The sequence below is a fragment of the Coptis chinensis genome, chromosome 4 (genome assembly GCF_015680905.1).
Source record: "Coptis chinensis isolate HL-2020 chromosome 4, ASM1568090v1, whole genome shotgun sequence".
NCBI lineage: Eukaryota > Viridiplantae > Streptophyta > Magnoliopsida > Ranunculales > Ranunculaceae > Coptis > Coptis chinensis.
The window spans coordinates 1,551,450-1,621,138 of record NC_141459.1 but is presented as its reverse complement, the minus strand read 5'-3'; the positions used below and the strand labels follow the sequence as shown (position 1 = coordinate 1,621,138).

The 69,689-nt window shown below is 37.1% G+C and overlaps 7 protein-coding genes, 2 long non-coding RNA genes and 3 pseudogenes across 17 annotated transcripts in view; 4 read left to right on the top strand and 8 right to left on the bottom strand.

Moving 5' to 3' along the window:
• Window positions 1-1,193: 1,193 nt before the first annotated feature.
• On the bottom strand, window positions 1,194-4,078 carry LOC147501082 (putative glycosyltransferase STELLO2). The gene is made up of 4 exons (XM_086603728.1): window positions 4,027-4,078; window positions 3,726-3,897; window positions 2,159-2,285; window positions 1,194-2,073 (listed from the first exon to the last, which is right to left on the bottom strand). The coding sequence occupies exons 1-4, from the start codon at window positions 4,076-4,078 to the stop codon at window positions 1,456-1,458; spliced, it is 969 nt and encodes a 322-aa protein (XP_086459854.1). The 3' UTR covers window positions 1,194-1,455.
• Window positions 4,079-15,451: 11,373 nt separating this feature from the next.
• LOC147501081 (uncharacterized) lies at window positions 15,452-15,993 on the bottom strand. Its single transcript, XR_015219765.1, has 2 exons — window positions 15,856-15,993; window positions 15,452-15,768 (listed from the first exon to the last, which is right to left on the bottom strand). It is a non-coding gene; the product is annotated as an uncharacterized LOC147501081 (long non-coding RNA).
• A 2,463-nt stretch (window positions 15,994-18,456) lies between these two features.
• Window positions 18,457-27,009, bottom strand: LOC147501080 (uncharacterized). Its single transcript, XM_086606118.1, is given in 21 exon segments — window positions 18,457-18,851; window positions 18,975-19,316; window positions 19,421-19,525; window positions 19,614-19,749; window positions 20,147-20,259; window positions 20,368-20,463; window positions 20,554-20,768; window positions 20,871-20,993; window positions 21,098-21,128; window positions 21,451-21,491; window positions 22,811-22,899; window positions 23,001-23,248; window positions 23,364-23,453; window positions 23,546-23,761; window positions 23,877-24,011; window positions 24,092-24,583; window positions 24,727-24,936; window positions 25,211-25,256; window positions 25,382-25,518; window positions 26,407-26,539; window positions 26,618-27,009. Coding segments are annotated over 20 exon segments (3,132 nt in total). The 5' UTR covers window positions 26,893-27,009; the 3' UTR covers window positions 18,457-18,851; window positions 18,975-19,115.
• A 2,671-nt stretch (window positions 27,010-29,680) lies between these two features.
• LOC147501079 (F-box protein 7-like) lies at window positions 29,681-33,412 on the top strand. 3 transcript variants are annotated; one of them, XR_015221223.1, is made up of 12 exons: window positions 29,691-29,841; window positions 30,424-30,480; window positions 30,694-30,788; window positions 31,279-31,395; window positions 31,488-31,584; window positions 31,690-31,763; window positions 31,900-31,953; window positions 32,117-32,251; window positions 32,532-32,590; window positions 32,823-32,964; window positions 33,097-33,267; window positions 33,319-33,412. XR_015221223.1 is itself a non-coding variant. In XM_086606113.1 (11 exons), exons 1-11 carry the CDS (start codon window positions 29,832-29,834, stop codon window positions 33,154-33,156), a joined length of 900 nt encoding a protein of 299 aa, XP_086462239.1. In that variant the 5' UTR covers window positions 29,681-29,831; the 3' UTR covers window positions 33,157-33,412. The 3 variants fall into 3 exon arrangements, 2 of the variants coding, with proteins under 2 accessions (XP_086462239.1, XP_086462240.1); XM_086606113.1 differs by having other exon boundaries at window positions 29,681-29,841; window positions 33,097-33,412; XM_086606114.1 differs by lacking the exon at window positions 32,823-32,964 and having other exon boundaries at window positions 29,700-29,841; window positions 33,097-33,412.
• On the bottom strand, window positions 33,269-34,391 carry LOC147501078 (acetyltransferase At1g77540-like). Its single transcript, XM_086606117.1, has 2 exons — window positions 34,007-34,391; window positions 33,269-33,911 (listed from the first exon to the last, which is right to left on the bottom strand). Exons 1-2 carry the CDS (start codon window positions 34,265-34,267, stop codon window positions 33,840-33,842), a joined length of 333 nt encoding a protein of 110 aa, XP_086462243.1. The 5' UTR covers window positions 34,268-34,391; the 3' UTR covers window positions 33,269-33,839.
• A 506-nt stretch (window positions 34,392-34,897) lies between these two features.
• Window positions 34,898-37,237, bottom strand: LOC147501077 (V-type proton ATPase 16 kDa proteolipid subunit). The gene is made up of 3 exons (XM_086606115.1): window positions 36,974-37,237; window positions 36,617-36,902; window positions 34,898-35,252 (listed from the first exon to the last, which is right to left on the bottom strand). Exons 1-3 carry the CDS (start codon window positions 37,050-37,052, stop codon window positions 35,120-35,122), a joined length of 498 nt encoding a protein of 165 aa, XP_086462241.1. The 5' UTR covers window positions 37,053-37,237; the 3' UTR covers window positions 34,898-35,119.
• Window position 37,238: 1 nt separating this feature from the next.
• LOC147501076 (BTB/POZ domain-containing protein At1g21780-like) lies at window positions 37,239-39,466 on the bottom strand. Its single transcript, XM_086606112.1, has 4 exons — window positions 39,222-39,466; window positions 38,982-39,127; window positions 38,081-38,196; window positions 37,239-37,986 (listed from the first exon to the last, which is right to left on the bottom strand). The coding sequence occupies exons 1-4, from the start codon at window positions 39,344-39,346 to the stop codon at window positions 37,381-37,383; spliced, it is 993 nt and encodes a 330-aa protein (XP_086462238.1). The 5' UTR covers window positions 39,347-39,466; the 3' UTR covers window positions 37,239-37,380.
• Window positions 39,467-40,478: 1,012 nt separating this feature from the next.
• Window positions 40,479-43,989, bottom strand: LOC147501075 (protein FAR1-RELATED SEQUENCE 5-like; annotated as a pseudogene). Its single transcript, XR_015221222.1, has 3 exons — window positions 43,405-43,989; window positions 40,912-43,129; window positions 40,479-40,787 (listed from the first exon to the last, which is right to left on the bottom strand). The product of XR_015221222.1 is annotated as a protein FAR1-RELATED SEQUENCE 5-like (transcript).
• A 4,558-nt stretch (window positions 43,990-48,547) lies between these two features.
• LOC147501074 (phosphatidylinositol 4-phosphate 5-kinase 1-like) lies at window positions 48,548-57,070 on the top strand (annotated as a pseudogene). The gene is made up of 14 exons (XR_015219749.1): window positions 48,548-48,932; window positions 49,127-49,206; window positions 49,441-49,587; window positions 49,967-50,149; window positions 50,356-50,524; window positions 51,255-51,494; window positions 51,632-51,772; window positions 51,852-51,976; window positions 53,246-53,378; window positions 53,508-54,589; window positions 55,236-55,403; window positions 55,711-55,876; window positions 56,882-56,947; window positions 57,067-57,070. The product of XR_015219749.1 is annotated as a phosphatidylinositol 4-phosphate 5-kinase 1-like (transcript).
• Window positions 57,071-57,075: 5 nt separating this feature from the next.
• Window positions 57,076-58,528, top strand: LOC147501073 (uncharacterized). The gene is made up of 3 exons (XM_086606111.1): window positions 57,076-57,255; window positions 57,555-57,666; window positions 57,767-58,528. The coding sequence occupies exons 2-3, from the start codon at window positions 57,650-57,652 to the stop codon at window positions 58,395-58,397; spliced, it is 648 nt and encodes a 215-aa protein (XP_086462237.1). The 5' UTR covers window positions 57,076-57,255; window positions 57,555-57,649; the 3' UTR covers window positions 58,398-58,528.
• A 2,428-nt stretch (window positions 58,529-60,956) lies between these two features.
• On the top strand, window positions 60,957-65,594 carry LOC147501072 (protein FAR1-RELATED SEQUENCE 7-like; annotated as a pseudogene). The gene is made up of 4 exons (XR_015221217.1): window positions 60,957-61,581; window positions 61,672-64,050; window positions 64,142-64,415; window positions 64,895-65,594. The product of XR_015221217.1 is annotated as a protein FAR1-RELATED SEQUENCE 7-like (transcript).
• Window positions 64,882-69,689, bottom strand: part of LOC147501071 (uncharacterized) — a 4,858-nt gene continuing 50 nt past the window's right edge. The window contains exons 1-5 of one of the 4 annotated variants that reach the window (XR_015221221.1): window positions 69,463-69,689; window positions 69,112-69,232; window positions 68,252-68,344; window positions 68,020-68,180; window positions 64,882-67,471 (exon numbers count right to left, since the gene is read on the bottom strand). The exon at window positions 69,463-69,689 is cut by the window's right edge and continues 48 nt beyond it. This is a non-coding gene — a long non-coding RNA (uncharacterized LOC147501071). Of the gene's footprint in view, window positions 67,472-67,859; window positions 68,181-68,251; window positions 68,345-69,111; window positions 69,233-69,292 lie in introns of those variants that run through there. The other 3 variants (XR_015221220.1, XR_015221219.1, XR_015221218.1) reach the window with 3 other exon arrangements.

Sequence of the window (69,689 nt, the reverse complement as noted above, 5' to 3'; positions counted from 1 at the left end):
GTGCCGTACGGCACTGAACAACTCGCCATGCCTTCAACACACGCTACCTAGTACCTTTGCATGCCCATGTACATATTTACACCAAAACATTACTTGGTAACTTGATTATCGAAAGAAAAAGAAGAATAAGCAGAGGTGACTTGAGTGATAAGTTCCTAACAGATAAGGTGCAATTGCTTTTCGAATAAAATGTTTTGGTTTAGGTGTTTCATAATACGTTTACATTCTTGAGTCTGGACTGTAGATGCTCTTTGCAATCTTATAAAATCATGTTTTTAAAGGCTTTGACGTGAGACAACGTAAGATCATCAAAGAAGGTTTACATATTCGGTTTAGCAAATTCAAATGCATATGCATTCACTGCCATTATTACTTGATCTCCATTGTTCATGAACTATGTACCAAGTCATCACAAACAACAAAAGGTTATGTACCAAGCAGCAAAAGGTTATGTGAAGCAAAATAATGTTCATATGGGAATAAAAACATTTCTCCGATGTTTGTGAAGTGAAGTTTATACGGAAACTTTGTGGATGTAGGACATGTCGACTGCTTCTATGCCAAAATATACAAATGAAGATGCTCCTAAAAAGATAGAATAGAAAGGGAGCAACACATCTGAGTATCAGACTACTCGCCTACTCCAAAACCACTCAAGAACAAATTAGTTGTAGATGGTTCCAAAAGATGTCCTTTTGCTGAAAAATTCCAAAAGATGTCAATACCCAATACCTGAAGTCAAAATCTCCTTATTAGCATTTACAAATGATCCACATAAACCCAAAAACTAAAATAGGAGTTCAACCAGTTTTAATAGCAGTCATCATCCACTAATCAAGTATTTGACTTTAAACAATTAACATAGTCAACATTTAACAGTCCACCAGATAACAATTAACATAGTCATTGAAGAATGCCATTTTAAGCAACCCGAGGGCAAAGAACATGATCCTGTGAGGTATCGACTGCTGCAGGTGGCATGAATTGCCACATGGAAACTCCAGGGTAGCCGATGAATGGCATCAGCTTGTTGCCAGGTGCTTGAGCTTGAGGAGCAAATGCAGTTGGAATGGCAGAAGGGTGAGGCATGAAGCTTGGCTGAGAAGTCATGGCTTTAACTTGCTGTTCCAGCTTCTCTTTCTCTGCTTTCAGCCTTTGCTTTCATCATCAAGCTCATTTTTCTCGGACTACATAAACAAAGTGCCAAAACCATAAATAAAGAAAATTCCATCATCCAAGAATTCAAAACTTCAGTCACTTGATTAAAAAAACCATAAATATGCTGATAGCATGGCCAAAGCATGATTGCATACAGCGGTCTGAATATGCTCCTCACCAAGAAGGCGCTCATTCTTTTTTAAGGCTTCTTGCAAATAACGAAGAGCTGTATTCATCTTTCCTATGTCCTTGTACATCATAGCTACATTTATGAAAGTTGCAGCCACGCCAGGATGATCAGGACCACATGATAAACTTTGTAGGAGCAATGTCCCGGGGCATATGCCGTAGAGCGAGCTCCGTTTGGTTTAGACCAGGATAGAAGAGAGCCATATTGCCATAGCTGTAACAATGAAACCAGTTATTCAGTGACACACATACACAAGCCAACAATAATCTGAAAGGGTCACCTTTTGCCATGATTCTAACCAGCTTTATGAAATCAGGCTCATTAGCCACACTCCATGGATGCACAGCGGGTGCTAGAGCCGAATAAATGCTTGAAGAGTTTTTGGAAGGAATATCTGTCCGATAGATCATTTTATTGAACACGGAGTCAAAGTGAGGCGGTGAATCCATGGCCAAAAAGAACATGGGTATGGCAAACTTGTGATGGATCTCTAAATTTCCCACCAGACCAACCAGATCTTTGAAGTCCCCCAAAAAGCGCCGGGGAACATAGAAAACATCAGAACTGCAGAGAATTAGGCTGTTTTTGGCGGGGCCATTTTCCTTGTAACTGACCTGAAAATGAGTTGGCATTGTATTCACTACTTTCTTCACCATCTTTGCCTGACTTGAAAACCATGCTGAGTCGTTCCCTCTTGTAGGAACAGCGAACCAAGAGTTGGAGACCTGATAGAACAAAAAGTTAGATAAAAACTACTCATCACATGTGTCACACCATTTAGTGTTTACTAAGAGTCTAAGACTTTAATACCTGGTCTGCAATCCATAGCTTATTCTTGTCCGCTGGTAGTAGATTCCAATAGTTAAGAATGGTGTCATCTTGGAGGAATAGAAATCCTTCTGCACTTGTATACCGGTCAAATATCTTGGGCAGATATCTGTAAGATCCAATAACAACTATGTCATTAGAAGAAAAGTAGCATTGGTGGAGTACTGAAGTCAAGTCAAACTGCCAACTTTATGCCACACTATGTATCACTCGGGTGCTTTGTTTTCGAGAAGTAAAGATTTCTAAAGATTTGGTGCATTACTAAATAAACAGATGGTGAGGGAGTTGTTCACACCTTCAGCCAAGAAAACAAGTATAAAGTAGCATTACACACACACACGCCCACAAACGCACTCAACCACACCCAAAACAGGCCCAGATCCCCCCCACAGTCCCACACACACACCCTAAACAGCACACAGCAAAAAAAAAAAAAAAGAACAAAAGGAAAAAAATAAAGGAAAAAACTAAAGTGAAGCAGTACACTGAAGCCACCTTCGAAAAAATAACAGTAGCATTACATTCAGGTACACGTCCAAGAAATCCTCAATGTGTAAGAGTAACTATAACATAGCCATTTTATGTTATGCTTTTCACTTCTATCACTATCAAGTATCAGCAGTAAAGCATGTTGGAATTGGTTTGATAGGTTAGACATCATACAGCACTACAGTAAACAGGCTATTAAACCGCACGCTAACAAGAATGAAAGACGGTCTGAAAGGTGGAATCTCTTGTGGTCGTTAAGTCAACCCACATAAAAAAGTACTTGCAATGAACTTAACATATGTCTCAGGCAAGCATAAACAACAAAAATAGATGAGAAGGCTAGGAGTAGGTGCTCTTTAATAGGTACTCCCTCTTTTATGAATGCAGTTTCTTGCCAAATCCCTCCACAACTGTGTGCAAAATGGGTTTAAATCTACAGCAATCCACTTAAGGACAATCAAGCCTCAATGTTTGCCTATTAAGTGACCTCTACATAAACTTTTAGTTGGAGACTCACTTAATCTAATTCTATGTTATTCGATTGTAAAGCTTCTTTGGACCCTATGAAAAGATGTCATGCTTATACTGTAACTTCTAAATCTTAGCATCTGGTATTGGATCCAATCCCTTGTTCAAGGTTCATGTCTTGAGAGGGGGGTCTATAGGCTGGACTAAAACGGCTTGGTACCATGCATGGCCTTTGCACTAAGTCACGTAGTACTGATAGGAGTACATATGAGTATAGGACTACCATCAGGTTAGCGTTGATACAGTCCTGTCAACGAGGAAGTCGCGATGAAATGTTAGGATCCTAGGTTAAGTATTTAGCATTCTGCTCCTTTGACTATTTGGGCTTTTGAGGAATGACGAGTATTGGCTGGTTAATAAACACATAAAGGCACCTAAACTTTTCAAAATCAAAAGATCAGCAAGAAATAAGAGCACTACAATGTACAATCCTGAAAGAATAATGTAAGAGATTGTTATAAGTCAAAACTTCCCAGAATTTGACTTATATTAAACCTAACTGAATAGTGTAGCCACTATTTTGAGAACTTACTTGTATGCTTGCTCCAATTGGCCACGCTCAACAGCAAGCTCTGAATTGCTCTGCTCAGATAGAATAATCACAGTTTTAAATATCCTGCCATAAAGTAGTCTCCACTCTAATGCAGTACGTTCCACGGGGCTGGTGCAGAACAAGAAATGATACAAGTAAGGTGTGGAATAACCTCACCTTACTTGTATCTAATGATCAAGGATTTTTCACAATAACCTCAAAGAAGGTGTGGAATCAATCTTGTACTTCTGCTTTTTAGCATATTCAGCCATGTCAAGCTCATAAAGTTCTTTTGGATCACTTGGAACAGGTATCATCCATTTCCTTATAGCAGCAACCAACACTCTAGACATACTGGTAAAGGGACTCCCTGTGGGTACCTTGTGTCTATAGAATGGTGTTCCAACTAAAAAGATTAATATTGAAATTGTCAGTCCAGCTGTTGTAAGCCCATAGCCGACGCTCCAACCCACATTGTCTTGTACATACAGAAGGATGGTGTTAGCAAAGAGTGTCCCAAAGAAAACGCTGAATGTCCACCAGTTGAAGAAGGAAAGCTTTTTAGTTTTTTCTTTAGGTTCAAAATCGTCGAATTGGCTCAGAGAGGATGAAACAAAAAAAAATACCTCTGCCAACCGAACTTTCCCCGTTTCCACAAGATCCCTAGCTTCTACGAGTCCTGATTCCTGAAACACTCAAATGGAGTGATGCCTGAGTAGCGGTTTCATAGAGCTGTGAGTGAGGAAAAAACTTCTTAATAGCTATCAAAAGCTCAAGTCCTGTAAGAAAAAAGATAAAAGATAGCATGTTCTATGAAACTCAAGTCCTGTACAAAAGCTAAACCACAAGATAATACATACAAAATTTAAAAGATAGCAACCCTAACATAAACTATTATAGCAATGCAGTAATCATTTCAACTTGCTTTCCATCCACTCAACATTTAGGAAGAAGCCATTTTGTCAAACAATTTGAATACAACAGTCCGTGTTATGATTCAAGTCAATGATTGTTAACAACCACACCATTACTTAAGTACTTAACCATAGAACCCATGCAGCCAAACACAGCTCTGTTTGTTTACAACTTGGCCATAACCATCCGTCCATCCCCTTCTTTCTGAAACTCTACCCATTACCACAGTGGATTATGTTGATGGGGGAATGGTGGAAAAGGTTGTTCCTTTGGAGTTTTTAAAACTACTACTAAGTAATGTGCCAACTAAAAAAGACAAAAAAATAAAAAGGCCAAAAAAAATGACGGAATGCGCCAACTAAAACCGAGAAGAACTGAGAGAGGAAACAAAGGATGCGGCAGTAAGAAAAGGTAAGAACGACTGAGAGAGAAAATACCAGCTGGGAGAGATGATGCGGCAGTAAGAAAGTCGAGTGTTGCGGCAGAGATGAAAAAATAAGAAAGTCGAGTCGCATGGATCCAGATGTTGTGGAATGAAGCAACATACCAGCTGGGAGCCGCTCTTTTCGCCAAGTCATATTTTGTTGAAACTGAATTGCAGCTGTTGGATCAGGTCCTTTGGGCCCCACACTTCCCTGTTTTATTAGATAGATATATATGCAATGTACTACAAGAGTCACCATCAACTTTATTGTACAAAAAGTCAAAAACCATTGTCAACGAAATTATAATTGCACCAATCAAACACAATCAAAGGGGGGGGGGTGGGGGCGCAAAAAATCATGTGCATATGAAGTAGTAAAACTTGTGAAATAAACTCGCTTTTAGAACATAAACAAATTCAGAAGTAAATAAAGCTTAATAGTGGTCTGGTGGGGAGCTAAGGGGAGAAAAATTCGCTCTTTAGCGATTAAGAGCGAAAAAGTCTCTTAAGCGATCCACTATCTTTTTTAACTAATTATTAACTTTACTTAATTAAAATCTAACCAAATATTTATTTTATTCTATTTTCAAATCATTCCATTTTTTTCTCTACAAATATTTCATTTATTTGTTTTTCCATAAAAAATATATATACAACGAAAATTTTAAAATTCTTGTCAGTAAAAAAAAAGAACCCCTTGTATAATAAAATAAAAACTACTCTAACATTTATGGGGAAAAAAAAACTCTTAAATTTTATCATAATTTTGAAAGAAACGTAAATGCAATTACAAATTGCAACTTTATTACAATCCAAAATACCGATGATAATAGCTAATAAAAAATAAAATTGAGAAATTCGCATTGTAATTGAATGAAGGAAAATCCCTTGAAAAATCTGCAACATAAATTTTTTAATTTTTAATTGAAAAATATTTTTTTTCCTTTATTTTTATAGAAAAAAAATTGTGAAGAAAAAATAAAATGATTTAGAGAGAAAATAAAATAAATATTTGGTTAGATTTAATTTAACTAGAATTAATCAATACTTAAAAAATAATAGATGTGTGTTGGTTTCGCTCCTAAGCACTAAGTAGTGAATTTTTTATTGGCGTGATTTAAAATTAGTTCAAAGAAATTAATTTTACGTCAAGGGCATTTCCAATGGGGGCTGTAGATGTAGATGTAGTACGTCGGTGTTGACTCATATTACTCTATTTGACTTTCTTCTATAGTTTAATGCTCCCGCCAAATTCCCAACCGTTCCAACGCGGTTCATAGATATATGTTAATATGCACTCATTAATGCATGGAGTGGACTACTGTTCAGTAGTTCAAGTGGATTGAGCTTATAAAACGAGAAGATCAGGACAAGCAGATTGTGAAAAGGAGATTGAGACATCCCTGCCTTGGCGTGAATCTGAAAGTGAGTTTGAGTCATGGGTCTCTCTCACAAATGTTTGTATGTGTTGCTTCTTTTGAGCATCGCCTTGCAATTTAGTGTACTTACTCTTGGTGATGAAAAAGTCAAAGTTACTAGATTTGGTGATGGAGGATATGACGACGGTGGTTGTCGCTACGGTCGAGGATGTGGTGGCGGACGTTATGGTGGTGGACGTGGTGGTCGAGGAGGATATGAAGGTGGGCGTGGTGGAGGATTTGGTGGTGGTGGTGGTCGAGGAGGATATGAAGGTGGGCGTGGTGGAGGACTTGGTGGAGGTGGGGGACGTGGTGGAGGTTTTGGTGCTGGAGGAGGTGCAGGTGGTGGTACTGGAGGCGGAGGAGGTTTCGGGGGTGGAGGAGGTGGTGGTGTTGGTGGAGGTTCCGGGAGAGGTGGAGGGTTTGGAGCTGGGGGTGGTGTAGGTGGTGGTGCTGGAGGAGGTATTGGAGGAGGTGGAGGAGCAGGCGGTGGAGGTGGCGTTGGAGGTGGATCTGGAAGTGGTGGAGGTTTTGGAGCTGGTGGTGGTGTAGGTGGTGGTGCTGGAGGAGGCATTGGAGGAGGTGGAGGAGCAGGCGGTGGAGGTGGCGTTGGAGGTGGATCTGGAAGTGGTGGAGGTTTTGGAGCTGGTGGTGGTGTAGGTGGTGGTACTGGAGGAGGCATTGGAGGAGGTGGCGGTGCAGGTGGTGGTGGTGGAGGTGGCGTTGGAGGTGGATCTGGACACGGTGGAGGTTTTGGAGCAGGTGGTGGTGTAGGAGGTGGAGGTCTTGGAGGTGGAGGTGGAGGTGGAGGAGGCGGTGGTGGTGGTGGTGTTGGTGGAGGATCAGGTCATGGTGGAGGATTTGGTGCTGGTGGTGGTGTAGGTGCTGGTGGTGGTGTAGGAGCTGGAGGTGGTGGAGGCGGAGGGGGGGGTGGAGGTGGAGGCGGGGTGCTGGAGGAGGCCAAGGCGGTGGATTTGGTGCAGGCGGTGGTGTTGGTGGTGGTGGAGGTTTAGGAAGTGGTGCTGGTGGTGGTGGAGGTTTAGGAGGTGGAGCGGGTGGAGGTCATTAGGGGTGGCGGAGGTATTGGAATCGGCATTGGCATTGGCATCAGGGAGTGGTGGTGGTGCTGGCGCTGGTAATGGTGTTGGTGTTGGAGCTGGCGGCGGATCCGGTGGTGGTGGACGGTAGTTCTATGTTGTGCACCGAGACCTGCATGAGTTCTGTTATTCCGTAATACGATTTGTAATATAATTGTACTCAGTAAGCATATTACTGATTTGTGATGTAATCTGTATTTAGTAAGCATATTACTTACTGTTGATTGAGATCAAGTTCTATAATCCTAAAAAATAAACTAAAAAAACCAGTTCAAACTTCAAAGTGCAAGATTGAGTAATGATTTTATAAAGCAAATGAAGCAATTGCGGAAATCGTCAAAGAAAATCTGAGTTATGGAGTTTATCATGCCTCGTAATTTGAAGATGAAGCCACTCAAGTAGTTCAAATGTTATATACTTGTCAGGACTCTCAGGAAAAGAAAAGAAGTTCAATTGATATTATAGAATGATGAAATCATCATAAAGACGACAGAGTCAAGGGACGAGATAGATAGATATTCATTTAAGAGCTGAGGGCTCCTTGAGACATTGCTGAGGGACGAGATAGATAGATATTCATTTCAAGAGTTGAGGGCTCCCTTGAGACATTGCTGACATTGTACGTAATGCAAAGTAGCAATGATCATTGGGACTCAGATGTGCAAGTTTGTCTGCAGAACAGCAATTCCGAATTCCGAATTCAGACGTGTAGACTTTTGGAAAGAAGCTTGAGTTTAAAAGTTTTGGAGAATTACTCCATGAACAGCAATTCAGACATGTATAGAGAAGTTCAAAATCTTAAGAGGCAAGCAGTTCAACTATTCCAGCAATTCCAAATGGAGCCTATACTTCTTTTGATCAGAGAGCCTATTACTTATATTGGCCTGATTTTGTAACTTGAACAAAAGTTACACCACTACAACAGGCCAGTTAAAACGAGTCATTTGGTGATAACAGATTAACAGGTGCATTTAAAAATAAAATAAAAAACATCTTACTCTGAATAACCGAGGAATTTAAGATGCAAATGATACAAAACTCTAACATCAGTCTTTCAGTTTATCTATGGAGTATCGTCAAGTCACCCAGAGATGAAAAATATCTTAAGGTCCTCCAATATGGACATACTCTGAAGTCTCGACAACTCAACAAACATGGTGTTTGTACCAAGTTACTATAGATCGATGACTCATTGATCATGCACTTGGGTCGTGACATTTGTAGTGATGAGTTGTGTGACTGCGTCCAATAGAAACCGGAAGAATTTGATCATAGCGATCTTAGATATAGACGGACACAGTTGGACTATAACAATGAGCTCAATAATGCATTTGGTTCTGGGGGGGGGTGGGGGGTGCTTAAAAATACCAGTCTATGTACTGAACGTCTGAACTTACTATATCTTTCAGTTCCATGGTTCCAACCAAAAGTATTGCTTGAAACCTAATCAATGACAAGGGGCAAGTAATAACTGACAGTTCCATCAAAAGCCTATACTTTGAGCCTTGGATTGAACATAAGCCAATCTTGGCAATACCCAGGGGACTCTGAAGACACTGTAATGGCAAAATTAAAACCTTGGTAATCAAAATTTGAATCGAGTAACAATTCCAAACATAACAGGAAACTCCCGTACTAAAGAACCCAAAGCAGATATGCTTACTAAAGAACCAAAAACGAATTGACAAATGTGCCAAAATTGAAGTATTCAAACATTTTCTATGGGCAGGTTCAACCTGAAATAAACATATACCAATAACAGAAAAGGGGAAGATAAATATGATGGTGGAGTTATACCAATTGACTATAGCAGGATGAACTTATCTAGCAGCCAAACATAATTTTGGGCCCAGTGAAACATGTGCGCATTGTCAAGATGTCAAGAGATCACACCTTTAAGATGGAAGGCACAAGCGTTGAGCTTTTTGCCAAGTCAAGGAGCAATTTCACCAATTAGTTTAGGCTCTCAGCTCACCCACAATTGCAAGAAACAATTAAGCTAGGAAGCATCACAACGCTCATGAAGTATTAACTGTTCTATGACTAGCTCACTAAAGAAACATTGGTGAAAACCAGAACGATTACAAGTTTACAACGGCTATTGCTATGACAGACTTAATCCCATTACAAGGCAAAACTTGTGCACTGGAGCCTAAGCGCACCATAGCATACCATAATCCTCTAGCAGAATAGCAATCATAGATGTTGTAAACACCCCAATAATCAAGACCCACACAAGAAACAAGTGGCCAACTAGCCATATCAAGAGATTTCAGAGCGAATCAGTATTAAGGGTGACAATGGACAAGATATGTGTTAAGGAAGCTAAAGTAAATGTGCTTCTTATTCAAGTACGAAAAAACTGACATCCCATGCAAAGTAACCACAAGTCACAACAGAATTGTGTAAAACATATGACCCAAAAAGGATCCAAGTATTTTGCATTAACAGGTCCAGTTTTAAATTACCAAGTACACTAAAAACAAATCAAGGCAATTTAAAGACAATGAAGTCGAATCAATGCTGAGCATTGACTGAAAATTCTGCAAGCACGAAGTAGGCTAATAGAAGACAAGCTACTTTTAGTTTACTACTTGCACTCCATTACCAATAGCATCATGGGGCGAGATAAGGGATGGGACGAACAGGTTTGGTTGGAAAAAAGTTGGAACACCCGAAACCTCAACAACCTGGTACTCGCCCTTTTCTGGCAAATAAAGTGACAGATGATCTTTTTTCTCCTCCCTCCCTCTTAGGTTGACGAATCTCACCTGAAACAAATAACCACCATGAATAGTGTCCTAAAGAATACGTCTGAATAGTAAAAAAGTATCGATTGACAATACAAGCTCACTTACATGAAACAGGAATTTGTTGTCGATCAGCATATTCTGCAATTTTATGCTAAAGATGTCATTCCGATATGCTTTACTGAAATTCAAAGAATGAGAGGATTTATAGAACTTGCAGTCCTTCTTGGTGTCACTGCTACGTACTATTCTCCATGTGCAAAAGCGTTCCCATAACTCATGTTCAACTAACAACAAGGATCCCCCCAAATTCAGTAAACGTGCTTCTGAAGGATAATTGAAGGCGCGAATGACAGAGGAAGGGATCCTGATAGTTCGAAACTTCTCATCATAAATGTCAAGGACAAGGATTCTCTCACAGCCAGATTGACTTTCTTTGTCAATAACCCAATGAAAGGCTCCATCAGAAAATGCTGGCTTTTCATTAAAGCCACCCACAACTCGGCCAGACAACTCTAGCTCTCTCCATGACCCTTCACCCACTGTAATAACCTCACCTTTTGTACATGGATCATCACCAATGCAAAACTTAAAAAATCGAACAACTTTATACTTCTTGGTTGTGTCATGAAACCAAAACCAACCTAGATTAACGATTTCCCAACTTCTATACATGTTTTAGGCAGCTCCAGGTATTCTCTCGAATTGGATTGTATATGAAAGGGGATCCACAGAGCCTCTAGTAGTGACACATAGTAAGCCGTGACAAGAGCATAAAGTCAAAAAATAGTCCCCTGGCATGTTTTCAATTGGAATCTCTTTACCTTGCCAGATACCATTTACCGTCTCTATCAAACATAAACTGGTTAAAGGCCCATCATCCCCTTCGTGTAGGTTAATATTAGTCTTAGCCTCTAGGATGATGCGGCGCAGTATTCACAATGCTCTTCTTAAATGCATTTGAGTGAAGACAGGCTGCTTTGTCATGGTGCACCATCCTTTGCATACACTCCTAAATCACAAAACATCCTCTACCGGAAGCCTGGACAAAATATCGGTAATGAGCTCCGGTGGAAGAGTCACCTTATTTTCATTTCCAATACAAACACTTGCTTTCATTTCCAATACAAACACTTGCTGTACACTCTCCATCTTGCCCCGTTGGAGAAAATGATTCCCATGTGTATCCTACCAAAAAGAAACATCCCAACATGCATATCAACTCATTTTACCATCTCACAAAATAAACACACACCGGTACATCATCAAAAGAATATACTACTGAAACTAAAACCCAAAACGGAAAGCCATGGCCAAAATCAATCAAAAACAATGTAACCCTTTCAAGTAACTAAATTAACCAAAAACACACAACCCCATTTGTTGTAATGATTGAATATCCAAAACCAAACATGAACCCCAAAATCCATCTCTAAACCAACACCAAACCATATAATCATTCATTAATCCCCAAAGCTCAAGTCATTTCACAATCTTTTGGCATAGATTAAAAATCCATATAAAAAAAAACATGTAGTAAAACCCCGTAATCATACCTCTGAGATTAAATAAAGCATCACAATTAACAAGAAAATAATTCAGTATACCTTCTTTGACTATGGGAACTTGGGAATTCATCTTCTGCTTCTTGAAATAAGACGCCATTCACAGTAGACTTATAAACAGAGGAGAGCTAGAAACTAGAAAGATTGATGTAAGGGACGTGAATGGAGAATAGTGGTGCATGGCATTTGCCAAGTAGGCGCCGTACTCTTTGTATATATCGTACTGAAAAATAAGTTGATGGCCGCCTTTTAGTATTCGATCATAATACTACTGGTCACTGGAGTCCATACCCAGCCGTGGTGTTATGATGGGCTTTGATAAGGCCCAACTTGGCAAACATAGTGCTTTTTTTAGATGCATTTGAATGAAGACAGAATCCTTTGTCAAGGCGCATCCCTTGCTTACAGAGTGATTTTTTGCTTCCAGCGGGATTTGCTCCAAGGGAAACAGGAACCAAGTGTCCACTGAAAAAAGGTCAACAGTTATCAAATTTCCACCTTAATATATGCTTCCTGATTTACCCTCAACCTTAAAAAAATAAAAGAAAAAAACTTAACCAATTACAAAATCTAGTTTTTGGTAATTGTTTGGGAAAAAAAAAACTTGAAGTGCTGAACTAGTGACACTTCTTTCAAACTAAAAAAGATAAAAAAAAAATCTTTAGCTAATGATGGAAAGAACTCCTATATATTTTACAATGAGATTTTTTTAATTCTTTTTCTTTTTATTTATTTCTATTTTTAGTGGGGGCAAATCAGGAAGTTTGTTCTAAGGAAGGAATTTGATAACTGTCAATCTCTTTTTAGTAGACACTTAGTTGGTTCTTGTTTCGTTTGGAGCTCTTGGAGCAAATCCCGCTGGAAGCAAAAAATCACTCTTGCTTACACTCCTAAATCGCAAAGCATCCTCCACGGGAAGCCTAGACAAAATATCAGAAATGAGCTCAGGTACAAGACTCACCTTCTTTTTATCGCCAGTACAAACACCTGTTGTATACTCTCCATCCAAAGATATCTCTCCATCTTGCCCCATTAGAGAAACTGTTTCTAATCCGTAACCTGCTAAAAATAAACAGATGAACTCATATCCCCGACCACCTCTAAACGTTATATTGATACTTTTATAAATTCTAGTCCTATATATTGTTGCTCGTTGAATTGGGGTCCGACCGGAACCGGTAAATTTTCGGTTCGGTTCAGTTAAAATTTGAGTTTATAGTTGGACCCTCGGTCTAAGCTTAAACTGTGGTTGAACTGGCAAACCAGTTGAACCGGTTCAGTTCTAAACCGGATCACCCTTATATATATATATATATTTTTTTTTTTTTTTTTTGAAAAATTGAGAATATAGGGAGTTGAACCTAACACCTAAACAAGATAATCCAAACTCCAAACCAACATACTAGTATTTCTTGTATAAGAAATTTATTTTGATATATAATATAAATTAATATTGAATTAAAAAATATATTTATTTATTTTATTATTATAATTATTAAAAAATTTGCTAAATAAACATCAATCAGTCCGACCGAGTCAAACCATGGTTGAACCTGGTTGAACCATTTTAACAAAAAATCGGTTCGATTACCGTTCGGTTTTCAAAACATTGATACAGATTACGAGAGTGAAGAAAAGGTGAACGAAAACGACGCCTTCCTTGGGCATATGCCAGAGAAAAGGAAAAGTCGATATGCAATTCATTGGACTTAAAAATGAACACCTCTAAGTTGAAAGTTCAAAACTAGCTAGCAGAAACCAACTCAGAAACAATTTCGATAGAATTACAGTTAGGAAAAACCGTCCTAAATCATAAAAAGTAGCCAACTCCATAAGCCTAGTATATCCAAAAGTATTTATCCATCATTGCTCACAAGTGAAGAGCTAAGGACACACACACACACAAAGTAAAAATTCGGAATTCGGATTTGAGTGAAGCAAACAAGAATATTTATATTGGCTTACAAGGAGAAAAAGATGCGGTGGTGTAGGTGGCGGTGCAGGTGATGGTGTAGGAGGTGGAGCTGGTGGAGTTCTTAGAGGTGGCGGAGGTGTTCGCGGAGGCTCAGGTCACGGTGGATGATTCAGTGCTGTGGTGTAGGAGCTGGAGGAGGCCGAGGCAGTGGATTTGGTGGAGGTTTAGGAGGTAGAGCCGGTGGAGGTCGTGGGAGTGGCGGAGGTATTAGAATCGGTATTGGCATTGGAGTAGGTTGTGGTGCTGGCACTGGTAAAGGAGTTGGTGTTGGAGCTGGCAGCGGATCCGGTGATTGTGGACGGTAGTCCTGTTGTGCACTGAGAGTCTGAGACCTGAATGAGTTATGTTATTCCCTAACACGATTTGTGATGTAATCTCTATTCAGTAAGCATATTACTGATTTGTGATGTAATATGTATTCTGTAAGCATATTACTGTTGATTGAGAACAAGTTTTATAATCTTAAAAATTTAATTAAAAAGAAAAAGATCAAGTGCAACTAATGATTGAGTAATGAGTAATCATATATCAAGCAATTGCGAAAATCATCAGAGAAAATCTGGAGTTTATCGTGGCCTCATAATTTGAAGATGAAAGCACTCAAGTAGTTCAAATGTTATATACTTGCCCGGAAAAGAAGTCCAATTGTTATTATAGAATGATGTAGTCAGAGGCTCAGAGCTTTATCATAAATACAACAGAAAGCTAAAAAAATAATAATAATACGACACTGTTGTCAAGGGACAAGAGATAGATAGATATCGATTTAAGAGTTGAGGGCTCCCTTGAGACATTGCTGACATTGTACCTAATGCAAACTACTAGCAATGGTCAGCGGGACTCAGATGTGCAAGTTTAACTGCAGAACAGCAATTCCGAATTTTAGACGTGTAGACTTTTGGAAAGAAGCTCGAGTTTGAAAGTCCTGGAGAATTACTCTTGAGAGGAAAGCAGTTCAACTATTTCAGCAATTCCAAATGGAGCCTATACTTCTTTGGGTCATTTGGTGATAACAGATTAACAGGTGCATTTGAAAAATAATAATATCATCTTACTCTGAATAACAGATGAACTTAAGATGCAAATGATACAAAAATGTAACAAGTCTTTAAGTTTATCTACGGAGTAAGGTAGAGTCACCCAGAGATGAAAAAAAAATCTTAAGGTAATAAGGTCCTCCAATATGGACATACTCAGAAGCCTCAACAACATGGTGTTTGTAGTTTTGTACCAAGTTACTGTAGATGAACGTTACTGTAGATGACACATTGATCGTGCACTTTGGTCGTGACATTTTGAGAGATGAGTTGTGTGATTGCGTCTAATATAAATGGAAGAATTTGACCATAGCAATCTTAGATATAGACAGACACAGTTGGACTATAATACTGCGCTCAATAACGCATTCAGTTCCGAGGGTGCTTGAAAATAGCAATCTATGTATTGAACCTACTATATCTTTCAGTTGTCGATAAGAAAAAACATGAAATCCCATGCAAAGTAACCACAATTCACAACAAAAGTGTGTAAAACATATGATCCAAGTATTTTGCGTTAACAGGTCCTGTTTGAACTTACCAAGTACACTAAATAACAGATCAAGGCAATTTAAAGACAATGAAGTCAAAAGCATTAGACAACTATCAAATTAATGGTGAGCATTGACTGAAAATTCTGCAAGTACGAAGTAGGCTAATAGAAAACAAGCTGCTTTTAGTTTACTTGCACTCCATTACCAATAGCATCATGAGGCGAGACAAGGGATGGGATGAACAGGTTTGGTTGGAAAAAAGTTGGAGCACCCAAAACCTCAACAACCTGGTACTCTCCCTTTTCCGGCAAATAAAGTGACAGATGATCTTTTTTCTGCTCCCTCCCTCTTAGGTTGATGAATCTCACCTGAAACAAATAACCAACATGAATAGTGTTCTAAAGAATACGTTTGAATAGTAAAAAGGTATCGATTGACAATACAAGTTCACTTACATGAAACAAGAATTTGTTGTCAATCAGCATATCCTGCAATTTTATGCTAAAGATGTCATTCCGATAAGCTTTACTGAAATTCAAAGAATGGGAGGATTTATAAAACTTGTAGTCCTTCCTGGTCTCACTGCTACGTACTATTCTCCATATGCAAAAGCGTTCCCATAACTCATGTTCAACTAACAACAGAGATCCCCCAAATTCAGTAAGCGTGCTTCTGAAGGATACTTGAAGCTTGAATGACAGAGGAAGGGATCCTAATAGTTTGAAACTTCTCATCATAAATGTCAAGGGCGAGGATTCTCTCACAGCCAGATTGACTTTCTTTCTCACTAACCCAATGAAAGGCTCCATCAGAAAATGCTGGTTTTTCATTAAAGCCACTTACAACTCGGCCAGACAACTCTAGCTCTCTCCATGAACCTTCACCCAATGTAATAATCTCACCTCTTGTACAGGGATCATCACGCTCTTGAAACTTAAAAAATCGAACAACTTTATACTTCTTGGTTGTGTCATCAAAACCAAAACCCACGAAATTAACGAGCTCTCTACTTCTATACATGTTTCAGGCAGCTCCGCATTCTCTCCTAATTGGATTATATATGAAAGGGATCCACACTGGTTTTAGCAGTGACACATAGTAAGCCATTACAAGAGCATAAAGTGAAGAAATGGTCCCCTGGCATATTTGCAACTGGAATCTCCTTACCTCGCCACATACCATTAACTGTCTCTAGCAAACATAAACTTGCTATAGGCCCATGATCCTCCTCGTGTAAGTCAACATTAGTCTTAGCCTCAAGGAAGATGCGACGTGGCAAACATGATGCTCTTTTCAGATGCATTTGAATAAAGGCAGAATCCGTTGTCAAGTCGTACCATTCCTTGCTTACACTCCTGAATCGCAAAACATCCTCCATGGGTAGCCTAGACAAAATATCAGAAATGAGCTCAGGTAGTAGACTCGCCTTCTTTACATCACCAGTACAAACACATGTCGTATACTCTCCATCCAAAGATATCTCTCCATCTTGCCCCATTAGAGAAACTGTTTCTAATCCGTAACCTGCTAAAAAGAAACATGAGTACAACAGGTGAACTTATATCCCCGGCCACCTCTAAAAGTTATATTGATATTTTGATAAATTCTAGTCATATATATAATGCTCCTCATCACCATTGTCTATACAAATGACGAGTTAAGAAAAAAAAATCAGCAGTAAAAAATCCGAAGAACAAAAGAGCATTGCAGCACAAATACCATTTTCAAAAACCCAAAGCAGCCATTAAACCTCACTTAAACCATATAATTTCTAAAACCCCACAAACCAAACTTATCAAAAGGGTCTTTTATTTAGCAAAGATTAAAAGAACATGTAAACATAAAAGAAGTGCCAGGGCTTAAACCCTTTACCTAAATCCCATAAACTCAAACCATGTGATCAAATACAGGTATAAAAAAAACAAAGTAATGGAGGAGGCATATGTATACATATATATATATACCTTCTTCTTTAGATCTCACGCCGTTTCCAAGACTTGTCTGTAGCGTTTTCAAAGAGAAGCAGAGGAGAGAGAATTGGAGAATAGTGGTGCATGCTTTGCCAACTAGTCACTGTACTATGTACTCAAAAGTTGATGACTCCCGGCCCATTAATATTCGTTCGAGGCAATTTTTAAGTGAACAACATTTTTCTACCTGGACTGGACAGGAACCCTGTCCAATTAGCTGAACCAAATGAGAGTGGTACTACCATAGTACCATGTATACTACCTGTTATGGACTGATTTGGGATTAATGGACCTGGAGGAGTCCATGGTCTGGAGGGTCATCGCGGACGGGGAGTAGGCAGCGAGCATGGAGCCGAATAGTCTTGGGCTGATGGGCCATCGCGGACTGGGAGTAGACAGCGAGCATGGAGCCGAATAGTCTTGGGCTGATGGGCCATCGCGGACTGGGAGTAGGCAGCGAGCATGGAGCCGATGGGCCACCGCGGACTGGGAGTAGGCAGCAAACATGGAGCAAAAATAGATAGGGTAACCCAAAAAGCGGTGGAACAGGTGTGCAAAGTCAGAGGGGTCATGTGGGTTCATTAGAACGGATGGATAGATGGATAGAAAGAAGATCAAAGGGAGGGCGCATACTATGGAGGAACAAAGTATAATAAAGGGGAAACCCTAGAGGAAAGAGAGAAGAGAAAATACTAGAGAAAGAATCAGGTCACAACACTACCTTTGACAATGCACCAACTTGGTGACATTCTCTACCTTCATCAAATCCCTTCCGTGTCGCGTCTAGCCCATGTGTCTTTGCAATTTTTGTTTAGTTTTAATAAAGATTGGTAAAAGTTGCCATCAAAAATAGTAAAACTTAGTTCCTAAACAAGTTTAACCTTCAATAGATTATAGGTAGGTATTTGCCCATAGAAAGGGAATGTTGAGTCTTACTCTCGTATGGTTTCACTAAATCAATGATCGCTTATAAAAATAAGCTTCTAATCCTTCAAGCAAGGGAGGCCGTCTCCAAACAAAATCCGCCCACTACAGTATTAATGAATCCAATGTTACAGTCATACAGACAATTTAACATCATCAAAGGCTTAAAAGTTTCGATTCAAGTACCCAACCAATCCACTCAGTACATCTCTTTCATATATCTAAGAATCAAAACCATATGTATAAGTATACATTGTTATAGTAAAAAAAAATGAAACATGGGTAACAATCCCCAATCTCCCTTTTATTTCTCGAAGAGGACGAGCAGAGTGATACAATCTGCAAAATCCTCGCAAAATCAGATGACTTGATTGCTGACCTGGACTTAAATAAAAAATTGCAACAGAGAACACAACACACTTGGACATAAATATTAAATAACAGAGAACGCAACAAGGAAAGAAAATGGAAGGTGAAGCAAAAGAATGACATGGCGTCTCCACACGGGAAAAACGAAGACGACATAAAAGACGGCACCAATGCCTGACAAATAAAACCTGCAAGGATCAGAAAATAAGAATTATAATGATGCAAATCATGGAAGTTTAAAAAACCTATTGTCATGATAGGAAATATTGTCATGATAGGAAACAAATCAGTTGGGAAGATAAAGACAATACCTAGTCATGCACCAAATTTCACACAAGGCTCAACATGACTCACAAATGGGCATAACACCACACGCACTATTTACTCACGCTTGAAACTGATTGGCCAAAAGGTTATGTATAATAGGAGCTCCCTGCTGCCTCGTTCAGCTGTCAACTTTTAGGTGCAAATGCTGCCAAAGCATTGGCATGAGCAGGTGAAAGGTTGCTTAAAATAGGTTGCATCTGATGACCATAGAGGGATATCAGGTGAGAGAACAGTCTGCCGACTAGGGCCTTAACTTCAGGAGTCTCAGCAGGAGAGACCACCACCTGAGCAACAAGATTGACCAACTCTGGGACAAGGGACAGGATCTGCTTGGATTTTGAACACGGAAAGAAAAAGGAAATTCAGGTTAACGAGGACAAAGAAAATACATTCCATGGATTTACATTAACATCCAATAAGTTAATTGCACCTGAGGATTAGAAGATAATACTAGGTTGCAAATACAGCCATAGACGGTCAATGATTCCTCGCGATCTTCCTTCAGTGGCAGAACTTTAAGGAAGACAGGGAGCACCTAGAGGAACAGAGACACAAAGTTAGCCAACCTCAACAGAAATGATCAATATGGAAGTAAAATCAGAACAAGTTGCAAGAAAGTCAACCTGGTTCAGTGGAATGCAATCAGGCCGAACCATTATCATTCTAGCAACTGCTCCAGCAGCATTATCTCTTACAGCATCATCAGGCTCAGCTTCTCCAAACAATGGATGAAGACCACGGAGTATTTCGCCATAATATCTTTGTCTAGATGAAGGCAAACAGTTTTAACCAAGAAAATAAAGAGATTTATCGGAAGGTTGACCACATGTAACAGTAATTATGTACAAAAGCACTCATTCGGACTTCAGAGATAAGGTTAAGTCCTAGATAACATTAAAGCGAACTTGTGGCTTTGGACATCAATGCTTTCCAAGAGAAGGCACTGCTCTTTTAGGAATTTGTTAAATACCAAGGACAACTACTCACAAACCTAGCATTTAAAAACAAAACTCTAGGTAAAATGTGAAAATGTCCAAAGATGAAAACCATTTAGAGCTGAAAAGAAAATAGAATTGAAAACTTTAAAAATCCAAAAGCAAAAAAGGACCATGTCATTAAACGACCAACAAAACATATATCCTATCAATGAGGATACTTCAAGGTTGACTCTCCACCATTTTTGCACAATTCTCCAACACAAAATGCAGCATTTCTTCTGTTAGTGGCCTCCGCAGATGCTAGCTCCTTCAGTACCAATGGCATCAAACCCTGAAACAGGAAAACTTTCTACATGTTCAAGCATCAAATAAGCACCAAATATGTAATATTAATCTCATAACAAATACTTACGTCAGTTAACCAAAAGAAAATACTTACGTCGACGTAGCTCGCAATTGGTGCACCCATTTCTTGAGCAACTTCAGCAAGACAAGCAACCACCATCGTTCTATCTTGTGGAGGCCGAGAAGCTTTCTGCTCAAGCATAAAATGTGAAGGGTTGGAGTAAGAGATATGGACAGCATACACACCAATCAGTATTCAGTATTCCATTCACTGCCATACCGCAAACTTCATCAAAGGCTCAAACAGCTTAGGAAAGACGGGCCCAAAATGAGACCCCATGCACTTTGCATATGCAGGAAGTAGGTCAGATACTGCATCCATAAGTACTTCATCATGTGAAGCATCCTCATCGTCGTCACTCTCAGATTCTGCTTGCTGACAAGCTGATTTCTCTTGCAAGAGTAGTAGGGTTGCAGCAACAAGCTGATCCATGTCTGAAATTAGGTGAAACAAAAGCATGAAACGCTGGCTCATGATTATATCAATCTCAGAAAGGTTTGATTATATCAAGCATTGGCAAATAAGATCCTACGTACATGGTTCAATAGCTATGTATCCACAATCCTTGACAATGTCAACCACATTCTGACATGCTTGAGCAACAACTTCCTTATCATCATCCTCGGTCATTGTCTTTATGCATATTCTCATCACAGTATCTGCACGATACGTTAAACCAACGTAAGTTCTTCATAGTTGACAGAGAAAGGTGCCCACAAACCAACGAGCTAATGGGAGGAATTGCCATTTTCAGGCATCTTACCAAGAACTTCCCTCGTCTTTGCTGGCCCTTCCTGCACAAACAAAAAATAGACACGTTGGCTTAGAGGCAGCATAATATTATTCCTGACAGAATCACCCAGAAACCAAGAATATCGTTAGATGTCAGTTATCACTGGAAGTTATTGGGCGGTAACTGAGATGGATACAGTAGATAAAAACATGACGGTAAAAAGGTTACAACTAAAACCTCCTATGGCTAGAATGTGCAAGGTAAAACATGATAAATATAGTAAAGTGTGTTTTCAAATGTTCTAATAAGACTACACAGTAATTTGTGGGCCAAGCATGTACTAGAAACCTACTCAAAATTGCCAATTTAGAGAGAACACTCACATTGTGATTTTGGTAAACTGCTTGTGCTACAGTCAGCATATCTGCAATGGATATATCAATAAACACGGTCAATGATCTAAAGATGAAGGCACAAAGGATGTCAGAACTCATCTAGAACGGAGACGATAAATTTTTAAGGATAAACTTGTGAAATAATTCAAATAAACACTTCCCTAATTCAAGTACTGGTATAACCAAAATCTAAAAATTATCGAAACAGGACACTGATATTCTTGAATTTATAAAACCCTGAGAATATTCGTTGAAAGTATCAAATGAATATGACTCATTTATCAGTATAAGATATCTGTGAGGCAGAAAATGGAGTATTATTCAACTACAATTTATCTTAGCAATGAGATAAGAATACAATACAAGCTAAAATAGTAAAACGATACACGTTGCATTAAGCACACCAAGGAGATATGATCATATTATTTAACGGACTGACTTTCAATGTGTACTGGGAGTCTGGGAGAATAACAAGTCTGGAAAAACGAGTACTGGAAGCAGACTGGAGGGGAGAATAAGAGGATTGTCCTAGCTTTATATAATCCCTATGGCCTATACCTAGGGGACTAGCATGATGCATGTTGCATTTAGCACAAGACACATTGCAAACATAAGTGATTTTGTTGTTGGCCAGAGAAATCTCCTAAATTACTTGACAGGAAATCCGGTGAAAGCATAAATGACAAGATTATTGTACTAAGATTGAAGTCATCTCTGACAATATCTAGCTATGGCGAGTGCAAGTGGCGTGTTTTCTGCATGTACTATCTATGGTCAACTGCAAGACTTTGCTCTTGATTGGACAAGTATTTGAAAGATTCCACACTAGGTGACATTTATACGTTATAGTTCATCATAAAAAAAAAGACATTTATGTGTTATATGTCATTTCAGTAGTGTCACACCTTATGGCTCCAATACTTGTCATTTAGGGAATTCAGGAATGGCTCCAATACTTGAAAATTATGTTCCATTCATATGGTTGCGGTTGGTAAAAATAATATCAACAGCATCACAAGTAGATAGTGGTTTGGTTGTGGACTCTAAAAGCATAACATTGACCTTAGTAGAATAATGCACTTACTTTTGGCTACAGCAAACATAACAATATTTACAAATGGATATATGAAAATATTAGTGTGTCGAGGTTATCTGTTCTACTTAGACACTGTATCATGATAAAAGTTTCAAAATAAACTTTCTTATCACTGTTCTTAAGAGCATGCTAGAGTAATGTCGCTAAGTTGCAAGAACTCCTATACATAAAAACCATGTTTCGAGTCACGCCATGGAAATGTAGAGTATGAAGATATTTTGAGAAAAGCAGGTTGAAGTAAATGCTACTCACGTTTTAAGGCTACAACCGCCTGAAGCCTAACGTCTTCATGAAAATAACCAGAATGTTTAATCAAAATCTTCAGCGACTCCTCCAAATAGCTTTAAACTATCAAGGATCCCAAATGATGACATGTATGACATCAACATAGAAAATACTGAAGGAAAAACATAACCAAAAATGGGGAGGAAAAAAGGAGGACGGTGCATAAGAACTTTTTGCATGCAGTGCAAACAACCCAATTGCCTGAGTTGCTGCAGCCTTTTCATCCAAAACTCCTGTCCTTATACTAATATTACGAACTCTTTGTTCATCATGGACATCATCGTCTGAAGAAACTCCTCCAAATCCATTTACATTTTCATCGCCATCAGACTCATCAATATCCACTGCAGATCCATCATCAAGATTGCACGAAGAAAACGCCAGAGGGACAACATGTGGAAGATACTGCTCACCAGAATAGAATTTCACAAACGTAAAAAGTGTCAATGTTTTATGAACAGATACAGAGGACAAAAACACTACCAAATACAATAAAGCCATGCACCACCCCCACGTGTACCTGTGCAAAACCGTCATCCATAATTTCAGCAATATTACTGAAGAACCCATGAGTGTACTCCCGAAGCTCGCTGAATTCTAAAGAGAAACCCTGAAAAGTATATTTCGTAAGTACAGATTAAGAAGCTACCCACCACCCTCTTTTCTCCTTTCCCTTAAAGCATAAGTGTCAGAGAGAATTACAGATATTGCAGCTTCAATGAAAGGGGGTAATATTGGTTCCACTCTCATCCTTCCAACAGCCATTGCAACTATTCCAACTAGCTCAGTAGCCCTAGCTCGTGAACAAAGGTCCTCATCATTTGTGAGCACCATAAAAATTTTCATCAGCTCCAAAACCCTTTCAGCATATGGAACAAAGGCTTGTTCTGCTGCAGTGGCTACAGAACCAATCGCTGACTGCGCAAGCATCATCATCGCGTTAGAAGAAAAAAATTAGTTGAAATCAAAAACACTCAACCGGTATTTAAAAATTAAAACTTATCCCAAAAAGCAAAAATGATGGCAAGTATACCATGCATGTCTCCTGTAAATTTCGGGAGCTATTCTGGAGTGCTGTGAGTAATCTCCCCATCAAGGGATCAAGAAAAGGAAGTATTTCCTCACCCATGTTATCACAAAATGCAGCCAGTGCATAATATGATTTTTCCTGTAGAAGCAGGTAATACCATTATGCATGTGGTGTACATAAATAAACCATGAAGCATTTAACCTCCATCCAATACTTACCTTCACTTCATCAGACACATCCTCAAGGGCATTTAAAATGCATGGAAGAACGATTTCATAGTGAGATGTAATTTCAGGCTGCAAATGCTCAGCAAATTAGCCTAATGCAAATGATGCTGCTCCTCTTACCATTTGTTCTTGATACCTTAGAGTTCCCAAAATGATATGAAGGATGGGTTCCATTTTTTCTTTCATCAGTTAAAAACAACCTTCTGAAACAACACCTAAAGCTGTCGCAGAAGCGGGGTTCACATTTTGACTGCTCAATGAAGCAAACTCCAAAACTGGTGGAAAGACAAGCTTGGGAAGGTTTATAGCCATTGTATCGATGACTTCAGCAGCGGCTCGATCTGCTGCAAGATCATCCAATTCAACTCCTTCAGTTGCTTCTGCAAGTAAAGGGCACATAACTTGCAGAATAGGGATCACCAGCTTGTGCTTTTTAAGAGAACTGGATTTATACTTCGCAAGCCATGAGATTATCTGAATAGCCTGATGTGGACGCAGAGAACAGAGATTGTGGGACATGAGCATAGCTATAAAATTAATACTGTTGAAATAATAAATTCATAGTAATACTGTTGAAATAATAAATTCATAGATAAACGATAATTGATGCATTTGACATTTCCAACCTGATGGCGTGTATTAGATTCCAAATTTTGACTTGAACAAACTTCAAGAGAAAACTGCACTATGGATCTTACAGAGTCCCCAAGAGGTGCAGGAGATTCAATTAGCTCATCAAAAATTTCAAAAGCAATTGCAGCAACATCCTCCTCACCATTTGCAAGGCATTGCCTTGATACGTTCAGGATGCTCGGAATGAATTCTCGAAATCTCACCTACAAAGCAAATTCCAAAAGGAAAATTTTATTATTTGGATAGTACTACCTTAATGGCAAGTTGTGACATACAGTGTCAAATGTGACAGTTCCAACCTTAATTCAAAAGCATCAGGACTGATCAGCTTAGTAAGTATCTTTTTACAAACCTATGTTTTTGTTATAGATTCGGTATAACTACACCATTTTTCAATATAATTAAATATACCTTATTGAAAATACGGCAGAAGAAAGTAATGAATTACATTAACCGTGCCACTAAATAAAACCTTACCAATTCAGCCCCATCATGTGTGAACTCTAGAAAAGACCCAACTGCCCTGGAAAAATCAATACAAATAGGAAAATCAATCACATTAACTGGTGAGAAACCACAGCATGTCCACTCTTACATTTACAGAAAAACTAATTTTATATGCAAACATCAGAGAGGGAAAATAATTACTTTAGAGCAGCAACTCTGACACGCGTGCTAGTTTCATCTTGCAGGCACTTTAGTAGAAGAGATTGCAAGTCTGTGAAGTGTGCTTGAAATGTATTCCCAATTGTTTCCGTCAAAGAACTGAATAGGATCAATGCCACCTTAAATATCAAAAAGAACAAGAGAAGCATATATGTTAGCCTCAGATTTCTGAAAAATAAATAAATAAAGAAAGAAAATAAACCCGGAAAATAATGAAACTGGTGTAGGGGAAAAGAAGTGGGATTTCATATGTAGTTCACCAAATGTAGATGAAAGTATGTCTTAGTGATGTTATTGATATCCTTAAAATCGTAAAGTCGCAGATAACTTTTATTTGAAGTGTATCGATAAGTATACAAACTCAATTACAAAGATATAGAAAAGCATCGTAAGACTCATGGAAAGCAGTATTAGCTACAGTAACACATACACAGAGTAATAAATAAGAAAAAAGTGTCTCCCACTTACGCCACTGGAAACTTATGTTGTATTAGATTGGTTGCTCTATAGTTAAGGAAATGCACGAAATTTCAAAGAGTTTTTTTCCCGTTGAGAAGGTAACGATGAATATATTAAAAAAATTAAAAAAAATTAAAAAAATTAAAGTAGATGAGCTATCCTAACAGAAAGCAAAGTGATGTTATGGAACTAAACATTCACATACCAAAGCATGAGCTGATTGGGGCTTGACAAAATTATGTTTGCAAAACACACACACACACAGGGAGAATTTATCCGGGCAGTATTCTAAATCCATGTGAAATTTATAATTATATTTTATCTATAGATTAAGAGAAGAAAAGGGAAGTCTATAAAAGAAAAGAGTAAATGAATATACTGCCTTAATTAGTTTTGGCCTTAAAAAGTTGACATAATTTTCCTGTGTCAAGGATTTGCGTTTTCCACCTTCCAACACAGATCTGCTGCTAACAGAATCATGCATTTTGAACTATGACTCTATATCTACCAGGTAAATAACAGAAAGTAAATACAGTTAAAACACTTACTTCCCTATGGTCCTCTTGGGCACTCTGACTGCATTGGAACAGAAACGGCAATAAATCAGGCCACTCGCCAGCCGGTACCGCATACTTGGCAATAATACTGACAACATTCGCACTTGCTCTCCTCACAAGAGGACTGCAAACAAACATTAATCCAACTTATTATAAAAAATACTTTTAAGGCGGCAATGCCAGACAATTATAAGAGAGTTACCTGTGCTCAATAGTGATGCTTTCGATGAGTGAGGATTTAACCAATTGACGAATTTGAGAAGAAAGTTTGGCCCAATGACCAGTAATCTTTTTCCTTAAAAGAACAGCTGACAGCTGTCTAACATTTGGGGTTTTAGCAGTTCGGAGATGGTGAATTAAGGCAGGGATTACTTGTGGATCTTTTGCTAATCTTTTAATTTGTTCTTCTGCTTGCCTTCTTGCATCGTTATCTGGCATCAGAAATTGTATCAATAATAACTCTAGTGACTGCGACATATCTCTTTCTCTTCTCTGTGTCAAAACCCTAATTTGAAGTGTGTCAGGGTTTTACTTTACTTTTAAGTGGCGGCGGTTGGAAAGAAAGAGTGTGTGTTGTTTATTTTTGGGTAGTTTTTATATGGGTCCGTCTTTTAGCGGGAATGAGGTTTGTTTTCTTTGTCGGAAAGTTTAATTGGGTCGGTGGGTTAGAAATGCAGGGACTATTTTGCGGTCCAACGTACTACTTGATTGGGCTCCACTGTAACTTGCCACAGTAGCAGTACAAGTCCGAGGTTTTTTTTATTTCCCAAGTGATATTAGGAAATTTTTTTTCTAAATTCTTAATAAAGGGAAATGGAAAATAATTAAATAATTTAAGTGATATTAGGGGGTTTCTTCTAAATTATTAATAAATTAGGGGTTTATACTTTTTGTGAGGGAAGTGTTTAGAAATTGAGCAAATAGGGATATTTCAATTTGCGTACTCCATAGTGGAGAGTGGTTCTGAAAACCGACTATCGTATAATGTAAAGATAGCACCCCTAACTTTTTAACAGTAGCAGTACTACGTAATTACCACACTATTTAAGGTTTATTATTCGTACTAAAGAAGAAAATTGTTGTTTTACTATATCTTCTATATTAACAAATCGTAATTAGTGAGATTAAACTTGTTTCAAGGTATATAAATAACTCTTAAAGAGTAAACTTGTTGTTTAACGATATACGATACAATATATGATTCTTCTATATTAAAATCATGTAACATACGACTGAAATGTTTGAGGTTTCCACATCTCTCTAGTAAGCAAATATAAAAAGGACTTGTAGATATATTTGCAAAATAACGGTAGTTCTGCAAAGTTTTGATTTCTCATTGAAGAAAATCGTGATTTTATAAGTAGTGATGTTATGTTCTTACAAAAATTTCTTAAATCGAGTAAAGGTAAACAACCTAACAAATTAAGTTTTTTATTTTATTGTTTTTTTTTTGTTGGCAGAGCATAATAAAGTAAGTTTGAAAGTGATATTTGTTTTCATATGAGTTTATTGTTTCTACATGTGATTATGTGTGTATGTAAATGTATGTTAAAATGTTATGGATTTTTTTTTGTTTAGTATATTTAAACTACCAGTCATAACAACTATGTTTTTTTTTTTTTTAATAAATGACATTCCAAGTACTCACGAAACCAATTCATATTGGAAATTGAGGTACACTAGAATTGATATGTACACTAAGAGTAGACATGTCTTATTTCACTCAAGTAATAAATTTATTTGGTCGATGTGAATCGATCATAGATAAATATCGTGCTTCTCCCATTTGAACTAACTACAACTAGTAATTTACAACAATTAATTTTCATATGTTATTGTGAATAATGACATGTTTTTATTGCAAATGTCATGAGCAGTTCACTTCATCAATTGTAAGAATAGCTTTGCGAATGCGATCCTACTTCTTTAAATTTAAGACTAAGTAATACTTGGTATCTCATAGATGTTTGAAGAATGTATCCTATAACACACAAAGATACCTTAAATATCTCGAGTTTAAACATTCAATAACAAACAAACCTCGTCTAAATGTCTTACGAAAGTATGGATAAATATCTAAATGTTTTACGAAAGTATGGATAAACTAAACTAAATATGGAGTCATCAATCCTTTAAGACTGTAACCATGAAATCACAGTAGTGCACTAGAGGGCCACAATACACTCAATTTCAACCTTTGCATCAATGATTGCAAATGTCAATTGTACTTAGTTTATGTATTGTTTAAAACTTATTTACTAAACCAAATATGTTACTTACGAGTATATACACGTATTTATATATGTGTGTACGTGTTAAGATTCGTGTTGATCAATTTATTGAGAGAGTATAGAATTGGCTGGGAGAGTCGCCGCCTCTCCACTCTCCTTCAGTAAATTCATATACCAAATCGGGGCGAATGGCGGTTTTGGAGAAAGTAAAAAAATAAAATCCCACAAATCTCAAATTTTAAACACAAAATTTAAAACTCACCATAAATGGGTCGCCCCGATGATGTGGCATTCGGATTGGGTCAGACCCGATCAGAGCAAGAGCGAACAACAAACCGACCCAAACCCAATTCCTTCCAAGATCAAAAGTTTGGATGTGCAGAAGTCCAGTTATAGATGCAATTTGATCTATATGCAGACCACAAATCTAATGAGATTAATGTACCTAAGTTGCTCTATATGCACCATCAAAGTTTTACTATACTCTAGATTTTTTTTTTAAGTGATAACATGGTCCATAAGCACACCGTAAATTAAGGTTTTTGGATAAGGTGAAACCTGCCCCAAAAAAAAACATAACGAATAAACTGGCGCAAAGTCCTAATAAGTTCAGGGCCGGTTCTGGGGCAAGGCCAACTAGGCGACCGCCTAGGCCCCCAAGCTTCAGCCCAACTAAAAAGCCCCCATCCAGACCACAGTTAGTAATATTTTATTGGTATGGGCCTGGTCAATTTGTATTTGGTTAGGCCCAAAATTAATTTTTGACAATAAAATGCATAATAATATTTGAAAATACTACTGCAATGACTCGAACCCACATACATCAACCAACACTAAACACATAATTACTACACTACACAATTGCTTATGTTATAATTTCCGAAAATCATATATATCACAAGATATATAAAATAGTGCAGAAAAAAAAATTATAGTTTTTTTTGTCATGGGCCTCCACAATCTCAGAGCCGGCCTAACTAGGTTGATGGTTAAGTTAGAGGAGGTGTATGGCTTTAGACCCTACAGATGAGGCTACGTGTAACTGGGGCCGTAGCAACAACGATAGCCGGAATGAATTAAATTAATATACATACCCCAATTTCGGTTAATTGCATCCTCCTGTTTTTCATCTGAAATGTTAAAACCGTTCCCGAGCTCCAGGAAAAAAAGCTCCAATCTTCTCTCATGAATTCAGGTGCGAAATTCAACAATTTCATGTTTAGAATTAGAATTACAAAATTCTATCATTATGTTTACTAGTTTTAATTGATGGTGGTATCTTATTATGACCAATTTGACTTGCAATTCATATTTTCTGGCCTACTGGATATTGATCAATCATGTCAATTATGTTAAAGTATTCATTTTTATACAGCATGCCCATTTATTGTTTCGTTGGAAAAAGTTGGTATTGGATTATTCTTATTTTCAAGTTGTTAGTTAGTCTCATTTTGGGTGTTATTGATTGTTTGAATGGATTTCATTATAAGACCAATTTGTAATTAGAGTTGAGAATAATGAGTAGAAGTATTATACAACTCTATCTATGGTTATACCTATAAACCCGAATGATAATTATTACCTGAAGGAATTGATTCAATTTTGAGTAGAAGATTATGCTTGTATGTGGATAGAAAGTAAAAGTGTAGCTAGCTGTATCACGATCTCCGTTTTTATTGTTAAAAGTATACTTATATTCCTTTAGTACTTCAACCGTTCGTTTTTGTCTTAAATCTTTATCTAATTATTAAACTTTTTGCCTTGTTGGTCTGAGCAGAAGCCGATCCACTACTAGGGTTGAGACCATGGCTGGTAACACAGAGACCGTGGCTCGGTAAGATTCCTGAATACAGGACCCTATGTCTCCTTTCCCTCAAGCTATTTCATTTGAGTTCCTTTTTGAAATGAACACTAGTTCATGTTTTAGATTTGAAGTTCAGAGCATGGAGCAGTTTTTGTCATAATAAAATGCACATACAATTTGTCATTGTCACTACTAAGACATCGCCCAGTGTAACCTTTAATATGTTTCCTGTTCATGTTCCAGATCTTTATGGTGTCCATGTTAAGCCAGTTGTTAGTAAACCAAACTATGATCCGGCACTCATTCATCGTTGCTTGCCCGATGAGCTGCTCTTTGAGGTACTTTCTTTTGGTATATGAGCGATTTTTATGTGACCTATAACATTACTCCTACAGTTCCAGTGTGCACATTGTGTCTAACATATGCAATGGTTATTATTTGTTTGTAAATTATTTTCACATATTGAGCACAGTTATATATTGCTGATACATCTTCCGACACTGACGATGACTAATATTTAAATATTTATCTTTCTGGTGATTGGGATTCGGTGAAATGAGAAGTTTGGTTTAAATTTTACATTGTGAGATAACTCCCACTCGAAGTTGCAATGCTAACCTTTAAAATTCCATGCGATATGTCGTGCCATTTCCTTGTAAAGAGTTTCATTTAGCTCATACTTTTGTTAGTTGGCCTTTGTATCCACTGATCTGCATGTTTACTAGTTCGCTATCTTTGTCCATATTGTTGAATGCTTAAACTGCACACAGTAGAAATACTTCTACAGATGTCAAATTATTTCTCTCCATATTTTATGTTCACAAGCAGATATTCGTGCGGATTACTCCACATAGCTTAGGTAGGGGGGCATGTGTTTGTCGTAAGTGGAGATACACAATCCGCAATCCTGTCTTTTGGCGCACTGCATGCCTTAAGGCATGGCAGGTAAACTATTTATATGGTGTATAGTATAGATATCTAATTTCAATATCATGTATCATAGTCGAAACTGAAACTTATTGACCTCCCTTATGAAGGCTTCTGGACCGATAGAAAATTACAAGATTGTGCAGTCTAAATACGAGTGGTCATGGAGGAAAATGTGGCTTTTAAGGCCAAGAGTCCGTACTGATGGTAAGGTTTCGTTGTTGGTGTATTGTCTGTTAATACACAGTCTATTATATGTCAATAATGTCGGTGGATTTGAATTTGAATTTTATCGCTTATCATATGTGTCAGGTATTTACGTTAGCAGGAACACATACATCCATGTTGGAGTTGCAGAATGGAAAATCACAAATCCAGTTCATCTGGTATACTCCATTTCCAATTTAGTTACTATGTGATGTGTATTGTGGTTCTAAACCTACCACTGTGTAGCGTTGTTGGGCTAAGGCAGACCTCAGTTGCATGGAAGTCTTATGTGGAATATAATTGCTGCTTTTGTAGGTTTGTTATTTCCGTTACATGAGGTTTTTTCCTTCTGGGAGGTTCTTTTATAAGGTACTTCTCAACATGAAGTCTTGTCTCCTAGAGGTTTTCCACAAGATCTCATTCAAATTAGAAGAGAAGGGGCTTCTGTTAGTCGCTTTATAGTGATTAGAAAGTCGTATGTTTCCCTATCTGATCATATTAATTTATTTTATTTTTTGCTTTGAATGGTTAGAATTCTTCTCAAATAGTGAAAGATGTGGCAAAAAGCATGACTTTCCATGCGTCTAAAGCTGATTCTATTCCATCGAGGAAAAGAGAAGAAGCTGATTCTGTTTTCAGTGGACATTATACACTGTTGCAGGACGAGGTGTGCATTGTATCTCTTTACTGCGTTGTTTAAAAACAAAATACAGTTTCCTGTAGAATATCAGTAATCTCATTCCATTCCTATTTTTGGTATAATGCACCCTCCTGAGGCCTTAAATTTGCACCATTGACTGTTTAAGTTCCTTATTCAATATATTTAATCTTAACAAGAAAAAAGAAATCCCAAATTCTTTTGCAAACCCCATTATAGCAAATTAGTGCTTGGTTACTACCATCTTGTAACATTGTGTTGTTTGCTCATGTATTGTCTTCACATCCAGGTTGATGCTGCTTTCCTGTACCCAGGCTTGCATCCTACTGTCCTGAGACTCCAGTTAAGGTACCTATTGTGTCTGCAAGTTTTAGCTAATAAGTTAAGTGTTAGTGATAATATTGAACATTATTTTTTATATCTAATAAATTAATGATACTTGATAATGTTTAAAATGTTGCTATGAAGATCATGCTGATACATTTGAATTCCTACTCTTGCACCAGACTGCAATGCCTACTTATGAACCATACTGCTGTTTCTTCTTTAGTGGATTGAGTAGTTTTATGTTTCTTTTTAGGTTGAGGGGAACAATGGTAGGGGCAAACAACCGTATGGATATTATTTCCCTTGTTACAAGTAAGGAAACCCACAACCCGGATGTACCTGCAGTTTCACATAGGAGGGGACTGAATCCTTTTGTCTTTGTGCCTTTTGAAGAGGTACATCAGTTTTTAGCCCAATGTCACCGTCTAACTTAAATCCGTTTTGTGCAAGAGACTTGTTTTTTGAGAGAGTAGGGTAAAAGGAAATCCGTTTCAAGTTGTTTGACACCTTATTGTGTATTATTACAGGTGGAAACATCAGTTCTGAATCTCCCGGTGGATAAGATGGACTACTATCTTCCTGGCTAAATCTTATGCTACTGCTAAGCTTCTCCATGCATATATCTAAATGTAACCTATACCTTGTAGTGCACATAGTCATCTACCATATGTTTTTTTCCAGTCGTATGTATGTATGATGTATTTGTATTTGTATGAGAATCAGAATGTAACCGACTCTGGTTTGTTTAGTTGTATGTGTCATAGTTGTGTTAAAAAAGGAGACCGTTTGGACTTTGTATCGCTGCAGCATGTCAATAAATAATGCCTGCCTTTCCGTGTAGAATGTATTCCTAGTGACTCCAATGTATTTCTACTTCCTAGTGGCTCCAGTTGTTTTGTATATCAAAATAGCAACGCAGTAATCTTGCACTAACACTAGCGCTCAACCATTCACAATAACATATATCATTATAGATTCACATTTTACATCTGGTCATGTCTCAGCTCAAGAGTCAAGACTTTTCGAATCATTTAACGAAAAACACATACGGGAGAAGAAATTGGCCAAGAGGCTAACATCATGTTTTCTTGTCCTCAATACTAGGCAATTCAAAGAAAATGATCCCCACTACATACTGGATTTCATTGAGAGAATAACATCCACAAGACAACCTTTTACACGCACAGATGAGCATTCCTCATGACAGTATTATTACAATAAAATCACACAGAAGATTGTTACTGGCATGAATTGAATGAAGATTCATCATTCATATGCTAGATTTGAGGCTATCCCCATACACAAGTGAATTCCATCCTGGGTTCCGAGGAAGAAATGTCTCCTGCCAGAAAAAAACAGAATACAATTCTTATGTCAACCCCGATAACCAATTGAAATTTAGACATAATTGAAACAAAATTTTAAGGGAAAACTTACAAACACATAAGAGCAAGATGGAATAACAGACAAGGAATGAGATTGGGCATGATTAAAAGCGGCGACACAGAGAATGGAAGCCAGGCCTAAGCCCCTTTTACTAGAGGGAACAAAGGTGTGAACAATGTCCATCACTTTCCCTTCGTTTCTCAGCTGGTATTGAAGGTACGCTTTCTTGTCTTCCGTCTCAAATTTGTGGTTGCTTTCGTTCCATACAATCTTTGGTGCCTCGGCCACTACTGATGCTCCTGTTGTTGCCATCTCTGAATTGGTCAAATTATCTCGTTCAAGGAAAAGGAAAGAGCATATGGTCTTGATGGACTTATATGCAAAATAGATTATAGACTCATGGCGGCCTTCATGGGTACAGTTGACATTTACATGTCTCCATTTGGCACACACACTGACACACACACGAATGACCGACTGAATCCAATTTCACTTTACAGGATCTAGTGTACGTTGTACTTAGTACCTACTATCTAGTGGTTTGCACATACCCATACAGAACGCATGGATCTATCAATTTGTTTCTTTAGCAATTTGTATAGAATGTGAGAGTAAGGGGATGAATGTAAATTTGGGAGGGTATGAGAATTCATAGTTTGTGGAATGATGCAACAATTGATAAACCCAAAAACAATTGTATTCGAGGTCACTACAAACTAAAAATACGCTGTAGAAGTAGATTGTTGTTCAAATCTCCCTAGCAGCTTCCAAGCAAACAAATATATTTCCATGCACTACGAATTTCTATTAGCAGTATAGTACACTTTTAAAGGCACACACAATACATAACTTTAGAGGCGCACTTTCAGTTGCCCATAGCTGTTTTTTTTAGCAAATATCCGAACATAGTCAATATCATAAAGTCATGGGGAACCAGGAGCCTTAACGAAACTGAGTAGACAGCATTAAGCTACTTATAAGATTGAACTTTGTGTCACACTGTCCGATGAATATCAGTGCTAAGCTTTAACAAGATGATACCAGACACATACAATCCTCTTTATATCACAAAAGAATAGTTGAGATAAACAAACATAAAAGTAACTCCGGCTGAAGTTCTTGATTCTACTTTAATACAGACAAAAGAGGTTCTCAAAGCTTAATTCAGTCTGCCCGTGATTGGCCAGCTCGAGATGAGAGGATGATACCCACGATCAGACCATAGAGAGCAAGTGCTTCAGCAAAAATGAGGATTAGGATCATTCCCACGAACAACTTTGGCTGTTGAGCATTGGCCCTGCAAAAGAATAATAAAAGCATGATCCAAAATTCACTGAAGGCATAAACTGACATTCTAATTAAAGAAAAACATTGTTAAGTAAGGAAGTGGACACAGTCCAGAAATTCAGATTGAAGAATAATTTAAAGACAGGTGGAAATGTGCAGGGAGTGTATGTCATGAATCAAGCACACAACAATAAGGGAAACTCAGATCTGATGAGAAAATTGAAATGAAAAACTCCATCAGAAGGGGGCCTCTGTGCCTGATGTGCATCTCTAGAATCTAGGCAGTTATCTTTGTAAATTGAGACAGATCCACGGCTTAGGGTATCAAACACACCCTAAGAGATTTACACAGTACATGCATACAGAATATTGTTTCTCTAGAAGCATCTAAAAATCCAAAAGAGCACATCACAGTTTCACACTTGTTACAAGTTTTGCATTATAAAGCAATCATACAGGTAATCAGGTACTGAGAAAGAACAGACTAACACCAACTTAGAGGGGAATAAAAACGATAAACACTAAAAAAACCAGTTGCCCACAACCTATAACTTAGAGGAGAAGCACACTATAGGACGATATAGCTGAGACAAATGGCAATGACAGACAAAAGTATTTTTTTCCAACGGACAGGTGGTGCCCAAGATTAGCAAGCAATCAATTCTAAACTTTATAACAATACCAATGTCTAAGATCCATATTCAGCTCCAATTGGAGAAATTGAAATGCAACAGAGAGGTAGTGCACGTAAGGGAGAGGGGACATATTTGAAGGAATCTGAGAGTAGGGCACAAACTAGTTCTAGATGGTGAGCAACACTAAAAATGTTTGAGGGTATCATATCATTACATGGCAGAAAAAGAAGATATAGCTGCATCCTAAAGTGCACACTACATATCATAGTAATTTTAAGTACCACAATGACAATTTTTAGGCTTCTAATGGGGGGATGTTAGATCTTTCCAACTATCTTAACACAAAAAAAACAAAATAATAAATCATGCCCAATACATATACACATAAATTAAGCATTCAACTTCATTCTGAGAGAACGTAAGATTTAAAACAAGGCAGTGTGAACCAAACATCAAAGTCGCAAGTATTGCAAATTCACCAAAATATTAATCTTAAAACAACTTCATACATCTCTAACTGTACAAGATTAAATACTTCCGTAAAGATGACATCACACCACACACCACACACCACCAACCACATCAAACACAAATATTAATATTCAACATTAACATGTAACCAATTCAATCAAAGTAAGATCTACTCAAACTATACAACAGATCAATTGATTCCAATCAAATAAACTAAAACAGATCTACACAAATCAAAACAAAGTCAAATAAGATTAATAAATATTACCTGACACCGGCATCACCAACGATACCAATAGCCATACCAGCAGATAAACCAGCAAGACCACAAGAAAGACCAGATGACAAATGAGCATATCCATCAAACAGATAATAAGATTTAGCCTTTGGATTAATACCAGTACTAATAATAACAGCAATAATCAACCCATAAATCCCCAAAACACCAGCCATAACAACAGGTACAATTGATTTCATAACTAGCTCTGGTCTCATTACTCCCATTGATGCTACTCCTACTCCACTCTTTGCTGTTCCATATGCTGCTCCCATGCCTACAGTATCAAATCCCACAAATTATAACTAATTCAATAATCAATATGAGATCTGTAATAATAATAAGTACATGAGAAAACGAGAGCTGCAGCGGCTCCAAGGAATCCAAAGAATGGGGCTGTTTCATCTCCGCTGAATACTGTAGACATCTTTATTACTTGATGATCTGATGAGGTGCGTCCTCTTTTCTGAGAATTTGAGTTGGAGAAAAATATGGTTGATTTGTAGAAGAAGAGAGTAAATAAATATCGGAATGTGACTTTACTGATTTACCCTTTATGTTTGTACGGAATTACTACGATATTTTGTTTTTTCGGAATGTTGGTATGTCGGTGTTGGCAACAATTTTTTATGGATGATATATAAAACCGAGTGGAGAAATCTGTTTACGGGGATTACATATATAACATTCATATATATATATATACAGTAGGAAAATGCATTGCATTGCAAGTCAGAAGTATGACAGTATAGGAGTTATGCTGGTCTCCAGACTGTGAGCACTTCCTGAAACATCTCCACCATTAATTCTCTATCAGCGTGCCTGAAGAAGTTGGTCATTTCGTCTCTAACGTCGTAGATCTTGCCGAAATCAAACAAGTATGTCAAGCACCCTTTCTTGAGTTTGTCCAGCTGGTACAACCAGGCTTCCTGAAGCCTCTCAAGGACATTACCTGAGTTGATGTCCTCAACTAGGCTTTCTTCACAAGAGTCTTTGAGGTCTGCAATGTCATATTTGTTTGCTGCGCCAAGTAATGCCAATCGATGCTTCCAAAAATCTGCTTGTTTTATGGTCCCATATATGTAGCTGAGAAGGGTTGTGCAAGACTCCAATGACATGTCATCTATGTCAATGGTGGAGGACTCTTTCTCCTTCAGGTTGTGCGAGAACATGCTCTGAAACACAGGAGAGCTAGCAGATAGTAGTGACTTGTGCGCTCTCAGAGTGCCATCTGCTGTGTTAATGGTGACATCAGCATGGATACCCTCATCAAGCATGCGGGAGAGGCATCTAAGGCTACTTTGGGACGACAGTGTCTGCACAATTCCCTCACTAGGCCATATAGAACTGGGTTCCCCACCCTGATTTCGAATGAGAAGACAGATAACAGAAATTTTAATCAGTTAACATGCATTGCTGGAAAACAAGTTAAAAATAACCATGCGTGGTGCTCACATTGATTGGACAGATTCTAAGGTCCAGAAATTCAACATCAATGATAAATCGGCCTTGAAAAGTGCAATCAACTGGCCACACGAAGTCTTCACTGTTCCGCAGCAATCTCTCGTGAACTACAGTACAAAGCAGAGCTTGGTCAACGTGCATCATAATTCCGATATAATAGCATGTACACAATTTTCCCTGGCATGGGATCAATTCAGGCGTTGCACACTATCTAATACTTCAAATCGACAATTCAGGCCTTGCATTCAAATACATAAATCCTAGGGCCTCTCCACTTGTTGGATGCCCATCTTCTATACTTCTATACTAATCCTTTAAATCAACAATAAACAACATATACCTAAAATGTTCCAGTTAAGGACTAAAGGGTATTGTCATAAAATAAAGCGTGTGTAGGAAGAGCCATGATCATCCGGCCAGTTTGAGTTAAATACGAAATAAAATTGTGGATTCCTATGGCGATAAGTTTTTGGGAATACACTAAAGCATACAGTACATCTTTGTGGGTAATACCGCAACTAATCTACTAAAGACCGAGAAAGAAAAAGCTAGACGGTTAAAATATAACTGGCTCAAATGACATATACTTGAGTCAGTCAAAATGAGCAAGAATGCATATCTTCTCTCTAAATTAACTATTACTACTTCAAGATGAGACTAGCTTGCTAGCAGATAACAGGCGCAACCAAGAGTTACTCAAACTTGATATTCAAAACAAATCTATACACAAACTATGAATACATTATATTTGACGCCACACCCTAATCTTCTTCGCCATCAAACTAAGAGCCTGCTATTGTTAAAATTTAAAGATTTTTTCATACTATTTAATCCCAAATTCCTAATACTCCAAATTACATAAGACTAGTAAAGATGAAAGAAAAAAACATACTGGGGGAAATGTAGGGACGTCGATTGGCACCAAGATTAGATACTCTAAGCACGAATTTAGCAATGGGCGGTTGATCTTTACACAGTTTAGATGGTTCTGGAAACAGACGAATATACAAATACCGATTCTTTTCCACCGATATATACCTGATAACCCAAAGTCAATAACCATAATAAGTTAGCTAAACAAATGAAACATATTTTAATAATAAACCAAAGTAGGATTAGTGTTAATTAATACCAGTTCCAAATTCCAACTTTGAAAGGATCAGAACGTCTATAAGAACAAGGACCAAAACTCTCTATTCTCCACTGCCCAAGTCTTGATATTGTTTCCACCTTTGATTCTCCGCCGCTGCTGCTCATTTTCTGCTCTCTCTCTAAACAAACTACCAACTGTTGTTCATGTAAGAGAACGGGGCAGAAGCCAGAAGAGTTAGGTAATAAGTTGAGTGGAGTATTGAGTCAGCTTTTTTTCTTTTATACTTTTGGGATTACGGCTGATCAGAGATGCGAATATACTAGGACTTTTTTTTTGACACCCCATTTTTTGGAATTGGCACCCTTTCACCAATTGAAAGGTACTAGCACCCTCCATTAATTGCATAAAAAAACACTCACGGCAAGAAACAATCTATGGTATCGCGTTGCCGTGAGATCCCATATCCCACGGAAGGTGGTTGACCGTGGGTCATTTTTTATTTTAATTTTTTTTTAATAATCAATGTAAAAAAAAGTTAGTTGTCGTGAGATGGTTGTGTTCACTAAAATGGAATATTTGCTTGTGTTAATTATCAAAACTCTTCTTCATTAATTTGATATCAAGTTTTTCTTATAATATATGAAATATATTTGCCGCGAGATAGTAAAATTATATTTCGATTGTACATTTTTTTTGTCATGGTTTTGGTATTGTTCTTGGAGTGTATAGAGAATCTTTAAAGAAGAAAATGAGGTATTTATATGTCGTGTGTGTTTAATACGCAAAATTTGAAGTGAAAAAAAACAAAAAACATAAAAAAAATGTTCCGCATCAACTCTCTGCCGTGGGATATGGGATCTCGTGGCAACCCGATGCCGTAGATTGTGTGCTCTAGCGGCAACTGTCTGCCGTAGGATATAAGATCTCGCAGCAGCCTGATATCGTAGAACTATCGCGCATGTGGAGTGTAAAAAGACATATAAGAAATTACTATTATTTTTTTATTTTTTGTCAAAGGAGTGACCTATAAAGTGGGGTGTCAATACCGCGCCCTTTTTTTTTTTTATGAGCCCCAATAGTCACTTTGAATTATACAGGGTCATCTCGCTGTCTTGGTCCCTTGGTCGGTACTAAAGAATGACACATTTGCTCATGTGGCCCATGGTCGGTTTTTGTTTAATTATGCATCAATGACCCCTTAATTCAACTGACACACACGAAGTTATTTTCAATGGGGCACAACATAATATAGGCATTAGCAGACAGGTACACAGTCTACTCAAAGAATACACTACATAATTCAAGTTGTGAGTTATCATTTCCCGCATTTCTCTGAACAAATGTGTCAAATAACACGCACCAACTTAATAAAAAAAAAGGATACGCACTATATGTACAACTGGGTATTCCCTATATGTACTTTTTAATGAAGAAACTATACACATTTCTAAGCTACAGCTTTGTACAAAAATGGGATCAACAGGTCCAGACAACATTGACTGGTGGTGAGTGGTGACAAACAGGTCCCAGAACACACTATGTCTCCGAGGCAGATCAAGAGGAGCCAGTAACATTAGTGGAAGTTTCAGACTGAATAACAGATCCCTGCACCCAGATAGAAAGTGTGCACATAAGTATAAAGAAAAGTTGTTAAGGATGCAGACAGGGTTGACAAATACTATATGCTAGTGACAATAACAAACATAAAATCTAGAACAACTTCATTTACCTGTGGACATGTAGTTGTGTAGTGTCCTGTTTGGTTGCACGCGCTACACTTTCTCTTCCTTCTTAGTGTCTGTTTAATGCCCAACCTCATTTTGGAAGATTCAAGATAATGTTTTGTTTCAACTGGTGGAGATTCATGTGAGGTGCTGTCACTTATGTGCAAGGTTGTATCATCGACCTTTTCAGGGGGCGAGTCACTAGAAGGGGCACTGGTGAAAGAGAGATTTTTCATGCCCTCTTCAATGATGTTAAAAGCACAGTTAAGACGTTCAGTAGAGGCTGCCCCAAGTTCTACAAACTTTATCGCATTACTTTTCAAAGTCCAAATGTCAACTGCATTTGATTTTTGTGAAACAGCTCTAGCTCCGTCACCACATGATCCAACGTACCTAGCATTCATTGTCCACCGATTTAAGATGTATTTAGGTGGAATCTCGACTACGTTTGCCTCTTGAAATACTTTAAGGACATGCTTGCAAAGCATCCCTTCAAACTCAAACATGTGACAGCTGCAGTTTGCAATATTGTTACATGAATCAAATGCGACAATATTCATTTCATCGTTTTTATCACCAAATCCAACCAAGTACTTACTTATAGGCTCCTCTTCGGTAATCTTCCTCACAAAGCAACCAGAACTTTCACAAAATTCATGGCTAAACACCGTAAACATATTCCTTGTAAAAACTTTTGCAGCTTGTTCTTCTATGGGGTGTTTTGATGTCGAACCCACACTTGTGTACATAGTTATAAAATCTTCATCCGCTTCCTCATTTCGCCTTTGCTTTACAGCCTGTTCATATTGTGGTATAAACTCACTCAGAGGTGTTCCATCGTGCACAAAACCATCAAAATAGTTCACCCCCTCACCCAGCTGCATAGTTGTCATCCCGGCAAAGAAAATATCTTGCAAGTACAATGGCACCCAATGCTCTCGCATATCATACATCCCATTTAACCAACTATTTTCATCTAAACAAAGCATCGCTAGGAGTGCCTTCCAACCAGATTCAAATTCTTCTGGTTTTTGACTGTCATAGACACACTTTCTGTATTTAGCCTGGAAATCTGGATACGTATCAAAGATGTTGCTCATATTGTCTAAAAAACTCTTATCGACGTGTAATCTACAGAACCTTTGCTTAGCTTCTGGAAAAACCTTCTCTATAGCAATCACTACTGCTTTGTCTCGATTTGTAATAAGAGAAGTAGGATGTCTATCTGACACGGCTCTAAGAAAGGTTTCGAACAACCAAATGAAAGATTCCACAGCCTCATCTGCTAAAAACGCGACACCCAAACAACACAGCCTGTCTGTGGTGATTCATTCCAGTGAAAGAAGCAAACGGGAACAGATCTTTGTTTGACCGACAAATAAAATCAAAGACAATAACATCCCCAAACTGCTTGTATGCTGCTCTAGCCCTGCTGTCTGCCCAAAACATACTCCTCATAGATCGATTTTCACCAGCTTCTATAGCATAGAAGAATCCTGGATCTAACGCTTGTATTCCTTGAAAGTACTCAAGTACACGATAGCAGTCCATTCCAATGCTGTTCTTTCGCTCTTTCTTCATAAACTTTATTAGATCAAGACCACCAATTTCAACTTTATCCTCTCCAGATGCTGCTTTTGCAAGAACATCTATAATTTTAGATGGCCCAATTCTACACTTGTGGAGAGTATCAATCACTGACTTTGTGGTACTTGTTAATTTTCGATGTGAGCGGAGTTTCTCAACTTTAACTGGATCAACAAAACCATGATTATGCTCTTTGTGGAATCGATCAACAACCCATCTTTCTGATCTTCTTTTTATGCTCATAACCGCTCTACAGTCTACCCTCGTTTCCCGTCGAGGTCGCACAACCTTTTCTTTATATCGCCTATCATTTGTAGAACGAACCCCTTGATTTGCACATACATATTCACGAGAAATCACACTTCGATCAACCCTTGACCGCTGTATATGACTCTTCCTAATACTAAATCCTTTCTCCTTGGCATAGGCATTGTAGAATTCATATGCCTGATCTTCTGAACAAAATTTTAGACCAACAAACGGCTCAGACCCAAGTTTAGGTAAAGGCGCATTGTTTTCCTCTCCTTCACTGTGTTCAACTGTATTAGGACCTTCCTTCAGAGACTTGTGCTCAACATATACATCAGCCTCTTGTTTATCATGACCATGACTACTTTTCTTCTCTATACCATTATGCTGTACAAATTACCCAACATCATCAGTATTGAAGGGTAACGAGGAGGAACTTTTCACAAACTAAAGACAAAATAATTTACCAGTACCTAAATGCACCAGAGAAAAATTATACTGCTTGATTGTGTGTATATTATCAAAGGCTTCATTATATTGTATATATGCAGTGTCTGACTTCAGGAAAAATGAAGCCTTTTACTAGTATGTATAACAAGAAGATTAGTTTCAACTTAGCATATCAGCATTAAGCATAAGACAAAATACATGTACAAGTTCACCTTTTTCGACTTTACTTGTTGAGTCTGACCGGCTTTGCCCTCTTGTTGCGGATCACCTGCTGCAGCAGAATGTCGTCTCCTAAGTGGTGGGGGTGCTTGTGAAGGAGCAATAGCAGTTGGGGCTTGGCTAGAAGTAGGTAATGACACTACTGAACCGTGACCACTTGTTTGAGGCATGATAGGGCTCATTACTATAGGTGGGGAGGTAAAACCTCCAGGATGCGGCCAGAAGCCAAAATGAGGATGTTGAGGTTGTAAACCCGCAATAGTCCCTGGTGGAGGGCAATTTAGAGGCGGCATTGTTATTGGAAAGCCGTGTGGCGGTGTACCAGCCGGTGGAAATTGCCAAACACCTGGGTATGTAGACCAAGGTGGGTAAAATGGTGGTAGAAAATGGTAAGGAGGAGGAGGAGGAAGTGATGAATTGGACTGGTTTTTCTTATTGTTTTTCATTTTTAGCAGTAAATATATACAAGTTTTATCAACATTAGAGGAGATAAAATGTGTGTGAGGGTTTATGGAATAAGAGTTAAATTTGATTGGGGGTTTTAAGCGATAAAATGAAGAAACAGTGATCAAAGAAGATAGAGAATTAGATTAGCCACTTCTTCTTCCAATCAGCATCTACAAGACTACAGTGCACCTTAGCAGTCTAGCACGACAATAACACTTAACAGTACCAAATTCCGCTATATGCCCCGAAAATTTGTGACATGTTAGAATTTTCAGACATCATATATCAAAATATCAAATATATCATTTGTTGGTATTTTGCCCATTTAAATATCAAATTTCATAGTACTCTGATGGGGATGCTACATAACCAAATCATAAAATAATGTTTATTATGGGGCTATTATACAAGGTCTAAATTGGGCTGGTGTGATAAACTCAGCTAAATTTTGAGAACTTGTATAGGCTTTGTTTGGTCTCACTTCTGTTATCAATAAAAAAAATAAAAATAAAAACCAAAGTTTTGAGGAAAACTTAATACAGACCCAAAAATGTGCCCATGTTTCAATAATCAACAATCAATTATCTCACAAAAGTAAACAACATCTCCATTCTCTTCTCAAATATTCTCTCAATACATCATAAAACTGATTTATAGAGTACGAAATTCTTCTTCAAACCCATAAACACAAAAGCCCCAATATTACATTAACACAAAAACCCCAATATTACATTAACGCAAAATGATTTTGATTTATTCCAATAGATTATAAAAGTGCTTGAAGAGGAGAGTAAACTACTTGGGGTGGAAGGATCTTCACTTTGATTTTGATTTTACTTTGTCTTTGATTGGAAAAAAATATGAAGTGGAGGCGCTGGGGAGGAGAGCTTACTTGGTAGTGGGATGGAGGCTGAAGAGAAGCTTGATACTTGTCATGGGTGATTGGGAGAAGAGGAGACTAATTTTTGGTGAACGAAGACAAAACTTTTTTTCTTTTTTCTTTTTTCCTTTTTCTTCGATATTTGTTTTATTATTTTGTCTTTTGAGCCTTCTAACTAAACAAGTATATGTAATCTCATGTTCCCACATGGATACCAATATCCACCTTTTTGTGGTTTCGCTAACAACTATATTAACAAACTATACATATTTCAGATGGACCAAACAGAAAAATATGGATAGTGTGCCCTAACCCATGAATAGGGTCCACTATTCGTGCTACCAAACAAAGCCTATACAAGTTCTCAAAATTTAGCTGAGTTTATCACACCAGCCAAATTTAGACCTCAGATAATAGCCCCATAAGAAACGTTATTTTATGATTTGGTTATGTAGCATCCCCATCAGAGTATTATGAAAATTGATATTTAAATAGACAAAATACTAACAAACGATATATTTGATATTTTGATATATGATGCTGAAAATTTAACACGTCACAAATTTTCGGGGCATATAGTGGAATTTGGTATTGTTAAGTGTTAATGGTCAACTGTTGTTATGCTAGACTGCTAAGGTGCACTGTAGTCTGTAGATGTTGATTGGAAGAAGAAGTGGCTAATCTAATTCCTCTTAGATCTCGCGGTAATCTTCTTTGATCACTGTTTCTTTATTTTATCGCTTAAAACCCCCAGTCAAATTTAACTCTTACTCCATAAACCATCACACACATTTTATCTCCTCTAATGTTCACAAACATATTACACTAAAACTGACAAAAAAAAAATAAAAATACAACATACAACCATCAATTATTAACTGACATTCACCACCACCAAAATTTCACCCTTTACAACTCAGTACCAACAACAAGCCATCAAACAACCACGTGAAATTCAGCATCTTCATTCCTAAGATCACGGAGAATCAAACTGACATTCATCTACCAACAAATAGATTACACTAAAACTGACAAAAAAAAATAGACAACCATCAATTATAAACTGATGTTCACCACCACTAAAATTTCAACCTTCACAACTCAGCACCAACAACAAACCATCAAACAACCACATGAAATTCAGCCTTTTCATGCCCAAGATCATGGATATTATCAACCACCCATTGCAAAACCCATTTATTTGGGCACCACCTCACAACTACAAATAAATGAATCTTCCTCTTGCCGCTGGCAGAGGCAGCTCAAGGCAATCGGGGGCCCTAAGCAAAGTCCCAATAAAATTGTTACATCTTATAAATCGATATGATTTGTTTATATTATTTCATCTGAATGCAAACACTTAGTTTATTTAACAAAAAATTTAGAAGATAACAATTGTTGTAAAAATTGATCATAACATTTTATTTTTTATTTCTTGAATAGTCTCCCCCACAAACATTTTTTTTATAACAAAAAATTTATAAGATAACAATTATTATAAAAATTGATCATAACATTTTCTTTTTTCTTTTTTCAATAGTCTCCCCCACAAATATTTTTTTTTATAACAAAAAATTTAGAAGATAATAATTATTGTAAAAATTAATCATAACATTTTTTTTTTCTTGAATAGTCTCTCCCACAAACATTTTTTTTATAACAAAAAATTTAGAAGATAACAATTATTGTCAAAATTGATCCTAACATTTTCTTTATTCTTTCTTGAATAGTCTCTCCACTATTTTTTTTTTAATTGAATTCTATTGATAAAAAAAATAGAAATACAAAGTGAAGTAGAAACATAGGAGTGTTGTGAGGGAGATCTTCACATACAGAGAGATATAAGACAAAGCATCATAAATACATGAGGAAGAGTGGAAGAATAAAAAAATATCTTACACCTATAACATCGTAGCAGATCATGGCCAAACAACAATGTCACAAACTTGAAATTTTAATAGATTTTTTAACAAATAATTTAAGAGACAAATAAGAGAGAGAGAGAGAGAGAGAGATTCTACACTAAATCAAACAATATGGAAAAACCAAATAAGACAAAAGAATGATATAAATAATATTGAAGTGTTGGCTTCAATTTGATAAATTGTCACAAGGTGTTGAAGAAGTTTAATTAGTTATGGAGGCGTGCATGTTTATTTATTGGAGAAGGCGAAAATGTTAAGGAAATGAAAGGGTTTAATGTGATTTTATAATTTCCAATTTTCCAATGTAAAACCTTTTATCTAACAAATTAAAATAAATGAAAAACAAATAGTGAGTTTTTTTTCACAATAAAACAATAATAGACTTAGGGAAAGTAAGTTTTTAGGATATATTAGGCCCTTTGATCATGGGCTCTAAGCGGTACGCTTATTTTCTTTATAGGGTAGAAACAGGCCCGGCACTGGAACAGCAATAGCAACACCAAATGACTTTTTATTGTGAACTATATAACAATTATGCTTTTTCAAACTTTCCAACACTAATGGAATGCCATTTTGAACACAAAATAAAATCATCCCAGAAATTTCATCTTTTGTACGAACATACTATGTCATAACTACCACCGAAAATGAACCCCACCAGAAATATTAAAACGAGTTTCCAAAAGTACTGTGGTATAGAAACTCGTTTTATAAGGACTCTTCCAGATAATATTGTATGAACGTTCTTATAAGGAGCTGTATATCTTCTTATACCATATTTGTGATGTTGCAGCTCAATATGTTTATAAGTGGTGCCATGGAAGGAGTTAATGTTTGTGTTACATTATTTCATATGAATGCAAACACTTCGTTTATTTAACAAAGAATTTAGAAGATAACAATTGTTGTAAAAATTGATCCTAACATTTTATTTTTTCTTTATTGAATAGTCTCCCCACATTTTTTTTTTTTTTATAACAAATTTTTTAGAAAATAACAATTATTGTAAAAATTGATCATAACATTTTCTTTTTTCTTTCTTGAATAGTCTCCCCACAAATATTTTTTTTTATAACAAAAAATTTAGAAGATAACAATTATTGTAAAAATTAATCCCAACATTTTTTTTTCTTGAATAGTCTCCCCCACAAACATTTTTTTTTTATAACAAAAAATTTAGAAGATAACAATTATTGTCAAAATTGATCCTAACATTTTCTTTATTCTTTCTTGAATAGTATCTCCACAATTTTTTTTTAATTGAATTCTATTGATAAAAAAAATAAAAATACAAAGTGAAGTAGAAACATAGGAGTGTTGTGAGGGAGATCTTCACATACAGAGAGATCTAAGACAAAACACCATAAATACATGAAGAAAAGTGGAAGAATAAAAAATATCCTACACCTATAACATCGTAGCAGATCATGGCCAAACAACAATTTCACAAACTTGAAATTTTAATAGATTTATTTAACAAATAATTATAAGAGAGAGAGAGAGAGAGAGAGAGAGAGAGAGAGAGATTTTAGTGATTCTACACTAAATTAAACAATATAGAAAAACCAAATAAGACAAAAGAATAATATAAATAATATTGAAGTGTTGGTTTCCAATTTTGATAAACTTGTCATAGGGTGTTGAAGAAGTTTAATTAGTTATGGAGGCGTGCATGTTTATTTATTGGAGAAGGCGAAAATGCTAAGGAAACGAATGGGTTTAATGTGATTTTATAATTTCCAATTTTCCAATGTAAAACTTTTTATCTAACAAATTAAAATAAATGAAAAACAAATAGTGAGTTTTTTTTCACAATAAAACAATAATAGACTTAGGACTGTAAGTGAGCTAGGATATAACTCAGGATGGCCCTCACGAAATGATTTTTGATTATGAACTAAATAGCAATTATGCTTTTTCAAACTTTCCATTTTGAACACAAAATAAAATCATCCCAGAAATTTCATCTTTTGTACGAACATACTGGGTCATAACTACCACCGAAAATGAACCCCCACCAGAAATATTAAAACGAGTTTCCAAAAATACTGTGGTATAGAAACTCGTTTTATCAGGACTCTTACGTTCTTATAAGGAGCTGTATATCTTCTTATAGTAGAATCTTGCAGATGCTTTTTTGGTAGCATATGTCATTTTTCTATGGTCCCGTTTATGCAGATAGGGTGTTTGGGCTAGCAGATGTTGCCGCTCAATATGTTATAAGTGGTGCCATGGAAGGAGTTAATGGTAATCCCCCCAACGATACCAGGTATGATATACACCACAGGACACTGTATTGTATGAATTCATTTTTCTTTTAACAGTCTCTGCATCTGTGGTATACTGGTATTTGGGGTAGTAATGTTGAAAACTTACATTACATTATTACAAAGGTGCAAATCAGACAAAAGGAGCAGTATTTGGACCGCTTTCTTATTCTTCGCTCATTTGATTCTTTTGCAGGTACAGTGTTTGCTTATGGTGTTACTAGTAGTGGAAAAACTCATACGATGCATGTGACTTCCTCATTCGTTTGAATTCATGTAAGATAAATGTAAAGTAGAGGCAATATCATCCTTTGTTAGAAGTTGCTCAAATACAATGTCTGTAGATATCTTGGGTAAACTGTTTACTAGATTTGTTGGTAAACAGCAGACTCTGCGATAATATTAGTATAAGTAAGCTTGTTACTGGTATTCGAAACAAAGGACCATGTTCAATATATGTGATTTTGTGCCGAGGTCCATCATGCTAATTGTTGACATATTCAAATTCAGATTATGGATGAGAAGTCTCTCATAAAGAAGTATCAGGGAGAAATTTCTAGTTTGAAACAAGAGCTTCAGCAATTGAAGCAAGGTATGATGGAGAAGCCATATCTAATTACACCTAGGCAAGAAGATCTTTTTAATCTGAAGCTTCAGGTTTGTGTGTGCAAGTTGTGGTCAGTGTTCAATTTTTTCGTTTTAGCTTTGACATATTTTGGAACTGACATATTATTAAATAACACAATATTTTAGTTTTTTGAAGCCTCTGTGTTAATTTTTTTCTAAAATATCAAAGCGATAAAATGTTATGCGTTTTGCCCCGATGCAATATTTTTTATTTTCCCTATGGTATGATTGTAAATTTTAATGGACGTGGATGTCTATTTAGAAGTGTACCACAACTCACTTGGGTGTTCAGCATTATCACATAGCTTGTACTCTCTTCCTTCGAAAGAGTTTTCCATCATCCATAGCCGTGCATCTATGTAAATGTTATTTGTGATCGCATGACAGTAATCGCTTTGATTTCTTAAAGCTTGAAGCTGGTCAAGTTAAGTTGCAATCAAGATTAGAAGAGGAGGAACAAGCTAAGGCAGCTTTAATGGGGAGAATTCAACGGTTGACAAAGCTAATCTTGGTTTCCACGAAAAATACAATATCCTCAAGTATTGCTGGAAAGCCTGGCCATAGAAGAAGGCATTCCTTTGGAGAAGACGAGGTGCTTATATAACAATATTGAAATGTTCTAATACAAGAAATTGGTTCATATGTTTCTGTTTGCTAATAACAAAAGCAGAGTTATAGTATATACATTGTTCTATAATTTTTACAGACTTCTACGTGTCTGTATGTCTGAACAGTGAACTCGACTCATAATTATCTTGTTCTTTCCTAGTAGTTACTAAGATATCGTTGTTGATGCAGCTAGCATATTTGCCCGATAGGAAATGGGAATACATGATTGATGATGATGCCCGTAGCCTTGATTCAGAGTTTTCAGTAGAAGGAAGATGTGATTTTACCAGTTTAGATGAATTGGCTAAAGATGATAAAAGGAATGAAAGCGTGGAATGCTTAGCTGTTCAAATTGCGTGTGAGTTTCTTCACTGTTTTTCTTTTTCCATCTATGTAGCACCAACAAAACATATTTTCAAAGAATTCCGCTTCGGATACGAGATGGCAGACATTGAAATTCGGTATATTGCCATCTCGGATACTTAGTACCACCGTTGGATACTGAGACATACATGTAACCACATCGTGTCACTTACTCTTTTTCTTGTGGTTATTTATCCCAGAATAATAATACGACTAAAATGATAAAAGTGTGTGTGATCTCTTACTTTACTTTTTCATTTACCTTTAGCTAGTTAGGCACTTAGGCTAAAGACCTCATCCCTCTTGTAATCACTGCTATAAATTGCTTCTGATCCATTCTTCATGAATAGGAAAAAAAGGGGTCCATCCTGTGTCTTTGCACAATTATCATGTATATTTCATAATATAAAACACTAGACAAGATAAAGAACGAGATGAGCTATTTTATAGTTATTAGTTTGAAAAAACAGTAAATTTCACTAAAATGTAGGATCTAAGTGAAATTTGTTGTTTCTTCCATCAGTATCAAAACAATAATTTGATTGGTATCTTTCCTACTGGATAAATTTTTTGGTGTTTACTATGTAACTTTTGTGGTGTATGTGTTTGCCCCTTGTTAAACGCGCGGTTCCTGCAATAACATAGTTCTGCTTCTCTCTGTCTGCCTGTTTTTTGGAATAAAGTGGTTTGCGAATTGCAATAACTTTTAATGACTTCGTTTGCAGAGGTCAGAACTCCCCACTGGACTATCTATTAGTGCTGATAGTGAGAGCTCTGCGAGTGGTTCACTTGCATCTTCTTCGCAAACCACCGAACATAAATTTTTGTCAACGGACATGAAGGATAATCGTAGAAAATCTGTGAGTAGAAGGGCTGATGATCCTCCAGATATTGACTCATTCCGAGAGAAAACTCAAGCAGGTGAACTATTTCGTGCAACTGTCAGAGGATGCCAATTACTAGTGGTTAGGCAAACCTTTATTTATTTATTTATTTTGCTTTAATTGCTAAAATTTGAGAATATGTAGCCTGACAAGTTTTCCTGATTGATAATTTTTCCCAATTACCTGTAAATTTTACTGATGAGTGTCTTAACTTGCAGACTGGGACCACTATTATGGATCAGATGGATCTACTCCGTGAGCAGGTCAAAATGTTAGCTGGTGAGGTCGCCCTGTGTACTAGTTTGTTAAAAAGATTGTCAGAGCAAGCAGCCAGCAACCCTGAAAATTCACATCTTCAGGTGTGTGTACTTGTTTTCTCCATCCCTAAGCTATTTCTGTAGATGACATATAATATTATGTATCTCTTGGTTATAATAGGAACAAAGGCAAAAGCTAAAGGACGAAATAAGTGAAAAGAACTTCAGATTCGGGTGCTTGAAAAACGAATGATTGGGTCCATTGAGAAGAGTCCACTTTCATCTAAAGATATTGAGATGCCTCAGGTAAGGAGGTTGCATATGTTGAATAGCTTGTTTTTTAAGTGATGATTTTTCCTTATGACCAGTTGAAACTTTTGAAAGTTTAAGCCCCTTTATTAGCCTATATAAAAAAACTTAATGCCTGATTGGCGGATATAACATTTTATTAGAGAGATTATCTTCTTAAAAAAATAACATTCTCCTTAAAGAATTAAGATTTGAAAATTTTAAGATGGCAGGACAGCAGGATAGTTAGTACTTCTGTTGGTATAAGTAATAAACATGAATCTCTTTGTGGAATATTGTGTTTATTTAGAGAAATAATCATCTCTGTGGTAAAAATTGTGATGTAAACGTTTATCCTTTGATATGATTTCTAATGGAGAATATTAGTAGAGGAAACCAAAAAATATATAGTGTACTTTAGGACTTGCTTACTTTTTTTTGGATACCATTATTAGCTTAGGTTGCATTGTAGAAAATGATGTGTTAATTGTGAGTAATTGTAGAAAATGATGTGTTTTTGGAAATTAAGCTTTTCCTAAATAATAATAATAATAATAAACTAGATTGTAAAGGTGAAGCAGCCAGATATATTCCTATTCCTTGTGTGAAAGGACAATTAGGACTTTACGCAAAAGGCATTTCTTGTATACGCTCTGATGTTTATGTTCTCTTCCTAGACTCGTCATGAGATATGCATTCACATGCTTGCATGCTTGCCACGTATACCAGTTGGATATAATAAAGTAGTGGTTAAGTACACTAGATCAGCAGGAGAATGTTTTACACAACCAGTAAGAAAGAAGACCAAGAGGAAGATATAATAATAATAAGCTGGTCTAATGAGTCACCGAGCGTGTATGTGTCTCACAATTATTTTTAGTGCTTCCCTCAAACTTGGGCTTCTTTCTCTCACTAGTTTTATTGCTGTTTCTTAAAAGAGCTGTTTCATTAATGTTTTACTAGAATTATTGTTAACAGTTGAGGAAAAATTCTATAGTATATAATGACATCAGATTCAACATTTATTTTTTATTGGAAGAAGCCGTAATCTCTTAAGCGCATTAGCTAGTGTATATAGATTGATATTGCAAAGTGTAATTAATATATATAGGACTCTACCCAATTAAACTTTTGATTGTGCTTTTAGATGCACAACAAGCATAATCTTCAACTTCTATATATTTTATTGAGATTGTAATATTCATGTTGTCTGTCATCATATGAGGGTAGGGCCTTTCATTTATTTTCCCAGGAATTCACATGTCAATGCATGGTAATTTTATTTAGGTGGTGAAAAAGCAGTAGCTGTTCTTCATTGTAACCGTAAATGCTTTTGAAGAAGGTGGATGAGGTATCAAACATTAGTCTTAGACGCTTTTGGACTCAATTGATTGAAACTAAATATGGAGGATAGTGAGAGGTAATTCTACTTATCATATTTAGCATATACTTAGTGAAAAATTAAATACTAGTTTTTTGAGAAAAACGAGAGACAGAATTACCTTACACACCTTGTATTTATTTCTTATTTGCACTTTGTGTTATTCAGGATTGGTGAAAAGGTATTTCCCAATGGGGACAGATATGCTGGTAGCTTCAAGGGATTGCTTCCACATGGGAAGGGGAAATATACATGGTCAGATGGCACAGTATATGATGGTGAATGATCACGGGAAAGTGACTGGAGCAGGAAACTTTCGTTGGACTTCAGGGGCAACATATGAAGGTGAAGTTTCTGGTGGTTACCTTCATGGTTGTGGTACCTTCAATGGAACTGATGGTTCTATTTACAGAGGGGCTTGGAGAATAAACGTACAACATGGATTGGGAAGAAAACAGTATTGTAATTTGGACATTTATGAAGGTTCTTGGAAAGAGGGTGTAAAGGAAGGTAGTGGTAGGTATGACTGGAGTAGTGAAGATACGTATATTGGGAACTGGAAAGCTGGGAATATGTGTGGTAGAGGGGTTATGAAATGGGCAAGCAGTGATATGTATGATGGCTTTTGGTTGGATGGACTGAAACATGGTTCAGGGTTTTATAGGTTTTCTGATGGGGGTTATTACTTTGGAACATGGAGTAGAGGCCGAAAGGGTGGACAGGGAACATTCTATCCTGCTGGGAGCAAACTTCCATCTCTACCAAACTGTTATAGCTCTGCTGGGTACTATGATGATAATTCAAATACACTTTCCCATTCTTTATCGGTGAAATCAGATCAAACTAAAGTTAGAAGAGCGAGTATAAACCACAGTCTTCCTGAGAAGTTATCGATTGGTCTTTTCAGAAGTTCTGGTCGAATATCAAATCGGTCTGTATCATTAGAGAAAGATTGGTCCTTTGATGATTCTGCAAAAGAAGTTCCTTCGAGAGAAAGCTCTCGTACGTTGTCATTTAACTCGGAAGAAGGTGGGAGTGAGGCACGGGATGGTAGTAATATAGTTTATGTGAGGGAATATATGCAAGGAGTCTTGATTAAGGAGAAGGATAGGAAAAATGCAGCAGGAATGTCAAACAAAAAAATAAATGGAAAAATAAATTTCCAGGGAAAAGAAGGGAGGCCTAGCAAAAAATATCTTTAAAGGTCGTGGGAGCTATTTTCTGATGTTCAATCTGCAACTTGGGATCAGGTACTCACAACATTCCTGTAACTGTGCCAGAGCTGATGTCTATCCTATTCCTAATAATTTATGTAACTTAGCTAATACTTGTTGCTACCGTTGCTAAGATCCCGAGTCCTGATAATGGTAGAAACCAAAGTCTTCTTATCAACACAATTTGCTCAATACCCTTCTTCAGTTCACTACCCAGCAGCAAGCTGAGTAGTTGGAAAGAGTTATGTTAGAAAGTGTCTTCTGTAATTGGACGCTTTAACCACTGAATTCAATATTATGATAACTGACCTTGTATATACGGTAATATTTGCAGTGTATATGGTATATATATATAATGAAATAATGATTTATGAAGTACACTCCCCCTATATACTTCAGTCAAATCTTTTTCTTTTCAAAGAAAAGTACTATCAAAATATTCAAGTTCAAATGACATGGATTCTGCATATCATACCTCAACCTATTTTCTTTTTATTAATCTCTTTTAGTGACAATAGGAACACAAAAAAATTAAATTAAATTAAATCTGATTTCTAGTTATCTACGTCGAATAGTGTTGTTGGTGATCGCTGGTTTTATACAGTCCGAGCATACTTGTGCTTGTTTGTATCTCTTTGTGGTTCGTCTAGACATATATGGTTAAATCATCCTAATGCTGCAGGTACACTGTTGGAAAGGTCACACCAGTGCCTATGCGTGAAGTACTTTCTTCCGACTTTGGACCTCGAGCTAGAATATGGGTGTACTTCCCAAAAGATGGTTCCCAATTTACACCGCCACACCGTTCTATTGGTTTCTACTGGAAGCATTATTGCCCAATGGTTTTTAGGTATATTAAACTCTTATGATGTAAATGCTGTACTTCTGACTATAAGTCAATTATTCTACTATTTGTCACTAATTGAAAGTTTGGTCATAGCTAGGAGCAAAACCTGGGTGTTACAATAACTGCTTCCCCTTACTCCCTTTTCTTTACATTCTAGTTTTTAAAATAAAGTAGGTACTTTTACTTCTGGTCTCTTTTGCTGATGTTTACCTTTTAAGTTTTTACCTACCTGTATGTTGTTGTTGGTATATAATCTATAGCTTAATCTTATGTAACATGAAGAATTACTTATTTTCTTTCTTCCTTCCAGGAACTTGAGGGAGATGTTCAAGATAGATGCTGCAGATTAGATGATGTCTATTTGTGATGGTGATGGCCTAAGAGAGGTTTCGTCTGCTGGAAAAAGTGGAAGTTTATTCTATGTCTCACAAGATGAAAGATTTGTTATTAAAACCTTAAAGAAATCCGAGCAGAAGGTTTGGATACAAATAACTACCAACTTCAAATAAGTTTTGCCTAGTGGTTTGTGTATTTAAGATCTGTTTTAAGTTGATTTGTTTATTAGAGTGGGATTGACAAATTTATAGGTTGATTTTCCTTTTCTTTGTGCAATTATGATTTTATGCACAATGGAACACATGCTCTCCAAGTATCTATGAGTTGAGGAACAGCTACAAAACGCTGGTTAGAATATAGATAAGGACACAATACATGTTGATGATGTGCTTAGGTCTCAACTTGCTATAAGTATCAGTTGGTCCTTAGAAGTTAAGTCTAAAACATATATTTAAATGAGTCATGTCAAACTCTGTTATGAAGCATGCTCTACACTGGCATAAGAAGAATCACTGCAACCCACCCACCACCAAGGACTGAAAAGGAAATGCATGAAGTATGTTGAGGCAATAGGAAAAACTTGGCTTCCACTTTATAACAATAAAATATCCTTGTCAGGTCTAAGAAGATCCTACTGATGTTACTCATTATTACTTGGGCACCTTAGCTAGACCAGAATCTCTTGGAAATTAATGTTGAACCACATGGGACCATTATCTAGGCATTTCCAACTTAAAATCCAAGTAAATTGTAACAACTTCCGGATACTTCTATTTTATTTTCCTGTTTAGTAGCTGATCGGATACCTGAAATGGCAGCTTCCTTTGTTTCAAAACAAATGTAGCCTTAATTGTGTGTTAATGAGCATGTCTTTCTATGTGAATCTCTCTTACTGTCAATTGCTATAGTAGTTCTATTTAAACTGGAAGTATTACTGTACTTTCTTACAGTAGTGTCTTCCACAATCTTCTGAAAAGAACAAGCTGTCACATATGCTTTTGTTGCGTTGCGTGCATCATTATCTTGTGAGTACTGACCAGACTGACCTTATATTTAATTGTATTTCTTTGTTTTCTCTCAATTCTTGGCGTACTCAATTCTTCCTTTCCAAATGCCCTATTGACAATAAAAATTTCATTTTGTAGATTCTACTAAAGATGCTTCCTAACTATTACAAACGTGTGTTCCCATGAAAATACCCTCATAACAAAGTTTTTGGGCTCCATGAGATAACTCTTAAAGGTGGAAGAAAGGTACTTGGTATTCAGTTTTATTGTTGTACACGTTTCATATTATTTATATATCTTGACTTATAACTTTCTTTTTGCAGGTAACGGTTTGTGGTTATGGGAAATATGTTTTGTACAGAACTACGAATACATCATCGTTATGATTTGAAAGGATCTTCTCAAGGAAGAATTACAAGCAAAGATGAAATCAATGAGAACACGACTTTAAAAGATCTTGACCTGTCATATGAGTTCCATATGGACAAATCATGGCGCGAGTCTCTTTTCAAGTAAGTTCCTGTTTCGGTACTATGGATGCCATCATATTGAATATCATTCCAGTGGATTGCTGATCAAAATGAAAGAGTATATTATGACATTGTAATGAGTTTTGTAATATCAGTTGTTGGTTGTGTCTCATTAGTCATTACTGTTTCTTAAAAGAGCTGTTTCATTAATGTTTTAGTAGAATTATTGATATATGATTGGAAGAAGCCGTATATAGATTGATATTGCAAAGTGTAATATATAGGACAATTATAAATTTTTCCAAGGAATTCACATGTGAATGCATGGTAATTTTGTTTAGGTGGTGAAAAAGCAGTAGCTGTTCTTCAGTGTAACCGTAAATGCTTTTGAAGGTGGCCTTAAGACGCTTTTGGACCCAATTGATTGAAACTAAATATGGAGGATAGTGAGAGGTAGAATTACCTTCCACACCTTGTATTTGTTTCTTATTTGCACAACGTTTGTGTTATTCATATGTAGGTTCCGATTTAAGTTGATTATCTCCTCTTTCAGGATTGGTGAAAAGGTATTTCCCAATGGGGACAGATATGCTGGTAGCTTCAAGGGATTGCTTCCACATGGGAAGGGGAAATATACATGGTCAGATGGCACAGTATATGATGGCGAATGGGATCACGGGAAAGTGACTGGAGCAGGAAACTTTCGTTGGACTTCAGGGGCAACATATGAAGGTGAAGTTTCTGGTGGTTACCTTCATGGTTGTGGTACCTTCAATGGAACTGATGGTTCTATTTACAGAGGGGCTTGGAGAATAAACGTACAACATGGATTGGGAAGAAAACAGTATTGTAATTTGGACATTTATGAAGGTTCTTGGAAAGAGGGTGTAAAGGAAGGTAGTGGTAGGTATGACTGGAGTACTGAAGACACGTATATTGGGAACTGGAAAGCTGGGAATATGTGTGGTAGAGGGGTTATGAAATGGGCAAACAGTGATATGTATGATGGCTTTTGGTTGGATGGACTGAAACATGGTTCAGGGTTTTATAGGTTTTCTGATGGGGGTTATTACTTTGGAACATGGAGCAGAGACCTAAAGGAGGATGGACAGGAACATTCTATCCTGCTGGGAGCAAAATTCCATCTCTACCAAACTGGTATAGCTCTGCTGGGTACTATGTGATAAAGCGCAGTCTTTCTGAGAAGTTATCTATTGGTCTTTTCAGAAGTTATGGTCGAATATTGAATTGGTTTGTATCATTAGAGAAAGAATGGTCCTTTGATGATTCTGTAAAAGAAGTTGCTTTGAGCTCTTGTACTTTGTCATATAACTCGGAAGAAGGTGGGAGTGAGGCAAGGGATTGTAGTAATATAGTTTAGGGTTAACTAGTATTACCCAACCCCCCCACTAGATGGGGAAATTAGGGTCCCAATACACACAAAAAAAAAAAAAAGTCAACATATTTGGTGGTGGGTGGTGTGGGGCGGACCTTAATTGCCTATCTAGTGGGGGAATCCTAATTGGCTTATCTAGGGGGGTTAACACTAACTAACCCTATAGTTTATGTGAGGGAATATATGCACGTCTTGATTAAGGAGAAGGATAGGAAAAATGCAGCAGGAATGTGAAACAAAAATAAATGGAAAAATAAATTTCCAGGAAAAGAAGAGAGGCCTAGCAAAAATATCTTTAAAGGTCGGGGAGGTATTTTCTGTAACCTGCAACTTGGTATCAGGTACTCACAACATTCCTGTAACTGTGCCAGAGCTGATGTCTATCCTATTCCTAATAATTTCTGTAACTTAGCTAATACTTGTTGCTAAATCCCCAAGTCCTGATAATGCTAGAAACCTAAGGGGGGTGTTTGGATCCTATTTATTTATTGTCAAAAAATGTTTATTAGTGAAAAAACATTTTTTGAAAAAATAAATGTGTTTGGTTTCTATTTAAAAAAAAAAAATAGTTTTTCATCCAAAAAACACTTTTTGATCCCAAAAACTTGTTTTATGATAATTAGGTAAAATTTGTTTTTCAAGTTAAAAAACTATTTTTCTTTGAAGAAAACACTTTGGGTGCTAAAGGCAAATGAATTCTCCTGATGTTTTAGACTTTAGTGATTTATGCCACGATATGTCAAAATATATCGAGAAACATAGTGTGAAATCTGTTTTGATAAAATAGTTTTTAAGAAAAATCACAACTAAACATGTTTATGTTTATTGGAAAACTGTTTTTAGAATAAATACTTTTTTATAAAAATGTTTTTTAAGAAAAAAATAATTTTTTGAAAAAATGAGAACCAAACACCCACTAAGTCTTCTTATCAACACAATTTGCTCTCTGTAACACATTCTTTTATTCGTAATACTCCTTACTTGCGTACAAAAAATTTCTCAATACCCCACTATCCAGCAGCAAGCTGAGTAGTTGGAAAGAATTAGTATGTTAGAAAGTGTATTATGTCGTGTATTATGTCGTGACGCTTAACCACTGAATTCAATATTATGATAACTGACCTTGTATATACAGTAACATTTGGAGTGTCGTGTTTGGTCAGTGGCGGAGCCAGGAATTTGTTCCAGGGTGAGCCGGCGGTGAACTCCAACTCATATCAAATAGTGTGTACATGTGATTATTAATGTGATTATTAGTTGGTTTTATTTTGGTTAAACAATTGCATATCAAATTATTTGACAAATTGTTAATTTCTCTAGTAAAATTAATATTTTGAAAATCAAAAGTATATATATATTTTAGATAACAGACATTTCCTTATTTTGAAAGTGTTGGATGACAAATCGAACCTACTAGTTTGGTTAATTAGACTAAATAAAATTGTTAATATATTTTTTGCTTTAAATAAGGTGTTTAACTAGTAGTCTTATATAGCCCATAATATGTTTTTTTTCCCCTCTTCATTTGTGAATAAATAATATCACTTGGGCGTAATGCAAAATACGCTTGTGTAATGCGGCAACAAAGAAAAGTTCACTTGTAAATTTGTCATGTCAGCTATTCTAAATTCTAACGGCAAAATAAGCTTGCGTAATGCAGCAACAAAGAAAAGTTCACTTGTTCTAAATTCTAACTACCAAGATGTTTTGTAGTAATTTAGTTTATACAAAATCTAGTATACGCATGTTGTACCTGTGCTCCAACATCTGGGCCCTCTAATAACCAAGGAAGTGAGGGTGTATTGCCACACAAGGAGCATGCAAAATGACCAGACTTATCATATCACTTCTATTTTTCATTCATTGGAGAGACCCATGTGTTATGCATTTGTTTTTCATTCTTTGGAGGACCATGTTTTTGACTCAACAAACTAAAGCCTTTATCTATGGGCAAAATAGGCAATTCATGAATATAAAAGAAAGCAACCCAAAAATACCTTTAGACCCAGCAGACTAAAGCCTTTATCTATAGGCAAGATAGGCAATTCATGAATATAAAAGAAAGCAACCCAAAAATATTTATGCTAAAATCCAAAATTCAGGGTGAGCCAGGGCGTACCCTGGGCCCCCCCTGGCTCCGCCACTGTGTTTGGTTGTACACGCCACACTTTACCTTTTTTATTAGTTACTAGGGTATGCCCGTGCCTACGGCCCGCGAGACCTCGACGCGCCTACTGCACTACAACTCATGGCGCTCGTATTCGGCGCGAAACAACTCGTCCCACCAGCCCAGTACAATTGCCCATTATCCATAAGCTAAAAGCCTGTGATATAAAAACCCCGAACCATTTCTACTTGTCTTTTAACCTCGAATTATTATGAAGTCAATTTACAGTGCTAATCAAAATTTCACAATGAATTCATTCTCATCACCAAACCAATCTACTTTCTGTACTCCATCATCCTCATCACCACAATCTCCTCCTTGGTCTCCATTTCCAACACCACCCAATGATGTCTTTCATTTAATTACACCCGCTCGAATTGTTGCACCACTTGAACCACTTTCCATAGAAGATGATATGTTTCAAAACATTAACGAGCCTCAACCTTTTTCACTCATAAAAAACCATGGCTCTGAACCATATATTGGCTTAGAGTTTCGTTCAGAAGGTGAAGCGTATGATTATTATAGAGTGTATGCCAAGGAGAATGGGTTTAGTATACGCAAGAGTCATGTTGAACGTTCGAGGGTTGATCATACTTTGATTTCTAGGAAGTTTGTTTGTGTAAGGCAAGGCTTTCGTTCTTTGAAAGATAAACGGTATCAAGGGAAGGTCATACGACATCGTCAAGTGACAAGGGTAGATTGTCGAGCAGCTATGATTATTAAAAGAAGATGTGGAAAATGGATTGTGCATCGCTTTCTTAAAGACCACAATCATGACCTTCAAGCTCTGTATAAGACACAGGTTTTAAATTCTTTCCTAGTACTACTTGTGTTTTTATTGTTCTTTGTTATACATTGATTAGATATTGTATTCATTTGTTCTTTGTAATAGTGTGTCGATATGGAAGATACTATAAGCCGTGGTCAAAAGATATTAGATTGCAACATGGTGGCATCTGATAGCATACAAGAGCCTCAACCTACTACTTGTGTGCAAGAATCTCTGGACGAGGATGTTATTACGACTGATACGAGAAGGGAAGACAAATATGTGAAAGGATCTCCAAATGAAGATATCAATGCAGCTGAGAATATTGAAGGGGGAGACAATGACACATCTTTGATCAAACTCGGCTCTGAACCGTATCTCGGTCTGAAATTTGGTTCACAGGATGAAGCATATGAGTTCTATAATGCGTATGCAAAGGAGAAGGGATTCAGTATACATAAAAAGTCGTGATAGAGCTTCGAGGATTGATCACAGTATGATATCTCGACTTTACGTGTGTGCAAATCAAGGGTTGCGTTCTACAAAAGATAAAAGGTATGAGGGTAAGGTGGTCCGACCTCGCCAAGAAACAAGGTTAGATTGTCGAGCAGCAGTGTTCATTAAAAGAAGATCAGGAAAATGGGTTGTTGAGCTTTCAGAAGGAACATAATCCACGATCTTGTTGATCCATCCAAAGCTGAGAAACTTCGTTCACATCGCAAAATGACAATGGCTACTAAATCAATGATTGAAGCACTCTATAAATGTGGAGTTGGACCATCAAAGATAGTGGATATACTTACAGGAGTAGCAGATGGAGCTAAGGATACCCTTGGGAACAATGGGGAAAATAGCATTCTCGAAATGAAAAACATTGTGAACATAATATGAAAAAATTTGAGGAAGAATAACATTAGAGTTGAGTGCTACCGTCTACTGGATTATTTCCAGAGAACACAAGCAACAGATACTGGATTCTTTTATGCAGTAGAATTCGGTGAAAATCGAAGTATGAGGAGTATACTTTGGGCTGATAGTAAGGCAAGAGAGGCGTACAAGCAGTTTGGTGATGTGCTGGTATTTGATACGGTTTGTCGAACAAATAAATATTTGTTCCCATTTGCATCTTTCATTGGACTGAATCGCCATCGGCAGGCTGTTCTGTTTGGATGTGGATTCTTGGCAGATGAGACCGTTGAATCATTTGTTTGGTTCTTCCAAACCTGGCTTAGAGCTATGTCAGATCGAAGTCCTTCTTCCATAATAACAAATCAAGACAAATCAATGAAGGTCGCTATAGAGAAGGTCTTTCCAGAATCGAGGCACCGGTTTTGCATGAGGAACATAGAGAAAGATGAGTTAGAAAACTTGTCCCATGTCTTTGATATGCACAACAATTTCCATGCAGAATATAAAATGTGCATTTATAACACTTGGACGCCAAAAGAGTTTGAGTTAAGTTGGGAGGCACTACTTATGAAATACAACTTGAAAGACAACAAGTGGTTGAATAAGTTGTTTAATCAGCGCCACCATTGGGTACCACTGTACTTGCGGGATACATTCTTTGGTGGTATGACTACAACACAGAAGAGTGAGGGAACGCACTCCTATTTTGATGGTTTTTTGCATGGGGAAACGACATTTAATGATTTTGTTCCGCAATATGAGCAGGCTGTTAGGCAGCATCGTGAGGAGGAAGCTGATGAGGACTTTTTGACAGTTTTCACAAGTACGGCTTTAACATCAAAAAATCCTATTGAAGGACAAGCTGTGAGAATTTATACAAGGAATATGTTTGCAAAATTTCAGAATGAGTTCATCGAAAGTTCTGGTTGTACTGCACGGAAGATTGGAGAGGAGGGGCCTTTAAAGAAGTACTTGGTGGGGAAGTACAGGGATAAAGATGATAAAGTGCACAGCGTCACATTTGATCCAACTGAAAACAATGCAAGCTGCAGCTGCCAAATGTTTCAATCCGAAGGAATGCTCTGTAGGCATGTGCTTAAAGTATTTCAAGTCGTAGATGTGTTTGAGATTCCCACTCAATACATCTTAGAGAGGTGGATAATGAATAAGCGATTCGTGGAGTCAACTAGTAATGAAGCTGGAGCTGGTTGTGATGATCAAAATACCATAAGCATATGGACCTTGAAAGGCAAAACCCATAAACTTGTTGAATTTGGAGAAACCTCCCATGAAAGAATTAATTTTGCTACTAGTATTCTACAAGAGGGCATTATAAAACTTTCCCTCATCAGTGTTTCTACAGTTTCGGTGCAACCTGACAACTTGGGGTGTAGCAGTATTCAAGCAGAAAATATAGATGAACACACATGGATGATGGACCTTAATATTACTGTACCTGATCCCCCAAGAGTCAAACTGAAAAGTCGTCCGGTATCCTCTAGAATAAAATTAGGGATCTTACAGGCGCAGAAGAAGAAAAGAACATGTGGCACATGCAAGGAAACTGGGCACTACACACGTACATGTCCTAAGGTATCATTTCTGTTAAGTAACTCTAGTTGTTGATATATTTGCTATTGCTCCGTAAAAGTGTTTCCTCGCACAATTAATATTTTTTTTCCAGGGCTCTGTTGATCAGTCACAGGCTTCCAAAGTGTTGCAGGGCCCTGTTGTTAATTCTCAGGCCTCTTCAATTTTGCAAGGGGCTATTTGTCAGTCTCAAAGTTCCACATTGTCCTTGCGTTCCACATTGTTGCAGGGTAGTGATGATCATTCCGAGACCTCTGATATACTGCATGGATCCCTTGATCAGTCTCAAACGTCCATGATGCTGCAGGAGCACTTTGGCCAGCCCCAGATTTTTGTGATGTTGTAGGGACTAATCATTGACTGTGAAGGTACTTGAGTACATATGTCTCCAAATCTTTCTTTATCACATTGAGTCTTCTCGGCAATGGAAGTGTGAACCTTATTATGGTTCTCCCTACACGTCTTTTTGGAAGTTCTGCTTGGTACTTTCATAAGTAGCTCATAGTTATACCGTGGATCAATGGGGGGCAGCTTGTTTCAGATGAGGCTTGAGTAAAAGAACAGGAGAAAATGCACGATGAGAGATTAAAGTGAAACCGGACACCTTACAATGCGGTAATGCACCATGTTCTTGTAATTTAGGTAAATTGGGGATAAGTAGACCAAGGGTTACTGGGTTATGTAGAAAATATGTCTGTAGACTACATGAGCCTTCTATTGTGACTGAAATTATTTAGGTATTTTGGTTTCTTTCAAGATTTTTTGGTGCATGTTTTGAGTTCTTTAGCTCAAATTATATATATCTTTCTGTGCTTTTTTGTTTTAATTATTTGTGTTTGTGAAGCAGTGGTGCAGTACGAGTGGTCATGAAGTAGCTACTTGCCTCAGGTAGCTTGTCTCACAAAAAAGGGTAGATTTAAGTCGAAATCTTACTTGTCGAATTGATGAAGTGACGGAGTTATGGGAGAAATATACCTGGCCCGATAAACTATTGAAAAGTAAGTACATTTTGTTCCAATTTGCAGATTTGGGACAATAGTTTTATTAGATAAAGTAGCGCTTATACTATAAATGTATCCTGTAAACTTGTTGGTTGAATCCACGAAAGTGTTCAGCTCCTTTCTTCTGACACATATGTGGTTGAATCCAAAATTAGTCATTATGGAGGAATACTGTTTGAGGCTGCACATAAGGACTTGCACACGGCTCAGAAGATCTTGTGTCACTTTGCCGTGTCATGTAAAAGGAAAAGGGCAATAAAGACTAATTTACAGGAGTGAAGGAGAGGAGCACTTCTGATCGCATTATGGAGCTTTGGTGTCGCATGTAATCGCCTGCGTCAAGTGTCAACTCTTCTGCCCGTCAAGTGAAAAGTGTCAGAGCACTCTCACACGGGCCTAAAATGGGGCATCATATGCAGCATTATTGGAGGTGCAACTGGCGAAGGCCTGCATAGCCATTTTGCATAGGCGCTCATCTTATAAAATTGTGCCCGTATTTTCTTTGTACCTTTAATGCTTTCTTAGTATGCAATTATGCATTGGGCAGCATGATGAGCCATATGAGTATTGTCTGAATTAAAGGTTTAGTGTAGAACAATCACCCAATTGATGCCAGTAAAAGAAAGAACAATAAAAACATAGCTCTTAGGCTCAACTCCGCAGAAGAGATGAAATTAGGAAATGTTCCACCAGTCCAAGAAAGATTTTGTCAAAAAATAAAATAGACATAATAACACAAAAATATAACGTATTTTGCTGTTTTTTACATTAAATACAATTGTAAAAAATTGAAAGTACTATATACTTTTAGACAAGAAAAAAAATACATTGTATTTAATATAAAAAACAGCAAATTACTTATATTTATGAGTCATTATGTCGTACAAAAGTGATTTTACTTTAGAAAGAAATTCTTCTCAATAATTAAGGTGTGCCTACAGCAACTTATCATATGGCTAGAAAGTAGAAACCTTCGCGACTAAAGTTCTACATATGGATCATGTGGATCATGTTACAAGATGAAAAGATAGGTGAACTTAGAATTTGTTTACGATCATCTCTATTGTAGATCAGTGCGTCATGCTGTAGATCAGAAGAAGGTTTTCTGTCTTTCTTAGGTCTGCGGACAGTACCAACTCATTCAGTTATTTGTCGACTTGGAATACTTGTCATGGCATTTACCGATCTAAATTGATATCAATTACCAAGTTGTTGAATCAGTGAAACCTCTCTTATTTTTAGGTATTCGCTATGGGCACTTTCCATTTTGTATTGGGCAGACTCCAAAAAATAAAATTTTATTACAAATTTGTCATTAACTTAAAAAACATTTTTGTGTTGGGCACTCCCACCTATATCAAAGGTAACTTAACACGGGAACCTCCACTACATCATTGGAGACACACACTGCCTCGGTGTAATCACCTCATCTTCTTTAGGAGCAAACCCTTGGACATAATTAAACACCCGTGGTGGTGTTTCTCTTTGAAAACCAGAATTAACAATTTCCATCAGCAATTCGTTTCTCTAGTTGCTGTTGAAAACTACTTTAGGCTTCGCACTTCATTTCAATCACGAGGCACTTTTGTTAGATTAATCATCCAAAGAAGTCAAACATATCCACATGTGGATTCAAATCCCTTGTATGTTGTTCAAGTACCTAGACTGGGGATAACCGATAACCAAATGGAACTCGGCAAATGTGAAGCAAGGAGCAGAAAATTAGAAATGAAAATTTAGATCGAGCTTTTTATCCAAAAGCCAAAACTTGGAAATTTTTACCAATGACAATGGCTAGAGTGCTAGGCAATGTGTTACTTTGTCCACCCAAAAATTATAATTCCTGGCCTTCACTTCAAGTTATATATTAAAGAAAATATGCGAGCAATGCCTAATGATTATAGAGTCCACCTTCATCCATCAATATACAAAAAATTTACACGCTCGTAAATTGAAAATTTTAATATCTACATTATTGCAATTGGCGCCAATCTAACAAGACAGAATCAACAAAACTGATTAATGATACCATTGAAGCCACAGATAGTTGTACATATGAGCTGATCACAATGGAAGGTGCTTCTAAAAAGACAAAACACACTCTTTCGTAGAAGCAACTAATGATTTGCTTATATATACAAACTATACTTCGACAATAAACAGCCTTGGCAATTAGATGGATTACATGGTCGATATACAAGACAACCATTCCTTGCTTCGTCAATGACCACCCCCAATTGCGAGTGTGCTTTTGTATATCGAATTTGTCACTTCAGTGTCCACAAATCAAATTGGAGCTGTGAATCACTTGACCTCAATCCAATGATTTCCTTAGACAAAATAACCATAACGTCCTACGCTGAGGTATCATTGAAATAGGCAGTAACTGCCTTTAACTTGCCATTCAAGAAAATTTTCTCAACCTGAGACCAGAAGTGGCAACACATAACAATTAATTTTTTTTTGTTTTTCTATAATTTTTTTGTTTTATTTCTAGGTTACATTGACACGGGTACGCGTGTCGGTGTCCGACACGGATACGGGGTGTCGGATACGGCGAGCAGTTGAAGATCGACACGGGGGCACGGATAGGAATAATTAATTAATTTTTTAATAATTATAAATTTATTAAATTAGATGGTAAATCAGAAATTCGATGTAAATTAAATACAATATGTGTCCGTGTGTGTCCGGCACGGATACGGACACGGACACGTATCCGACACAGATTTTTTTCAAAATATGACGTGTCCATGTAACCTAGTTTTATTTAAAGTGATAAACAGCGACTAAAACAGAACTAATACGATATAGCAAAAACAATCGAGATATACTTAGTAGCTAAATGGGAAATGAACTTCCAGTGTTATGCGATTAATAAAACTGATAATACTAATGGCAAATTTTTGCAAGTGTCATGCTTGCTTCTGATTACGGCACATACTATTTGAAGCACCTAACAATAACGAACCTGCAACAAGAAAATTTAATTGACGGAAGGATGATACCTCTAGTTTCCATGGAGGATCAGTTGATAGACATAGCTTAGCCAGTTGGTTGAGGTCCACATTTCTTGGAAGGAACATGACTATTCTGGATGCGATTCCTCTTGAAGTATTGAATAAAAAATACCTGGTGTATGCAGTATTTTAGAGAAGTTAATTACACGGAACTTAAAAGTTGGTCAAGGTAAGAAGACAAACCCATCATGAGGCTTGAGCATTGTCTATATATTATAGGTCTGTACTTTAGCATAATCAGGTCCTCCCCAGGGAGGTGACAGAAAGACTGTCGGCCTGCAAAAGAGGATATTAATGTTAAAAGAAATACAAAGTTTGACATGAACACAGAAGCTAGAAGATATAAGCATCCGCAAAGAAACACAGAGAAGAAAATTGACATCCGTTAAGCAATTCGCTCATACTTTTCAACCAAGTAGCAATTAGCAAACCACAAAAATCAATACCCTACTACAAACCAATTTTAATAGTTATTTTTTATTATCTTTTTTCACGCTAACACAAAATTAGCATCAGATTGCACTCTCCAGGCTCTGATCCATACCACAGTACCTCTAACCCTACTTACTCACTCAACAACTAACAAATTTGCCCATTGTATGGGAGGCATTACTTCCTAAGGCTCATCCTTATGGGAGGACAATACTTCTCATTACAAACTGATCATTAGTAAGCTGTGCCATAGTTCGCACAACCCATTACCCATCCACTGACAATTCTAGAGTTAAAATGTACGAAATTTTTTGTCAACACTTTTTATATTATGTGATCTAACAGCAGAATTTCTACTTCAAACACCGAGCGTAAAACTAAAATAAAATAAGTAAAGAAAAACGCTTAAACCTTTCAGCCAGTATCAAGAATTCAATGATCTATCAAATAACTTTTCCCAAATCAAATTCTGATTCACTTCGACTCTACATATTACTACATGAATTGTAGGTATGTCAGCTCATTCCAGTTGCTTAAGCAATTGATACTAACTTTACAACAAAGATGTGCCAAAAGTGACGCAGAAGAAAGTTTTAGAGTAACAGAATTACCTTCATCTTAGGTGCTAATTGAAAAAAGTCCCTCTTTATAAAATCAATGTTGCCATCGACTCCATAGATAGCTGCATTATGCTGAGCATATCCAGTCCTTAGCGGATCGATGTGATTTCCCCTGAAACAACATAACGATGCAGGAAATGGGTGAAAAATTATTCCCACAAATTTAACACACCATAGCTTTAACTTTCTGCAAGTACATTGCTAATGGCTACGAATACCAATTACCCTGGTATTTTTATTAGATTACATCTGTACAGTTCATGATATTCGTGCAGCAAGGCAGTGGCAGTACAACTCATACAAAAAGGGTTCGCGAAAGGAAAACCTCTCGGGCCAGATCACCTGAAAATTTACAAGCGATCCACTCAATATGCTTCTAATTAAGTTTGGAAGCAATTATATTACAAGTTAGTGTTGCGTAATACATCTTCAGTGCTTGGTGCGAACTGAAGAAATGGTGGCTAAAGGAGAGTAGGAGATGAATCTTTAATTTGGCCGGAGACCGAATCAATTTTTTGGTTTTGGTAGGTTTTTGGTGAATTCGCGGAGACGAAGGGTGGTAACTGGTT

Coding starts and splice junctions, on each gene's coding strand:
- LOC147501077 (XM_086606115.1), bottom strand. CDS start 37,052: ATGTCTACAGTATTCAGCGGAGATGAAACAGCCCCATTCTTTGGATTC. Junction 36,903..36,973: donor TGCAGCTCTCGTTTTCTCAT/GTACTTATTATT, acceptor TTGATACTGTAG/GCATGGGAGCAGCATATGGA. Junction 35,253..36,616: donor GTTGGTGATGCCGGTGTCAG/GTAATATTTATT, acceptor ATTCTTTTGCAG/GGCCAATGCTCAACAGCCAA.
- LOC147501076 (XM_086606112.1), bottom strand. CDS start 39,346: ATGAGCAGCAGCGGCGGAGAATCAAAGGTGGAAACAATATCAAGACTT. Junction 39,128..39,221: donor AAAGTTGGAATTTGGAACTG/GTATTAATTAAC, acceptor TTGGGTTATCAG/GTATATATCGGTGGAAAAGA. Junction 38,197..38,981: donor ACGTCCCTACATTTCCCCCA/GTATGTTTTTTT, acceptor TTTGTACTGTAG/TTCACGAGAGATTGCTGCGG.
- LOC147501078 (XM_086606117.1), bottom strand. CDS start 34,267: ATGGCAACAACAGGAGCATCAGTAGTGGCCGAGGCACCAAAGATTGTA. Junction 33,912..34,006: donor CATCTTGCTCTTATGTGTTT/GTAAGTTTTCCC, acceptor TTTTTCTGGCAG/GAGACATTTCTTCCTCGGAA.
- LOC147501079 (XM_086606113.1), top strand. Junction 30,481..30,693: donor AACACAGAGACCGTGGCTCG/GTAAGATTCCTG, acceptor TTCATGTTCCAG/ATCTTTATGGTGTCCATGTT. Junction 30,789..31,278: donor CCGATGAGCTGCTCTTTGAG/GTACTTTCTTTT, acceptor GTTCACAAGCAG/ATATTCGTGCGGATTACTCC.
- LOC147501082 (XM_086603728.1), bottom strand. CDS start 4,078: ATGTCTAGAGTGTTGGTTGCTGCTATAAGGAAATGGATGATACCTGTT. Junction 3,898..4,026: donor ATGGATGATACCTGTTCCAA/GTGATCCAAAAG, acceptor AAGTAAGGTGAG/GTTATTCCACACCTTACTTG. Junction 2,074..2,158: donor AGCTATGGATTGCAGACCAG/GTATTAAAGTCT, acceptor TTGTTCTATCAG/GTCTCCAACTCTTGGTTCGC.